The sequence below is a fragment of the Juglans microcarpa x Juglans regia genome, chromosome 5S (genome assembly GCF_004785595.1).
Source record: "Juglans microcarpa x Juglans regia isolate MS1-56 chromosome 5S, Jm3101_v1.0, whole genome shotgun sequence".
Classification (NCBI taxonomy): domain Eukaryota; kingdom Viridiplantae; phylum Streptophyta; class Magnoliopsida; order Fagales; family Juglandaceae; genus Juglans; species Juglans microcarpa x Juglans regia.
Window position 1 is genome coordinate 12,406,998 of NC_054603.1, and position 60,948 is coordinate 12,467,945.

A 60,948-nucleotide genomic window follows, 5' to 3' on the forward strand; every position below is an offset into this window, starting at 1 on the left:
CTCTATGACCTTTTCTCTACCGAATTGATCAATTGGTATTTGGTAATAGTCATAATTGCATCGGACAATATTTATTGCCGACAGCTCTTGGAAAAATTATGGTCATAAAGATGCAACCGTCTTCATGAATGCGTTGGGACACTGGCCAAGAGGCAGGAATCTTCCTTGCTATAAGCATGCATGTTTACTGATCCATGGAAGACCTTCACTTTACAATGGTACCTTTTTTTTTTTTCTAATTAATCTTACAATGGTACTTGAAGACCGGTTTCATTTTGTAAAAATTCATTTATATTTCATGCCGTTGTGTCGAGTACTCTAGCAAAAGCGCACCAATTAAGAGCATGGACGAATAGGAGAGCGTAGATTTCAATTTCAATCCTCTCTCTTAACAAATAAGTGAAAGATGCAATTTGCTCAGCTGGGTAGTCTGATATCGGTGACCAAGTCCACGGCTAGGATTGAGAAGGCCATGAACGAAATGTAAGAATTTGGGAGAATATCTAATAATAAAAGAATAGTAAGAACACTAACCTCTGGTCGTCGTTGATCAAGTATTTGCTGGAACCAATTGTTTCTGGATTGTGAACTCTCACAATTTCTATATGGAGAGTTTTAGGTAGAGATTTTCAGTCTATCTTTCTTTATGATAATAAATTGTTATGACTGATGGAAAATCACATGCCTTTATCCAGCGTTTTCTAAGTGTTGCTTCCTTCTATCAAGGAATGTAACTCTTGGTTTTAAATGAGTATTATCTTAATTTTTAATTACGCAGAATTTTTAATATAAATATAAAACTAATAAAATAAATATATATATATAATATATTTGAAAGTGTGTGACACGTAAGCCACCTTTCAGTCTCTCACAAGGAGACGTGTGCTTTCACGAAAAGCTCATAACCATGACCACGTGGCAGATAATTTCCAAGAAGTTGGAGAGCTGATCCACAGTTGGATGCGATCATCTTAGAGAAGATAACTCCAACAAAATCAGAGATATCCTCCCCGATTAATGTGTGATTACGAAAGATATGCACACGGGATGATGATTAGACATACATTTATTCTCATACTGTGTTATTGAATTAAATATCGGAATCTCCTCAGGGCAACCAGTGTCGTCTCTTTATTATCGCAAGTCATCTGTAAGGTAGGTGGTGTGAAACACGACCTTTATACTACCATTAGTAACATAATCCCTGGGTCTTCAAAACCCATTAATCATCATATATAATTAATATAAATCTCATTGAAGCGAGTAGGTCAAGGGCCATTGAGATTCCTGAGAGAGCTTGTTTGGGAGGAGAGAATCTACTCATTTGAAAAAAGGAGAGTTCTTTGGTATATTCACTTCATTATCTTGTTCTGTAGTTTTAAGTATTCGCTTGCTCCAAAGTTTATATAAGAGAAAATGGAATGGGTAGATGGGAATATCTATTCTCTCCCTTTCCGATACAATCTCAAATTTTTTTTTAATGAAGAAGTACAGAAAGGGTATTGAATGAAAATAATCAAAATTGATCCATAGTAACTTTAATTGTTTGTGTTAATGTAAAAAATAATACAACAGGTCGGAAAGGAAGAAAAAATCATTCCTGGCTCACTGTGATGATTTAGGCCTAGATAGGTGTGGTTTAGAGCCCTCAGTGGTGGTTTGGAGTGACTATTCAACGTCCATACGTACATTCATAGCAGTGAATATAAATTAAATGCAGAGAAAGTAAAAGGGAGGGAAATACACAGATTAACATGGTTCGACGGTGAGCCTACGTCCACGGATCGTTTGGAGGGCAAATTCACTATAATGTGATTATTTTATAGTCTCTCATGGTCTCTTGTCCTCGCTATACAGTAGAAGTCAAAGATCTATTTTCTGAAAAATATCTTCTCTCCAAAGCTCTTGTCGCCAGGTTGAAGAGGCCGAAGAAGTGGCCAAAGTTCGAAATCATCTAGAAGTCCCCCTTTTGTATGCCCCTCCTTACTTTACGTCAAAGCTCTGCCTCCTTTATGTAACATCTCAATTTTTCTCGCGACAGCCTTTCTTTTTTCCAGCCTTTGTCTCCTCATTTCCTCCTCTCACACTTCCTTCTTGATGAGATTCCCACCCTTGGGCTGGGCTTAGAAGACCATTCTAGGCCTTGGGATATTTTATCCCCTTTAATTTGAATGCAAAATGGTTGTTTATTTACATAATTATCAAGAGAAAATATATTTGAAAGTCCATCTTAAAATTATCAAGTGAAAATGATATGTGAAAGTTCATCTAGCCAAGAAAGAATTTGTACAAATAAGATGTAAATGCAAGGCGGATGTAAATGTTAGATTACCATTTATCCAAAAAGTTTAAATTGATGGGATAAGTAGTGATTTAATATGGTATTAGAGTACGAGACTTGAGTTCTAGTTCCTATTCTATACTACACTCCATTAGTTAAATATTTCTCGTGAGAGAGCGTATTAACGAGATGAAAGAGTGTATTGAGTAGGAGTCTGCCTACATATGAGAGAGCGTATTAATGGTAAGATATAATGTAACAACCCGGCCCAATAATTCTAAGCTCGGAATATTGATATCTTTTATTGGGGCTAAATTATATTTAATGGGCCATATTGGATAAACCCACGAGCGATAAATTATTAAGATTGATTAGGAGTTTTAATTAGACTTAATAACTAAATTAAATCTCATTTATTATTTATTGAATGAGTTAGAATCTTTTAGAATTTAAAGATTGGTCATTAGAAATTTATTTCAATTTAAAATTATTACTGATTGACGTCCATTACGTAGTCTCGATCATTGCTAATCCTACATTGAATGAACTATTAGATCAAGTTTTTAAATTCGAACTCTCTTATTTAATGATAGTGACCAAGTTTAACTTGAACTTGTCGGCAATCTATTCCTACAAGAATACAACTCTACAAATCATCTTCTCATTAAAACTCTTTAACCGAATGCCTTCTCAAACTTAGCCATGGACGTCTACACCTTCCACTAGGATTCATGCCCCAATAGAACTTTCTTACAATTTTATAAATCATTTTCACATTAAAACTCTTAAATCAACTCCTTATATATACGCTTAGCCTTATGCACTTTACGTATATCTTATTCCTCTTCAAGACCCAGTATAGTTTCTGTGTAATGCCCCGTTCTCGAGGGTCCAGAGAGTTAACTCATATTACCAGATAATCAACTCCAACATTGCTAATACTCTTCCAAAAGATTCAAATCAAACGTAAACACTTCAAATTTAATTAACCACACCAACTCGTATATAAAATCCTCAATACAGCAACCCCAAAAAAATTACCAACTTCTCTACATGTCACTTATACTCACATTTCAACAATATAACTATAAAAAATTAACAATACTCATCGAAAACTTTCTATTCTTAATCCACTATTCTTAAGTCATCTCACTCAATTCTTCATAGTCCTGATCCTCAGCTGAAATATCCAACAATCATCTAAAAATATTGGAGATAAGAAGGGGGTGAGTTATCAACAACTTAGTAAGCAGAGAACATATACTAGTATGCGAACATTAGCATTTACAGATTTCAGAATACAGAACAAAACACTTTATTTTCATAATGTAGAGTCAGAACATGTTATAAAAATATCAGAGCGAAAGTTCAAAAATATTCTTATTGAAATTCTTTTGGCATAGCATAAATGACCACCATCGTACCAGAGCATCATATCGCATCAGAGGCCATGTTTAACGCCTGTGGTAGAGTTGTGCAAACCCCGGTAGCTAACCGAGCAGAAACAGAAGGTGAATCTTTCCCTTATTTATTCTCAGAGCCCCGAGTGTGCACATAGGAAAGACCACCTGAAAACCACTTTGTTTCCAAAGTGGGTGCACCAGAAACAAAACAGTTGGTACCAACCCAAACAGAAGCCACTATTAGCACCAGTGGTAGGTCAAATAGGTCACTATCCACAAACCACATCCCGATTCAGAATGCCATGCCAAAAGTTTTCAGAAATCACATTATATCAGAATACGGAACACCTTCTGTAACAACCGGGCTTTAAGCCCAGCCCGTTGGAGAAGCCCAGCCCACGAGTGGATAAGGAAGGACCGAACGACGCCGTTTGGTGAAGGGATTTAGTTTCCCTTTTATGAAAACACTGTTTCTCTTCTTCGCGTTGCCTCCCCCCAGTTCTCTGCAATTCCGGATCTCACTCACCCGTGCGCACCAACCCACGACTCTAGCAGTTGTGTTTCATCTCCTTTTACACTCAAGGTTCGGCTATTACTCAATTTTTTTCAGATTACTCAATCGGGTTCTCAGTGTTTTTTTTCTCTTCTTCTTCATCTCTTCACTATGTGCTCAACTCAAGGTTTTGAAACTTCAAATTGTTCTTCCATTGCAGATTTTTTTTTGGCTTCTTGAACAGAGTGGTAACTCCTCTCTTTTGTTTATTGTATTTTACTTCTTCTCCTTCATTCTTCTTCCGGTTCTACTCTTACGGGCTTCACTACCATTTTCGGTTTTACTCTGCTTTGACGCACACACGCACGCTACCTGTTTAGCCGTGCATCATTTAGTCAATTTTTTCCCCTTTACGTAGACCATTAATTTATTCCAGTAGAAAATTTTGTGACTTATATTTCGGATTGATGTTTTTAATTGTTAGAGCAGTGGAGTGTGTTAGAATTAAGGATGTTGATGGGTATAATCTTGGGTGTTTTGTGAGTCGGTGTTTGAAATATTATTTCAGACTCTTTGGTGTGAACAATGGATGTTTTGGAACTGGTTGTATTGAAGTTTCGTGCAAATTTTGAATTGTTGAATGATTAGAGTAATGATGCGTGCACTAAAATTGACTTATTCAAAGGTTGGAGGTAGTTTGGGTTGGATTATGTTTTAATTAATGGAGTTACTGTTGTTGGTTTTGGAAATAATTATAATTGGTTTGGTGTTATAGAAGGTGGTTGTTTTGGGTTTTAAATGTGAATGGGTGAAGAGAGTTGTTCGGGTTTAATTGTTAGGATAGTTATTGAGTTGTGAAAGGATTGTTTTGATTTATTACTTAATAAATAACAGCCTACTAGATTGGTTATTAAATGTTGGATATATATTCTTTTGTTTAGGTGGTGTTACTATTAGAGTTCCGGCTCAAGTTGTTGATAATACGAAGAAGTCAGGTAAGCAGGGTTCATATACTAGTTTTGCATAAAAAAAATATAATGAGGTTGACTTTGAAAATAAACGTGTTTGTTTTTGAAAAGAAATGATCTGAAAACAACCTTAGATGTTTATTCTGCATATGCATAAATTCAATATAAGAGAAAGTGTTTTCTGTCATGACTGGTGTAGACATGAGCTAGTTTTGTGCACTTTGTTTCTGAGCTATGTAAAAGAGCGAATAAGGAATTCTAAAAGTTTTGTTATGAACCAATGAGAATATTTTGTTTATGTTTACCTCAAATATGTGAAATGATCTGAAGCTTTTCAGTGTTTTGTTTTGATATGATGTGTCATCTGAAAATCTTGGCATGAAGTTCTGATTCTGTATATGTTTGTAATCGAATTTTCAATGAAATCCGTTCTGTTTCTGTTAAGGCCCAGCCACGGGTATAATGGTGGTTTATAACCCTACCACGGGGGTGAAACATGAAAAATGGCCCAGCCACGGGTATAATGGTGGTTTATAACCCTACCACGGGGGTGAAACATGGAATATGGCCCAGCCACGGGTATAATGGTGGTTTATAACCCTACCACGGGGGTTAAACATGGTATTGTCCCGATGTGATGCTAAGAGATGATTTAATTATAATGTTTCAGTTTGGAAATGCCAACGGATCTTCTTTTTGGAATAAGTTTATTTTTCTGAAAATGTCGCTCTAAAATTTTTGTATAAGTTTTGTTTCTGCATTCTGAAAGTAAATGTTTTGTTCGGCTTATCAAATGTTATAAATGCTCATGTTTACATGCTAGTATATGCTCTCTGCTTACTGAGTTGTTGATAACTCACCCCGTTAATCTTCATAATATTTCAGATGACATCGATAGCTCTGCCGAAGATCAGTATTAGAGTCTTTGGAGAAGATTAGCATTGTTTTGTTGTCGAGTATCTCATGATATTAGTGTTGGTGTTGGAAGTTAATTATCTTTCTTAAGTTTGCTTCAATGGATTTATACGGTTTATGGAGACTATGTTAATGTTATAAAATTTCTAGTTGTTATTTGAGACATGAAGAAGAATTGATTTTATTTGGGTTGTTGGTTTGATTATTGGATAAATGAGTTTATTTGATTTATTTAATTGAAGTATTTACGTTCGATTTGAGGTTTGAGAAAAGGGATATATTCTTGAATTTGGAAATACTCTAGCCGTGTTAGAGATGATTGTCAGGTTTTATGAGTTAACTCTCCGGACCCTCGGGGTCGGGGTGTTACACCTTCAGAACATAATAGAGTTTTCATAAATCATATCATATCAGAGTACAGAACATCTTAAGAACAGAACAGAGTTTTCAGAATTCACATCATATCAGAGTAAAGAACATCTTTAGAACATAAGAGAGTTTTCAGAAATCACAAAACATAATTTTAAGCACAAACTTTCATATTCGTTATCTTTTTCACAGTTTAGAAGCAAAATGCAAAATAGTTCATGTCTACACCAGTCATTCCAGAAAATACTTTATTCTTAAAAAGAATCTCGTGAGTAATGCAGAACAAATAATTGAGGTAGTTCAAATATATTTTCATAACAAAACATGTTTATTTTCAAAAATCAATCTCAGTCTATTTTATTTTTATGCAAATCTAGCATAGGAACCCCGCTTACCTGGACAACTTAGCTTTTCAGAATTTTCCTCAAAAATACCGAGTCGACTATAAATCGTCACCTATAAAAATAATCACATAATTTCCGTAAGTTTCCAATCAATCACAGATTTCGATATTTAAGCCTAAGCTTCTTAAATAACCTATTTTAATTCCGAAAAACTTAAAATCTTCATAATCCCAAAATATATCATCACTTCCTAAAATCACCAATATCCACCATAACCCACGTCAAACACAAAACACCAATATTTAAATCCGAAACAGCCAACAAATCTCGTAGCATAAACCAATCGCACAAACAACTCTATCATCCAATCCAACCGACCCCGTTACTCCTCGGACTCAGTCTGGCACAACCAATCAATTCACAGTAAATATGAGTTAGCGTAAAATTCATTTAAATCTCAAAAGTTCTTTGAAAAAAAAATAATTACAATGCCATAATATAATTTTTGAAAGATCATGGAGTTGTAAGAAGCGACAACGCAGCAACAAAACAGTGCCAAATGCACTGTGGCCATGGGTCTCAAAGACCCACTTTTGAATGGATGTAAACAAAGATCCGAGATTGATAGGGTTGGCTGTAGGTGGCGGCGCAAAGGGTGGTTGAAGTGCAAAGATACCAAAAAAGGAAATGGAGTTGAATGTGCTTCATCGGTGACGGATCAGAACTGGGGTTGAGTCCATTGGGTTGCTGGGAGGTGGAGGATGAAGTGGTGAGAAATGGTGGTCGGAGGTGGCGCGACGGTGGCGTAGCGGCGCAAGGAGTGCCGCGACTTGGAGAAGCTCGTGGTGGCTAACGGCGGTGCGAGGAGGGCTGGAAATGGAAGGGAGGAGTCGCCGACCGGTGGGGAAGCTGATGGGAGGGGCAGTGTCGATCACCGTCGGCTCATGGCGGCGGGCTGGGGGAGAGGAGAGACGCACGAGAAGAGAGAGGGAGAGACGGGTAGCGCGCAGGAGAAGGAGAAGAAAGAAAAAGAAAAAGAAGAGAAAAGAAAAATGAAGAAATAGAAAGAGGAAAGAGAAAATGTAGGAAAAGAAATGAGGTACAGTCCTCTCACATCTTGGGTCACAAAAATGATCCAACGGAAACGATTTTAAAACAGCAAGTGAAATAAAATAATTCAAACGTAGTGATTAAAATGAAAATAAATAATTAAATCCAACAAGAAGTTAATTTAATATGAAAAGAAAATTAAATGCATAACAATAATTAATATTAAGGAAAGATGTCAAATTTAATTTTCACAAATTAAAAATCATAAAAATAAACCCACTAAAATTTGAAAATTTAAAACAAGATAATCAAATTTTAAATTAATAATAAATAATCCTTCAATTAAAAAATACACTAAAAATACGGGGTGTTACATCCTCTCCCCCTTAAAAAAATTCCGTCCTCGAAATTTGTAAGGTCAAACATGACGCTAAAGCAGGATAGAAGATACAACCCAAAACACGCTCGAAAAGACCATACCATCAACAACTCCCAACAAGCATGAGTAATGTTCTCTCAAGTCTATTTCCATAGGCAATTCCATCATACTCGTATTAGTCCCCCAGTGGCACAACAGGTCCAATATTCCTAGGGTGACTATGATATCCAAAATCTCATTTTTCTACAAGAGCCTTAATACAACATCCAAGGAATCCCAATGATTAATAGCTCTATTTGATAATCTATACTAACCTCAATTGACTCCTATGGTGTAACTTCCAAATATTCATTGTATTCTACCTTTGGTAACCTAATAGTCATTTCCAAAGTTAAACATCAATAACATAATTGGTACAACTGAGTGATTAGTCTCCAACTACAAGTATCGTCTCAAAAATTCAAGTCACGACTAATTTCTCAAAATCAACACAAAATTTGAACTCCTAATTACAACTAAAATATCACGCTCCTGCTGCGCACTTTGATAATTCGCCACATGCATAAAATTTATGTCCTCATAAAAACAACAACATCGAGTACAAGGTGGCTCCATACCTACTGACTAGAAAACTCTTATCACATTTTGGTAGAAAAATGTTTGATCTCCCAAAACTATGAATTATTACACTTTTTCCTCAAAATCACCAAAAATGCCTTCTTGAATCTACACCAACTATCATCCTTAAATTGATATGGATCAAATCCCAAAACTTGCCATTATAACCCCGAACTAATAACAATCATTATCCAAACTAGATCAATACCTTCAATTTCCAAAGAATTAATCTCCTTGAAAATTCCTATATCAATAACTCGACTCTAATCAACCACATTTTAATGGTCACATACTAATCAGTCTCCAAAATAAATCAAGATAAGCTCACCAAGCCTGCAGACTTAAAAACTTAAATCTTATTTCAATTCAGTCCTTCAAATCTGTAATTCTAAAACCTTAAATTATACCAAAATCATTTTTCGAAATCTGTAAGATCGATGAACTTATATCCAATAATAAAACAATGGACTCCCGAATCTTTCAAAATCTAAAATATTAAATGATAACAATCATTTCTTAAAGTATGCAAAACCTTAAACTTTTGGTGAAATTCCCGTAAATCTATCCTTAAAGTTTGTTGAACTTACAACCTCCTATTCTAAAGCCTCGTGTCATACATCCACTAAATCGAAAACCTTAAATATCTTACTCCCCAAAACGATCACCCAGACCATGCCGTTCCTTTCAAACCTCGATATTATAAAAGCAAACCAAGTTGATAAAAGTTCAAGCCTACTATACTAAAAATTTATACCTAACAATAGCACTCTCAGTCGTACCATCTTCCTGCCAAAACTTAATCTTTAACTCACTTTTCAACTTCGAACTAAATGAACAAAATAAAATAAACTTAATAAATAAAATAACACGATTTCAATTCAAACAAAATAAAATCAAACAAAATGAACTAGATTCAATTTAAATAAAATAATAATAATAATAATAATAATTTCAAATTAAACCTTTAAACTTTTCTGGGACTGCACATATGGTTTTACCCATTCTTAGCCATATCTTTAACCAACTCATATAATCATTCCTACCATCAAATATTGTAAACCCGACATCGCTCTAAACTCCCGTACATCTTTAGAATCTAAACCACAAGAATCTAAACCTTAAATCTTATAAAGATGATCTCTTATAGTCCACAAAGTAAGCTTGTCGGATTAAAAAAAATCCCTAAACCTCAAAATCTCAAAACTCAATCATAAAGTCTACAACATTTAAAACCTTAAATATCCACAAAATCAGCTCTTATTCTAAACAAATTTACACCTCAAATTTGAAGTTTCTTCCTAAACTCACGGATATCCAAAACTCAAAAGTTTATAGTCTGCAGAACCTTAAACCTGGCTCTGATACTAACTGTAACGCCCTGTCTCCGAGGATCCGGAGAGTTAACTCATATTACCAGATAATCAACTCCAACGTTGCTAATACTCTTCCAAAAGATTCAAATCAAATGTAAACACTTCAAATTTAATTAACCACACTTACTCGTATATAAAATCCTCAATACAGTAACCCCAAAAAAATTACCAACTTCTCTACATGTCACTTATACTCACATTTCAACAATATAATTATAAAAAATTACTAATACTCATCGAAAGCTTTCTATTCTTAATCCACTATTCTTAAGTCATCTCACCCAATTCTTCATAGTCCTGATCCTTAGCTGAAATATCTAACAATCATCTGAAAATATTGGAGATAAGAGGGGGGTGAGTTATCAACAACTCAATAAGCAGAGAACATATACTAGTATGCGAATATGAGCATTTATAGATTTCAGAATGCAGAACAAAATACTTTATTTTCAGAATGCAAAGTCAAAACATGTTATAAAAATATTAGAGCGAAAGTTCAAAAATATTCTTATTCAAATTCTTTTGGCATAGCATAACTGACCACCATCGTACCAGAGCATCATATCGCATCAGAGGCCATGTTTAACCCTCGTGGTAGGGTTGTGCAAACCCCGGTAGCTAACCGAGCAAAAACAGAAGGTGAATCTTTCCCTTATGTATTCTCGGAGCCTCGAGTGTGCACACATGAAAGACCATAAGAAAACCACTTTGTTTCCAAAGTGGGTACACCAGAAACAGAACAGTTGGTACCAACCCAAACAGAAGCCACTATTAGCACCAGTGGTAGGTCAAATAGGTCACCCACCATCCACAAACCACATCCCAATTCAGAATGTCATGCCAAAAGTTTTCAAAAATCACATCATATCAGAATACGGAACACCTTCAGAACATAATAGAGTTTTCAGAAATCATATCATATCAGAGTACAGAACATCTTTAGAACAGAATAGAGTTTTCAGAAATCACATCATATCAGAGTAAAGAATATCTTCAGAACATAACAAAGTTTTTAGAAATCACAAAACATAATTTTATGCACAAACTTTCATATTCGCTCTCTTTTTCATAGTTTAGAAGCAAAATGCAAAATAGCTCATGTCTACAACAGTCATGCCAGAAAATATTTTATTCTTAAACAAAATCTCATGAGTAATGCAGAATAAATAACTGAGGTAGTTCAAATATATTTTCATAACAAAACAGGTTTATTTTCAAAAATCAACCTCAGTCCATTTTATTTTTATGCAAATCTAGCATAGGAACCCCGCTTACCTGGATAACTTAGCTTTTCAGAATTTTCCTAAAAAATGTCGAGTCGACTATAAATCGTCACCTATAAAAATAATCACATAATTTCTGTAAGTTTCCAATCAATCACGGATTTCGATATTTAAGCCTAACCTTCTTAAATAACATATTTTAATTCTTAAAAACTTAAAATCTTCATAATCCCAAAATATATCATCACTTCCTAAAATCCCCAATATCCACCATAACCCACGTCAAACACAAAACACCAATATTTAAATCCGAAACAGCCAACAAATCTCGTAGCATAAACCAATCACACAAACAACTCTATCATCCAATCCAACCGACCCCCTTACTCATTGGACTCAATCCGGCACAACTGTGGCGCCCCCAATCCCCCTTATATAAATACACGGGGATCGAGACGCCAGGATGGTGACAACACGGTCACACATCCCAACGAAGTGCTAGTGTGTGTACATGCAACAGTGTACAAATAAAATAACGCAGCGGATAGTCAACTAAGTACCAGAATTTATTTACAATCAAACATCAATAAAAATTTAAATAGCAGTTATACAGTCATCCATAAAATAATTTTACAATAGTTTAAGATATACAAACGAGTGATCCCAGATCACTCGTCAGGCGGAGCCGTCTCCTCAGGCTCGCCCTCCTCCTCCTCATCAGCATCAAAATCTGCGTTACCACAAAATGGTCTCGCAGGTAAGTATAACCCAAACAACAACGTAATATAAAATGCATTAAATGCAACTAACGTGCATGCACATGAAAATATGCATTTTCCACAAAACATCATTTTCCCCGAAAATGATAATTTTCCAACACACACCAAAATCTCATTTTGGTCCAAATTATCCGTAAAACATTTTCCCAGAAAATGATTTACCCAAAAAAAACAACTCGCACTATTTTCCCAGAAAATAGTGCATTAATCCCAAATGCACCATGCATTATTTCCATATGCACCATGGCCTCCCCTATGGACCATCCGCACGTCCTGGCTTCGTAGCGGTGCTCAGTTCCGCGCCCAGCGCGTACATGGCCAAGCACCCACACTACGCAACGAGCGATGCCCAGTTCCGCGCCCAGTGCGTACGTGGCCAGACATCCTCTAGTCCCCGCCAGCAGAAGGACCACGGAGTCGGCACGAGACCATCTCGTCCGATCCCATTGTCGCCCGGCGACAATCCAGGGGACGTTACTCAGTATATTCCGCTCCCGAGTAACCAGAGGAGCTCCACCGAGTTAATGCCCCATCTCTGCTTGGGGTCGTGATACACACGCACCAAAAATATTATCACATAAAATCATAGCTTTTCAAATCACATGAACATGAATGCAATACACGAAAACCCAGTTTTCTTTTACAAACATGATCATGCATGAAATAATGAAATGCACATGTACCAACACAATATATAACATCTATCAATGAACAATACTAACAAATCCAACCAACCCATCAACAACCAATATCCAATGCAACCAAATCAACCAAACAACTCCAATCACAAATCCATCCGACCCCCGAACTCCTCGGACTCAGTCCGGCATGCCAAAAACACAGTGAAATGGGTTAGTGCAAAAATACATTTAAATTACGAATGTTCTTTAGAGAAATACTTACAGTGCAATATAATAATTTCCGGAGGATCACGAAGCTGCAAGTGGTGATGTCTGAGCAACACCACAGTGTAAAATACACTGTGGCCGTGGGTCACAGATACCCACTTTTCAACGAGGACAAACGAAGACCCAAAAATGGTAGGGTGGGGCCTAGGGAGGTCGGTGAAGCTAGTGGTGGTGGTGGTTTGCCGTGGGTGGCGGCGCAAGCGGTGGTTTTAGGCAAAAAATGTGCAAATCGGAGATGGACTTGGTGGGGCTTCAACGGTGACGGATCGGAGCTGGGGTTGGGTCCAATGGGTTGCTAAGAGGTTGAGAATGAAGTGGTAGGAAGATGGTGGCCAATGGCGGTGCGACGGCGGCGCAACGGCGGCGCAACGGCGGAAAGAGTGCCGCGGCTTCGAAGGGCTACTGGTGGTTAACGGCGGCACGGATGGAGGTGAGATTGGTGGGGTGAGGTCGCCGGCAGCTGGGGAAGCTAGCGGGCTGGGCGGTGAAGGCCACCGCCAGCTCACGGCGGCGCTGGCGTGAAGGTGGCCCGCGGCTTCGTGGGGTGCGTGTGGGCTACCGGCGGCGAGGTAGGGGCTGAGATTTGGGGAGTGAGGTCGCCGGAGGGAGGGGGAGCTGGTCGGACTGGCGGTATCGCGCACGGCGGCGCGACAGCGGCGGGCTGGGCGGTGAGGAAGAACGGACGGAGAGAGAGAGAGAGAGAGAGAGAGAGGAAGAGTCGCGCGCGAGAAGGAAAGCCAGCAGGAGAAAAAGAAAAGAAAAGAAAAAAAAGAAAAGAAGAAAAGAAAAAGAAAAGGAAAAGAAAAATAGAGGGAAAAGAAATGAGGTCCAATCCTCATAACTTGGGTCACGAAAATGATCCAACGGAAACGATTTCAAAACCTCAAGTTAAATAAAATAATTTAAACGTAATGGTAAAGTCAAATTGAAATAATTAAATCCCACAGTAATTAAATAAATATTAAAAGAAATTTAAATGCATAACAATAAATAAATATTAAGAAAGCACATAAAAAATAATTTTCACCAAATAAAAATCATGGAAATAAACTCATTCAAAATCCAACCAATTTTAAAATACGAGAATAAAATTTAAATAAATAAAAATAATCCTTTAGTAAAAATACACTAAAATGCGGGGTGTTACATCCTCCCCCCCTTAAATAAAATTTCGTCCTCGAAATTGGCAAGGTCAACATTAAGACTAAGACAGGAATAAGATTCAACTAAGAGCAGACTAAGAACATACCACCAAAATAGTCTGGCAAGGCCACTCCATAAGCAACAAACCCAACCTTCCCTACGATCTGAAAATGGCCAACATATCTTGGACATCAACAATCGCCCAAATAGAGTTCTTCCCACTAGGAGTCCTCGGCAAACCCACAATAAAATTCATAGAAATATCATCCCACTTCCACTCTGGAATAGGGAGAGGTTGAAGTCTACCAGTAGGTCTTTTGATGCTCAGCCTTAACTTGACGGCACGTAGCACATTTCTCAATGAACATGGCAATATCCAATATACTCGTTTTAGTCCCCCAATGACACATCACGACCAGTATTCCTAGAGTGACTGCTATCCAAAAATCTCATTTTCTCGAGAACCTTAATACAACATCCAATAAATTCCAATGATCAATAGATCCATACAATAATATGTGCCAACCTCAATCAATTCCTATGCTCCAACTTCTAAACCTTCATGGAATTCTACTATTGGAAACCTAATAGCCACTTCCAATGTTAACCATCAATAACAAATTGCACAACCAAATGATTAATCTCCAATTACAAGTATCTTCTCAAAATTCAAGTCACCATTAATTCTTCAAATCAGCACAATTTGAACTCCTGACTACAACAAAAATACCACGCTTCTGCTGCGCACTCTGATATTCGCCACATTCATAAAACTTACGTCCTCATGAAACTAACACCAAGAGTACAAGGTGGCTCCATTCCTACTAACCAAAACCCTTATCACAATTTGGTAGAAAAACACTCTCTCTCCCAAAACCATGAGTTCTAACTCAAATTCCTCAATTAATTTCTACTGCCTTGATCAAAATCAAATTCTATAAAATACATCTATGATCATTGACAGAAAACCAATATCAACCAACCTCAGCATCCCAAATTAAAAATAAGCAACCTCAAACCAAAATACATCCGTCTCACCTACGATAAGGAACATACTTTAAAAGACTCAATTCCAACCTAGCGAATCAAAAAGAGTGCCTAGAGACTTCTACCCAACAACCTAAACCCGAAAGCTCATCATCTACCTTCTAAACAACATCTAATCTAACGGTGACTAAACTCACAACGAACCACCATTGATTTCACCAAAACATTAACAAAAACCTCCTTGGTAACTCGCCCACCTATTTCTACTCCAATAAGCTAGTATTAACACAACTAGTTCCTTCAATAGCACATCACTATTAAACCTCAGGGCAAACCATACTGATCAAATCTTCAATCTACCAAAAGCCATTGCAAAGCACCCAGGGATCCTAATGCTTTATTAACTCACATACTTAATCATATCATTCATCGCTAACGTCTAAACTTCAACTTCCAAGATCTTATCATATACCATACGTGACATCCTATCAATCTCTCTTCAAGTTAAATAACAATGTCCTTCATTCAACCAACTAGATGCTCAAACTCCAAAAGAAAGTATAACCTTAAAATTTAAATTCCTAGGTAACCTCAAGTCACAATTAATTCCTGAAGATAATCACAATAACTATTCCCAACCATGATTCATTGAGTAACCCACTTCAATTGCACACTTCGATCAACTCCCCAAAAACTCCAAGCCAAAGTCTCTTGAATTACTACTATTGTGTCGACTCCTCTTCCACACCTACCAAAACCACTTCTTTCAAACCAAAATGAGACTAGGATCTATACTCTCCGAAATCCATAACCACTCACCACTACTATACATCAATCTTACGCACCCTTAGCCAAAACCAATAATCCTCCAAACGTGCAGGTGATCCTCATTACCATTTCCATCACTAAACCTATATCCTCGAAATCAATAAGAATCATTTCTTAAATCGTCACCATCTATTATCCTTAAAATTGATATAAATTAAATCCTCAACCTGACACTGTAACCTCGTGCTAAAAACAATTATTAACCGAACTAGATCAATATCTTCCATTTCCAAAGAAATTCTCCCCTAAAAATTCTCATATCAGTAACTTAACTCAGATCAATCCTATTTTAATTCAGCCGTTCAACTCTGCAGTTCTAAAACGTTAACCCAGATATAAATCATTTCCTGAAATCCTCAAGATCGATGAACTCAAATTTAAAACATTCTCCTTATAAAACTTGTAAATTCTAAAACCCCAAATATTATCAAATTGCTTATCGAGATTGGCAAAATCAAAAACTTCTAGTCTAAGTAATCTCTTAATTGCTTGTTGAACCTACCAGCTTAAATCCCATTAACTTATTTTCTAAAAAACTATGGGGCCACAAACCTTAGATGAACTTCTCATAAATCTAACATTGACATTCGTTGAACTTACAACCTCCTACCTCAAAGACTCATTACCTAAATTCTACGGAACCTAAATCCTCAATTATCCCAAGCAATTAAAAACTATTCCCCTCCTTAGCAGCAACTTGAGTACCTAATCCAAAGAGTTCTCCCAGACCCTGATGTTCAAGCCTCGATATTAAAACAACCAATCACCAAGAGTTCAGGCCTACTATACCAATGTTTAAGCCTAACAATGGCCTTCTCAGTCGTACCATCTTCCTGTCATAACATAACCCTTAACCCGCCTTTCAATTCGAACAAAACAAAATAAAATAAAATTCCATAAATAAAATAACATACAAATAAATAAATAAATAACAAAATTATTATACAATAAAATAAATAAACACCAAAATTATTATACAATAAAATAAATAAACAACCAAATTATTATACAATAAAATAAATAAACAACAGAATTATTATACAATAAAATAAATAAAGCCAATAAAACCATACTCAACCAAAGGTAAACACTAATTATAGCAAATAAATCAAATAACATCAATTAACATAAAATAAAATAGCAATAAACTCATAATATAAAATAAATAACTTAACTTACACCACTTAAACAAAAATTTTATTATTTTGAAATAATAATAAAAAAAATTTTCTGGTACTATCCTAAGGGACATGTGGTTTTACCCAGAGCCGAACTGCTCTGATACCACCTGTGGCGCCCCCAATCCCCCTTATATAAATACACGGGGATCGAGACGCCAGGATGGTGACAACACGGTCACACATCCCAACGAAGTGCCAGTGTGTGTACATGCAACAGTGTACAAATAAAATAACGCAGCGGATAGTCAACTAAGTACCAGAATTTATTTACAATCAAACATCAATAAAAATTTAAATAGCAGTTATACAGTCATCCATAAAATAATTTTACAATAGTTTTAGATATACAAACGAGTGATCCCAGATCACTCGTCAGGCGGAGCCGTCTCCTCAGGCTCGCCCTCCTCCTCCTCATCAGTATCAAAATCTGCGTTACCACAAAATGGTCTCGCAGGTAAGTATAACCCAAACAACAACGTAATATAAAATGCATTAAATGCAACTAACATGCATGCACATGAAAATATGCATTATCCACAAAACATCATTTTCCCCGAAAATGATAATTTTCCAACACACACCAAAATCCCATTTTGGTCCAAATTATCCGTAAAACATTTTTCCAGAAAATGATTTACCCAAAAAAAACAACTTGCACTATTTTCCCAGAAAATAGTGCATTAATCCCAAATGCACCATGCATTATTTCCATATGCACCATGGCCTCCCCTATGGACCATCCGCACGTCCTGGCTTCGTAGCGGTGCTCAGTTCCGCGCCCAGCGAGTACATGGCCAAGCACCCACACTACGCAACGAGCGATGCCCAGTTCCGCGCCCAGCGCATACGTGGCCAGACATCCTCTAGTCCCCGCCAGCAGAAGGACCACGGAGTCGGCACGAGACCATCTCGTCCGATCCCATTGTCGCCCGGCGACAATCCAGGGGACGTTACTCAGTATATTCCGCTCCCGAGTAACCAGAGGAGCTCCACCGAGTTAATGCCCCATCTCGGCTTGGGGTCGTGATACACACGCACCAAAAATATTATCACATAAAATCATAGCTTTTCAAATCACATGAACATGAATGCAATACACGAAAACCTAGTTTTCTTTTACAAACATGATCATGCATGAAATAATGAAATGCACATGTACCAACACAATATCTAACATCCATCAATGAACAATACCAACAAATCCAACCAACCCATCAACAACCAATATCCAATGCAACCAAATCAACCAAACAACTCCAATCACAAATCCATCCGACCCCCGAACTCCTCGGACTCAGTCCGGCATGCCAAAAATACAGTGAAATGGGTTAGTGTAAAAATACATTTAAATTACGAAAGTTCTTTGGAGAAATACTTACAGTGCAATATAATAATTTCCGGAGGATCACGAAGCTGCAAGTGGTGATGTCTGAGCAACACCACAGTGTAAAATACACTGTGGCCGTGGGTCACAGATTCCCACTTTTCAACGAGGACAAACGAAGACCCAAAAATGGTAGGGTGGGGCCTAGGGAGGTCGGTGAAGCTAGTGGTGGTGGTGGTTTGCCGTGGGTGGCGGCGCAAGGGGTGGTTTTAGGCCAAAAATGTGCAAATCGGAGATGGACTTGGTGGGGCTTCAACGGTGACTGATCGGAGCTGGGGTTGGGTCCAATGGGTTGCTAAGAGGTCGAGAATAAAGTGGTAGGAAGATGGTGGCCAATGGCGGTGCGACGGCGGCGCAACGGCGGAAAGAGTGCCGCGGCTTCGAAGGGCTACTGGTGGTTAACGGCGGCACGGATGGAGGTGAGATTGGTGGGGTGAGGTCGCCGGCGGCTGGGGAAGCTAGCGGGCTGGGCAGTGAAGGCCACTGCCGGCTCACGGCGGCGCTGGCGTGAAGGTGGCCCACGGCTTCGTGGGGTGCGTGTGGGCTACCGGCGGCGAGGTAGGGGCTGAGATTTGGGGAGTGAGGTCGCCGGAGGGAGGGGGAGCTGGTCGGACGGGCGGTGTCGCGCACGGCGGCTCGACGGCGGCGGGCTGGGCGGTGAGGAAGAACGGACGGAGAGAGAGAGAGAGAGAGAGAGAGAGAGAGAGGAAGAGTCGCGCGCGAGAAGGAAAGCCAGCAGGAGAAAAAGAAAAGAAAAGAAAAAAAAGAAAAGAAGAAAAGAAAAAGAAAAGGAAAAGAAAAATAGAGGGAAAAGAAATGAGGTCCAATCCTCATAACTTGGGTCACGAAAATGATCCAACGGAAACGATTTCAAAACCTCAAGTTAAATAAAATAATTTAAACGTAATGGTAAAGTCAAATTGAAATAATTAAATCCCACAGTAATTAAATAAATATTAAAAGCAATTTAAATGCATAACAATAAATAAATATTAAGAAAGCACATAAAAAATAATTTTCACCAAATAAAAATCATGGAAATAAACTCATTCAAAATCCAACCAATTTTAAAATACGAGAATAAAATTTAAATAAATAAAAATAATCCTTTAGTAAAAATACACTAAAATGCGGGGTGTTACAACAACCAACCAATTCACAGTAAATATGAGTTTGCGTGAAATACATTTAAATCTCAAAAGTTCTTTGAAAAAAAAATTCTTACAATGCCATAATATAATTTTTGAAAGATCACGGAGTTGTAAGAAGCGACAACGCAGTAACAAAACAGTGCGAAATGCATTGTGGCCATGGGTCTCAAAGATCCACTTTTGAACGAGTGCAAACGAAGACCCGAGATTGATAGGGTAGGGCCTAGGGATGTCGGTGAAACTAGTGGTGGTGGTGGTTGGCCGTGGGTGGCGGGGCAAAGGGTGGCTGAAGTGCAAAGATACCCAAAACGGAAATGGAGTTGGATGTGCTTCATTGGTGACGGATCGAAGCTGGGGTTGAGTCCATTGAGTTGTTAGGAGGTGGAGGATGAAGTGGTGAAGAAATGGTGGTCGGAGGTGGCGCGACAGCGGCGCTGCGGCGCAAGGAGTGCCGCGACTTGGAGAAGCTCGTGGTGGCTAACGGCGGTGCGAGGAGGGCTGGAAATGGAAGGGTGGGGTCGCCGACCGGTGGGGAAGCTGATGGGAGGGGCGCTGTTGGTCACCGCCGGCTCACAGTGGCGGGCTGGGGGAGAGGGGCGATGCACGGGAAGAGAGAGGGAGAGACGAGTCGCGCGCGGGAGAAGGAGAAGAAAGAAAAAGGAAGAAAGAGAAAGAGGAAAGAGAAAATGTAGGAAAAGAAATGAGATCCAATCCTCACATCTTGGGTCATAAAAATGATCCAAACGAAACGATTTTAAAACAGCAAGTGAAATAATATAATTCAAACGTAGTGATTAAAATGAAAATAAATAATTAAATCCAACAAGAAGTTAATTTAATATGAAAAGAAAATTAAATGCATAATAATAATTAATACTAAGGAAAGATGTCAAATTTAATTTTCACAAATTAAAAATCATAAAAATAAACCCACTAAAATTTGAAAATTTAAAACAAGATAATCAAATTTTAAATTAATAACAAATAATCATTCATTTAAAAAATACACTAAAAATACGGGGTGTTACATTCTGCTTACCCAAAATCATGTAAAACTCCTCTAGTCCACCAACATCCCTAACGTTTTCTCTCTCCTTCTATTTTATGTGATCGATTTCATGTCGAAAAATATTAGATTAACGCTGCAAGATAAGTAGTTTGATTATAAATTAAGATTAACATACATTAGCTAGTCATATATATTATTATTATTAAAGCCAGTTCTTTAGAAGACAGTGTTTACGTACCACGCATGTCATAATATTTGCAAGCACACCATTAATCATGTTTCATTCTACATATTATAGTTATGTATGTATTATGCATCTCACGTTGCATAAGGCACATAAACTATCTTAAGTTCAAACGTAAGATAATATCAGATTAGTTAATCAGATGACCATTTAGATACAAGGTACCAATACACGTTCATGGTGGTCGTGCAAGACACGGACTCAAACGTGGTCCTCTGTAGTACGCTAGAGTAATGCACAATCAGCTTCCTTTACTGCAACAGGGGAAGTTAATGCACAACCTTGCACACAAGGTTAAGTATGTTGGCCAGCCAGATAAGTCAGCTCAATTAGTTAAATCATATCAATCAGTTAATTTAGATAAATCAAGACACATGATGCATAGCATAAGCATCAGTATGATCAATCATGATTTTAAGTTCTTAGTATAAAATATTTTATGAAAAATCTTATGTTAAGTATGTTTATGTCATGATGAGTTTCTTATTGAGTCATCGACCCATTTTTGTTTGTTTATATGTTTTTAAACCACCCCAGATTAGAATATTTATGAAGGTAGAGCTGTAGGATGAAACTTAGTCTAGGGAGGAGTGACAGTGACTTAGATCATGTATATAGATTTTAAGTTATGATTTTTATGACATAGATTTTGAGAAATCTTAATAAATGTTTTTGCATACTCTCATTGGTGATTTCAGTATTTTAATACAAAATGACTATATTTATTATAAGGAATCTTTGTACTTGGCGCTTCCAAATAAAATAAAAATATTTTTAAGTCAGGTTTAGTAATAACACTCCGGTTTCTCTGAAAATTTCTAAAAGTGATTTTCTTTTTAAACCTTAGGAGTGGAGTGTTACATTTAAATAATTAAATCTAATTCAACTTATAAGTAGTTTATCTTCTCGGCAAGAGATAATTTAATAGTTATTAAAGTGAGCCCACAGTCAATATCTTCATGCCATCGATGCTCTTGTTCTTATCACACCTGAAGAATACAAGCTAGGCCGTGGTTTAGGTATTAAACAAAGAGAGTAATGGCCACAATAAGCCTGGTTTGAATAATGAAATTAGATGAAATAATCTGTTAATAGTAAAAAACAAGGCCCATGCAAAAATCATAACTTAAAATCTCAATAAATAATCGAGGTCATTGTCCCAACTCCCTAGATTAAGTCTCGTCATGTAGCTCTATCTTCATAAATATTTTGACTTGGGGTGGTTTAAAAATATAAAAAGAAACTAACTTAAGTCGTTGACTCAATAAGAAACTCATCATAGTATAAACATATTTAACATAAAGTTTTTTATAAAATATTTCATGTGGAGAAATTAAAATCATGACGGTTCATATGTATGCTATGACATACATGAATTATCTTGGCTTATCTAACTTATCTTACTTATCATATTGGCTCACACGCTTAATCCTGTGTGCAAGGTTGTGCATTCGCAAGGGAAGCCGCTTGTAGATGTAAAAGTTTGGCTAGGACTAGGTAACTAAGTTGATAAATTTGGATAGGATTAGGTGACTAAAATGATAGAGTTTATCCTAGGATTAAGTTTGTAATTTTGGATGAATGTAAAATTTATTGATTTTATCTATAACAATATTAAGTTTATTTATGAGGTACTAGAGGTTATTTAGATAAGTCATAAGTGTGAAAATCGAGTACCAAGGAATCTGCACTTATCCAAAGAAGAAGTTGAACTGAAATCCATTACTGCGGAGAAGATTTATCGCGAGATGTTAGGAGACATTTTCGCGACAGACTTGCCCCATCACTAGTGTCCTACTGAAACTAAAATTACTTTCAGATTATTTATTTAAGGGACCCTATTGATTAGGATCTATAGAGATTCAAATCTAAATATTTTCTAGAGCACTTTCGAGTGCATATTTTGGTGAAAAGATTCTTTGGAGAATTTTCATATTGTTTCTCTCAAAAAGTGTGATCATGCTCCATGTTGGAGAATTGATTAGTCGAGTTTCAGCTACTGAAGTTCCAGGAGAAAAGTCAATGTTTGAAGATCGTCAGAGGTTCTAGCTGGTATTACGGTAGAAGACATAGGTCTTTGTCTGGTCAAGTAAGAGTGTCAACTGACAAAGGTTTTGTAATTGAACTTTACTTGTAATTGATTTTCAAATAATAAAATTGATTTTTCTGGGTTTGGCTGCCTCGTAGGGTTTTACCTTTAAAGAGTTTTTTAAAGGGTGGTTTCCCTTCTATACCAATCTTGGTGTTATGCAATTTATTTACTTTACGTTATTGCTTATATTAAATCAATTGCATGCTTGACGACTAACTAATTTGTTGAGTGAATTGGTAGATATTTCTACTGCGTTACAGGGGTATTAGGGTAATTTCACTACTAATAGTATTCTAGCATACTATGGTGGTCCACGCTTAACTCCATGGCTTGCACATCTACCCATAAATCGCATTGGTGCCATGTATCAAAATGACCATCTGGTTAATTATTCTTAGCTTATTTTATACTTGATCTTATAGAATTTAGGTGTCTTATGCAATGTCAGATGTATGAGATGCATAGTACATATATAACTATAATATAGGGAATAAAACATGATGAATGATGTGCTTGCAAATATCAAGACATGCGTGGTACATAAACATTGGCTTCCAAAGAATTGAGTTTACTAATAATAAAACATAATTAGCTAACTTATGTTAATCCTAATTTATGATTAAGTTACTTATCTTCTAGTGTTGGTTCCTAAAATCGCTTATGTGTGGTAAACAAACCGCTTGATGCCCATCATGGGTGATACTTTGAGGTATACCCAATCCTCTTCTTCGAATGACAGGTCTCTTCTTTTTGTGTCTGCATAACTCTTCTGGCGACTTTGCACTGCCACCATCCTGTCTCTTATGATTCGGAGCTGATCCTTCATCTCTTGAACTAACTCTGACCCAAGAAGTTTGGTTGGAAGTTGTTGTTGTACACAAACTCTGAGCGGCAAGTGATTCTCCCAGCTACCTTTGAATTCCAAGGCACAAGCTCGTAGATGTCTTCAAGAGTCTGAATAGTGTGCTCTGACTGGCCATCTCTCTGAGGGTGATAAGCACTGCTGATCTTCAACTTAATGCCCATGGCCGCCTGTGAGCTCTTCCAAAAATGGGATGTGAATTTCGGGTCTCAATCTGAAACAATAGTCTTGAGTATCCCATACTACCAGACTATCTCTTTCACATACAAGCGTGTCAGCTTCCCCAATGTGTTGGTATTAGTGACAGGTAGGAAATGAGCACTCTTAGTCAATCGGTCGATAATCACCCAAATCAAATTCTTCCCGCTGGGAATTCTTGGCAAATCCACAACAAAGTGCATAGCAATATCGTCCCATTTCATTCTGGAATCGAGAGGGGTTAGAGGTTACTGGCAGGTCTTTGGTACTCAGTTTTGACTTGTCAGCAAGTGGTACATCTTTCAATGAACATAGCAATGTCCATTTTCATTTGTTCCCACAAAAAATTCCTCTTTAAGTCCCAGTACATCTTCGTACTTCTATGGTGAATTGAATAAGGAGTCACATGAGCCTTTGCTAAAATTCTCTCCTTAAAGCCTGAATTAGGGGGAATCATCCTATGATTTCGGAACAAAACAATAGCATTCCTATCCAAACTGAAGTGTGCAAGTCCTTTTGATTTTCTGACTCTCTTCCGGATATCCAGTAGCTTTAGGTCCTTCCTTTGAAGAGTTTTCAATTCTTTAAAATTAACAACCCGGACTTCATGCATAAAGGCTAATACTTCCTCTTGCTGTGAACTCTCTACAAGAAGCCTTCTCATCCTGTAAAGGAGACAGTCTAACCCTGACGGCTCAACTTCATCTACCAAATGGGACTTTCGACTTAACGCATCAGCAACCCAGTTCGCCTTCCCAAGATTGTGCTTAATCTTGCACTGGTAGTTGCTAATTAACTCTAAGCACATTCTTTGCCTCATGCTAATATTTTTCTATGTGAAGGGATGCTTTAGGCTCTTATGATCGATGTAGACCTCACATGCCTCACCATAAATATAGTGCCGCCAAATTTTAACAGCAAAAACCACTACTGCAAGCTCCAAGTCATGAGTGTGATAGTTCCTTTCATGATCATTCACTTGACGAGATGCATAAGCTACGACTCACCCCTCCTGCATGAGAACACATTCGAGCCAAATTCGGAAGCATCACTGAAAACCACAAACGGCTTACGTAGCTCTAGAAGTGCTAACACAGGTGCCAAAATCAATCTTTTCTTCAATTCTTGGAAGCTTCTCTCAAACTTCTCAGTCCAGACAAACTCAACATTCTTCTTAGTCAGGGTAGTGAGTGGTCCAAACAATCTAGAAAACCCCTCCATAAATCTCCTAAGTACACTACGAGTCCCAAGAAGTTTTGAATCTTGTAAACTGATGTGGGAAGTGGCCAGGCCAAAACAGCTTTCACCTTACTGGGATCTACAACCACACCCTCTTGAGAAATGGCATGCCCCCTGACTTCATCCAGCCTGAACTCGCATTTGCTGAGCTTTGCATACAACTGGTGTTCCCTCAACTTACTCAGAACCAACCGTAGGTGACTACCATGCTCCTCCAAATCTTGAGAATAAACCAAGATATCATCAATAAAGACCACAACGAAAGAATCCAGATAGGGACAAAACACCCGATTCATCATATCCATAAAAGCTGCAGGGGCATTAGCTAGCCCAAAAGACATCACTTTGAACTCATAATGTTCGTACCTCGATCTAAACACAGTCTTGGGTACATCCTTGTCTCTTATTCTTAGCTGATAGTACCTAACCTCAAGTCAATCTTCGAAAAAGTAGCCGTGCCTTGAAGCTGATCAAACAAATTATCGATTCGAGAAAGTGGATATTTATTCATTATGGTTACCTTGTTAAGCTCCTAATAATCAATGCACATCCTGAGTGTGCCATTTTGCTTCTTAAAAAATGACATGGGCACTCCCAAAGGTGAGGAACTGGGCTAAATAAATCACTTGTCCACCAATTCAGGCAACTGGGCCTTCAACTCTTTTAGTTCAGCTGATGCCATTTTATAAGGAGCCTTGTGTACCGTTGTCACTTTAGGTTCCAAGTCAATAGTAAACTCGACATTACGAATTGGAGGTAATCTAGAGAGGTCAACTAGTACAAAGACATCAAAGAACTCTTCAACAATTGGGATTCCTGCTACAGACTTCCTCTCTGATGGATTAGCCAACTCTTGCACTAGATAGGCATCTGCCCCACTAGCCAGTCCTTCTTCGCTTGGATCTCAGATATAACCGTGGATCTCGACTTTAGCTTGCTACCCACAAATTCCATATAATCCCCTCTAGGGAGATGAAAATTGGCCATACAGCTCTGACAATTGATACTTGCGAAGTGCCGAAACAACCAATCCATACCAAGAATGATATCCAACCCAAACAACTTGAACATTATCAGGTTGATATCAAGTATCCTCTATCCAAAATCCAAAGGATAGCCTAAGGATACCTTTGAGCACCAAACTGTCTCTCTATTTGGCAACGCCACGACCACGGGCTAAGGCAATGCTTTCGTGACTATGTTGCACATTTGTGCAAAAGTGGCAGACACAAAGGACCGTGACGCTCTCGAATCAAACAAAGTACAAGCATAGTATTCATACAGCCGAACTCTACCTAATAAGATCAAACACTCCCAATGAAGTTATAAAAATTAACCACACAATGAATCAACTTAAAAAGACTGGATCAAGTTCATCCCTATGATGACCCCCGCATCGTGAGTCTTCAATGCCTCATCATCGACGTCACAAGAGTCAAAACATACGCTCTTGCCTGCACTATCTGCCTCTGATTCGCCCTTCCACTGCGCTATCCTGGTTGATTTCCTTGAGCAACATTAGGGCACTTGCGAGCCAAATGCCCTGTTTGACCACACTTGAAGCATTGGGTCCCACCCTGATAACAATCACCTTCATGGGATAGGTTGCACCTTCCATAAAATGGGGCTTGGCCCCCCATGCGCACACCAGTTGAGGCCTGTGTTTTGGCCCCCGTCCTCAGAATAAATTTCTGAGGCGACTCCGAGCTACTTCCCTCTCCTACAAAACTCATCCTCTTTTGGCCTGTTGGAGAGCCTATAGGAGCACCAAATTCCTGCTTTGCTATAGAGGCCACCTCAACAAACTCTAAAAGGTCAGAATTTGCAAACAAGCAACTTGCCTGCGGATCTCCCGACGCAATCGCTCCTGGAAGCACTCTGTCTGCATCTCTAGTGGCAATGAGATGCGTTGCAAACCTTTTGAGCTCCATAAATTTTTGGGCATATTGTTCCACTGTCATGTCTCCTTGCACTAGGCTGTTGAACTCCCTTGCCTTCTAACACCTCACTATGTTAGGGAAGAAGTGATCATCAAACTCCATCTCAATGATCTTCTACTTATTCTCCCACTAGGCGGCGACTTCACCATGCAATATGTAGTTTACATACAACACCTTTTGGGACTCAGTGTATCCACATATCTCGAGTGTCCTCTCAAGATCCTTAATCCACCTCCCAGCCGTTAGCGGGTTTTCCTCACCATAAAACCGGCAGTCCTTTGGGCCAGGAAACGCTCATTGGAGCACCCTCTTTGTTCCAGCCGTTGTTGGGCTAGAAATTATGTTTAAGGAATTCTATCATAAGATTCATCGCCCTAGCCATGGTGTAGTTCCCATCCCCTTACGGTAGCTCATTCTTGCGGGTTTGGCCAAAAGGTTCGCCATGCGGCATCCTTGGTCGCACAATCTTCCTACCAAAATGCAACCCTTAACTCCGTTCTTAAGCTCAACAAAAGAAAACTCCAAGATTAAAGCCTATATTTATGGTACTGCAACTAGGTGGCGTGTTGTTTTACCTAGAGCCGAACCGCTCTGATACCACCTATGGCGCTCTCAAATCCCACGTGTGATTTGGTAGAAGTCGGGATACTTGGATGATGACTGAACGAATCATACACCCGATCGCCTTGTCCAAGTGTGTGCAAACATGCAAAAAGTATACAAAAAAAAAATATCGCAGCGAAAAAATAGAAGGCAGTTAAACTAAGTACCAAAAAGTTTTAAACAACAGTACAACCCGAAATAAGGTCCTCTAGGAGGTTAATACAGTCATGCGGCTAAAAACAAAGGAATGAAAAGCAAAGGTCCAATAAACAATAATGCGAAAAGTCTATCATCACTCATCAGGTGAGGCTGTCCCTTTTGCTCATACTCCTCATCTGCATCAAAATCTACGATCACACGAAACGAAACCGTAGGTAGGAATTCCATAATGAGATTTCACAATCTCATAAAATAACTAAATAGAACACACCCAAGAGATTCAAGCATAAAATTATATAACCAAACAAGTTCAATAGTTGTGAAAGTAATAACCCCAAAATTCATTTAAATACAGCCACTCACGCCAAAAATTCCTTGGTACCCAAACACAATCATTTAATTACTATGTACACCATGGTCTCCCTTTGTCACACCACAGGTAACGACTGTGCATGTGACTTCGTTATGAGAGATGACAAGCTCCGCCCCTATTGTGTAATGTGACCAGGAATCCTCGACCCCCACCAGTGGAGGGGCTCCGAAGTTGTACCAAGAGTGTTACTGTCTTGGTCGAGCCTGTTGTCACTCGGCAATAGTGTAGGGGACATCACTCAGTTTTACACGCTCCAGAATGACCAGGGGAGCTTCACTGAGATAATACTCCATCTCGGTTTGGGGTTGTGACATGCACTCACCCACACCAAAATATATTTTCCAAAAAATCCAGTTTTCAGACTACCCAGCACAACATAGAACTTAACACATTTGAATAAATCATGGCAATTATTGAAAGCAGTAATATGCAAATGCATGACATGAAGTTTATTGGATGGCATGGCATAGCATGCAAAAATCACACACAACAACACAACAGTTACAAATCCACAGTTTCACAAACCCCAACTACACGCGTTTCCCATCCTCCATCCGGCCCTTGGCCCAATTTTTGACAACAACTACGTCAAATAATCCCAATACTTCTCCGGACCCAAGGCCCTTCTCAACACAACCAGACTGCAACAAGTTAATGATAATTTTCATGTTAAAATATCAAGGGTCAAGCTGAAGAGTTACGACGCAGAAGGTAAAATTTCCTGGATGATCGCGCGTAATGGTTTATGGTATCCCGCGATTGAATGAGTACGCGTGTTGCTACGCAAACAGACAATGGCGAACGAGTTAAAATGGAATACTGTTTGATGATTAAAAAAATACTAAACAAAGGGAAGATAGCTTACTGTCGTGGCATGTAGAGGGGAGGAGCACGGTGGAGTAGTGGCGGCAGGCGGCAATAGTGACGTAAATGGGAGGAATAGGGGCTCAAATGGGTTCTTTTAAAAGTAATAGATCTGAGGGAGGAAAGAGGGTTGTCAAACGACGGGGTGTGGTAGTGGCGCATGACGGAGCAGATCCTAAAGGGGGGATTTTGGCATGTTTCGTGTAACAATTTATCTGGAAAGATTCTCAAGTCTTTAGATGCACTTTTACATCTCAAGTAACTAAATGTCTCTTTCAACAAACTACGAGGAGAACTGCCTACAGGAGGGTCATTTGTACACTTCTTAGCCATTTCCTTTGAGTCAAATGATGCACTATGTGGTGTTCCTCGACTAGAACTTTCCCTTGTGAAAAATGTGTAAAGTATATATTACCTATAATTGGGTTAGCAATACTTAAAAACCACCATTGTGTTGGCTTGGAAAATATGCAAAAAGGGATGCTAAATTTCCATTTCAAGTTTATTTGTATCCTCTTGCTATATGGAAAAGAACTACGCACCGAGCACTTATTAAAGCAATAGAACGATTCATTTTACAAACATTGTTTGGTGAAGGAAGCTTTGGGTCAGTTTATAAAGGAACACTTTCAGATGGTATGAATATTGCAATAAAAGTGTTTAACATGCAAGTAAAAGGGGCATTTAAGGATTTTGATGTAGTGTGCAAGGTATTGCAGAACATTCATCATCAAAATCTTGTCAAAATCATAAGCATTTGAGGTAACATATATAGACTTCAAAGCCCTTGTATTGTGCAACATTCCAAATAGGAACTTAGAGAAGTGGTTATACTCTCAAGATCATTGCTTAAGTATCTTACAAAGGCTAAATGTAATGATTGGTGTGGCATCAACATTGGAATATATTCATTATGGTTATTCAAGAGCTATTGTTAAATGACTTGAAGCCTATAAATGTTTTATTAGATGGAAGATATGATTGCACGTGTTATTGATTTTGTCATGGTGAAGCTTTTAAGTGATGGAGATATATTCCATAATAAGAACCATGACTCTTTCTACTTTTGGGCATATGGCACCAGGTACTTTTATAGATGTAATACTCTTAACTCTGTATATTCATCATTCTACTAAATGTACACAACTAAGTATATTGATATTGCATTTTTGTCATTTTCTATTTCAAATTTTTGGTTCACTATTAGGAAGTATGAAAGCAAGTGCTCACAATAAGTTGTAACATGACACCTTGAGTATGGATCAGAAGGAATTATTTGTACAAGAAGCGATGTTTATAGTTATGGCATTCTACTAATGAAGACTTTCACAATAAAGAAACCAACAAATGACATTTTTACTGGAGAAATGAGCTTAAAGCATTGGGTAGAGTGATTACCCACTTCGACAATGGACATCATTGATGCTAGTTTATTAGAAAACAAAAGATCAAATTATTCTGCCATGGAGGAGTTGATGTCTTCAGTTGTGAGATTGGCTTTGGAATGTTGTGCATATTTAATTGAAAAAAGAGTAATATGAAAGATGTGTCAGCCATACTCAACAAGATCAAGTTAACGTCATTACGAGACAGAAGGATGCTAACGTGATTGGTGAGTGTCAAGTTTGTTTACATGCATCTCTTTCATGATTGTCCATTTCTTAATGATAAAACAACTGAAAAGGAGACATGTATTAAGCCGTAGCTTTGTTATTATACCAACCCTCTTTTGTTCTAAATATTCTTCACCATGTTTCAATTATTTCAATAACTATATAGATAGATATATAATATATTAGCCACTTCATACTCTCTAGAAAAGTAGAAGAAGTGATCATTGGCCATTGGCAGTAAAGTACTTATAACTTATGTGCTTCTCTTAATAACAAAATTATATATTATTTTCTTGATTCCACATAGCAAGCTAGCTGCACATATGTTTATCTTTATATTTTCAGTTATAATGAAATTAGCAGATGTTCCTTAGCACTGTGGATTGCTGAAGCAAATAGTCACTAATTTATTACAACAAACATTTTGCATGAGGGAGAAAATATTTTGTGACCATTACTGAGTATCAAGATAATGTGGATCATAAAGATCCTGGGCAGACGTAGAAGAAGTTCCCGTCCACGTTGCACATAACGAACGATTACGGCTCTCAGCTCCAATTGAGTCCATCGATTCATGCTGGATCTGATCGAACTACTTTCTTAAAGCTTTAAACTTGAAATCGTCTCCATATATGCTTGGATCCATAATAGCTTCATTAACAGCTGTTTGGCCTTCGAGCATGCTTACTACTGCAGACATTGTGGGTCTAAGAGTTGGAGATGGATTTGTACATAGTAAAGCTACTTTGTTCATTCTAATTGCCTCCTCCTTGTTGAACTTGAAGTCTAACTTTGGATCCACTAGCTCCAATAGATTACCCTTTTGTTGTAAAACAAGAGCCTGAAATATGCACACATGAAATGATGGAAATTATATCTTAGCAAATCAATAGACGAGAATTATGACGTAGCCAATCATACATAACATATTGTTTCAATCTTGTTTAGTTGGTTTTGAACCAATATATCATCATCAAGATGACCAGTTTTGGTGCAAGACATGACAACTGATAAATCTTATCCAATCAAGAAGAGAAAATAACTTTCATTTGGTCGAAATTTCATGTTGCTCTTCCCCGCAACAATTTCCAACGAAGCAACCCCAAAACTATAGATATCTGCTTTATATGTTAAATAACCCCATAATGCATATTCTGGTGCCATGTATCCTCTGCATGAAAAGAGATTGCATTATTATGATTAAGATTTCAAAGGTAGTTACGAAATCACATGGTTTTTTTTTTCTATTTAAAATGCAATTATGCAAATAGTAAGACAGTGAGAATAGAGTGGAATATTCATTATATGAGAGAGGCAACTTTGTTGTTGGTGGAATGCTAATAACTATCAGGCAAGTGGTGGGGGGCTGTGGCCCCTGGGGGAGGGGAGATTGGTGGAGGGATACCGTGGATTTTGTTAGATTTCTAGAATTTCTTGTCCCCTTAAACTGTAATAACACAACATAGGAAATCAGATATGATAATAGAACATTTGAACACGAGCTTTTATTATATATTCAGTCATTCAAGTATACTGAGTCAACGTTTTGGGGTAGGATTCATGTTAATGGTTAAATAGACAACTCTCTCTCTCTCTCTCTCTCTCTCTCTCTCTCTCTCAAAAGAACCATAGAAGATTGCTTGAACATGTTTTATGTCAAGACTTCTCGCAATCAATCATGAACACGGATTGATAATTCCTATAGCTATAAATTTCTCTGCAAGCAAGCTTGTGTTGCAAATATAGACAACTAACACATTAAAGTCTCAACCAAATATAAAGTCCTAGATTTTCTATAGCACTTTCCATATATAATAAGAACATCTCTAATATGCAGAACCTTTAAATGTATGGAGATCGGCATTTGTTCCTGATTCTCTCCTAGTTAATCACTTGGGTGGTAAAAATAGGAATGCCATAAGAGAACAAAAATATGGTGCAAATTGAAGGATAGAAGAAAAGATATAGCTTACATGGTTCCAGCAACTCGAGTGCTGATATGGGTGTTTTCCTCTTCATCGAGCTTGGCCAAACCAAAGTCAGAAATCTTTGGGTTGCACATTTGAAATTTTAATGTCTCTGTAAACAATTCTCAGTGTTGATTCCTCATGCAAGAAAGCTAGGCCTCTTGCAATGCCAACGCATATTTTTTGCCTTGTAGGCCAGTCCAATTTTAATTGGTATTGCTCTGGACCTGCATTTTTTTTTTTTGTAGAAAGTTGAATGGGGGAGTTCATGATCAACTTGGTTCTTAACATAAAGCCATCTGCAGTGTTAGGTTCCTATCCTTATTTGACAGAAAATACTAAATAAAAACATTAAGCATACCAAACAAAGGACGAGCCAGACTATTGTTTTCCATGTATTCATATACCAAGAACAGTTGATTTCCTTCAACACAAGCTCCATACAATCTAACAACATTCGGGTGTTGTAAACTAGATATCATGCCTATCTCATTCTCAAATTCTAGATTTCATTGACTTGATTTTGAAGAAAGTTTCTTAACTGCAATTATGGTACCATCTAATAATATACCCTGCATTTCAGAAGAAAAAAATATGCATATTTAAGTATGCACTTGAGAATATAATGAGATATGTCTTTAGCTATGTATCATGGATGGGTAAGAAATTTTTTATAAGAAATTTTTTATAAAAAACCTAAATGCATGAAGAATTACGTTTTCGAATACCTTGTATACAGATCCAAAACCACCTTCCCCAATCATGTTTGAAGCATTAAAGTTGTTAGTGGCAGCTTTGATTTGCCTGTAAGTGAAAAAACCTGTTTGCAGATCGAATCCTCTCAAGTCTGCAAAAGGAATGAAAAAGGTGAGGCTAGTGATAAAATTGTATCTCATAAATGAGCAAATACATTGAAAGTGTGTTTAAATTCTACAACCTGTTCAATACAAAGTGACATTTCCAGACTTTCAAGATCATGTCATCATCTACCATGAACCATTGAAACAGTGACATTGTTGATAGAGCAAACCTTTTGATTGGGGTAAGAGAACTCATTTTCTGAGGTAATCTGATTTACAGTGAATCCTGGCTGCCTTGGGTAAGGTAGATCAACAATCTCAGTTTTTAACATAGAAATAACAATAGATACGGTTGGTCTATCTTTAGCGAATTCTTGTACACACAACAGCCCAACTTGTATGCACCTAAAGATTTCATTTTCAAAGCCATATCTTGATATTTTGGGGTCTACTAATGCTGCCAAGTTGTCCATGTTCCACATTTTCCATACCTGGAAAGATGAAAATTTGATTGGAGAAGATTCATTGTCTTGTATAAATCTTTACTTTGAATGTTTGATTAGTATCGATTTCAAGTTGGGAAAGAGGCAATTGAGCATCTAAAAAATGAGGCAATGAGATAAGGGAGACTTACAAGTCCTACAAGGGAGATAAGGGAGACTTACAAGTCCTACAAGGCTCATGGTCCCCTCGTCATGATAAAAATGAGTGTTTTTCCTTCCGCTTACTATCTCTAGCAACAACACTCCAAAGCTGAAGACATCCAATTTTTCTAAAAATCGCCCCTCCATTGCATATTCAGGAGACATGTAGCCACTTCAACATTTGAATACATCCAAACATTATTATCCATAATATTAGCATTAGTATCTGATTGAATTCAACAAATAAAAGGTACTTACTATGTTCCGACAATCCTTTTAGTATTGGCTTGGTCTTCGTTGCCCCCGAAAATCTTTGCCATTCCAAAGTCTGATATTTTTGGATTTAGCTCTTCATCCAACAATATGTTACTTGCTTTTAAATCCCTATGAATAATTTTTAATCTTGAATCCCTATGAAGGTAGAGTAGACCATGACCAACTCCTTCAATAATGTTGAAACGTTTTTTCCAATCTAGCAATTCTTGTTTGATTGGATCTGATGAATTTAGTTCAAACAGGTCAGAAAAACAAAATGAAGTTGAATTTCATAATAGTAATGAAGGTAATATTTGTAAAGATAGTCATAATAAAGTATGTGTATAGAAGCTAAAATTTCACAACCGTATGTAGATATCATTATTCTTATGATGTAGATAATTGTAGATTATGATATATATTTGAAGATGCTAATGTAGGGCATTAGAATGAACTAACCAAAAAGAAATGCGTCCAAACTTTTGTTTGGCATGTATTCATAGACTAGCAACTTTTCTTCTCCTTCAACACACCCACCAAGGAGTCTAACAAGATTTCGGTGTTGGAGTTTAGAAATCACTACGACTTCATTCATAAATTCTTCTAGCCCTTGCCTTGAAGATCTTGCAAGTCGTTTTACGGCAATTTCATGTCCATCTAGCAATTTTCCCTATAAACAAACAACAACTCATTGACTACATATTCAAATTATTAGGCAATCATCCTCTACAAGCACAAGATTACCTTGTATACGGGACCAAATCCACCTTGTCCAAGTTTGTTAGATTGGTGGAAGTTGTTCGTTGCACTTGCTAGTTCCTTAAGACTGAATATTGGTAGCTCTTGGAGTTTATCTTGGTTCATGTTGTCTGCAAGATTTTCTTCACATTGAAATCCTTGGTGCGTTTCCCCTATATAGAACAATAACCTTTGCTTAGTTTTTTCCCTTACTAGTACTTTAGCCATGCAGTCATAGTGATACAATCGAATTTAGAATATTAATTGATATGCAAAAGAGAAGAATTTGAACGATGGAGAGACAATCTAATTCTAGAGGATTGGGTTGATCATGCGCCTCGTAAAGTTGGTGAAGAGAATGTGGTGATAATATGACATTGGCCACCTTAGAAAAAAAAAATCCAAAATGATTGAGATTGAAAAAAGAAAAGGAGAATGAGGGAGAGAGAAACTTTAAGGACTATTATATTGTCAATGAATTACATATAAAGTATATGCCCCTATTTATAGAGAAATACAAAGAGATTAGATAAAATAAATATATAATTATGAAAATAAAATATTTTTAATTAAGATAATAATCAAATAAATACATGGTAATTGTGCATTTTACCTCTACGTCATGATATTTCATTTCTAAATATTTTGTGCCACCTGACTAGTTAGATGGCATAATTAGAGTGAATGAGACCAAACACATGCAGTGCAATGCATGGCACATGGCACCGTACGTACGTACTCTAGATGATCAGCTTTTGAAACCCCATGTTGTTTCATAATATTTATTATATCCTGCTCAACAATCACAATTATGCACAACTTCAAAAGCCAGAATGTAAAAGGAATTGAGATTCTTTGAATTCTCAGCCTGAATTTGAATAGTTATAGAAAATGCATAACGTGTGAGTTCAACATTCATTCGTCCTCATTGATCGGGCGGACAAATGTGTCACTTTCCACATATCCGCCCAGCATCAATATCAAAACCTGAAAAGTTTAAAAGTTTCCAAAATTCAAACAAGAAAATCAACAATACCCAGAAACTCACGGTCTCTGATTGCTTGAAACAGAGACCTTTCTTTGTTTTCCTATTCAAGATTAGTTCGATTCTAATCAAATCAAGGCAAAAAAAAAAACGATAATCTATAAAAACCAACATAATGCAAAGATTAGCTCCAAAAAAATAGATAAATGGCATGCAAAAGATAGAAGATTATGCAAAAGATAGAAGATTAGAGCTTTGTAAAATGGAGACCGACATATAAGAAAGGAGGAGGAGGAGGAGGAGGAGGAGAACAAAGAAGAAGAGAAAAAGAAGGAAGAGGAAAGGAGAAAAGAGAAAGTGGGATTAAGGAAAATTCTATATACCATACTACTATCTCATTTTTATCTTATTTATCATCATTAAATGATCATTTATTATATTTTTTTATCATTTAATGACGATGAATGTATCACATATTATTTAATATAATCAAAATGATATTAGAGTGTGGTGTATATATAGTATTATTCATATAAATATGTAAGAAATTATGGTTTTAACATGGATGGGCGGGTGTTGCATGGGTAGATTTTTAACCAATCCGCCACTCGCCCATTTTAAAGAATATGACGAATGTATCCACCCGGAGTAACAGGCAAATGTTTTGCACATTACCCTTACGGGCAAGATTTTTTGCACAGTACCCGTCCCTAGTGATGAGACAAAATATTCTAGTGGGCAAGATTGTAATACAGTGGCTTGGTAAAGTTTGACATTAGGTCGATCGGTGATATGTGATAGAGGTATTGGGAAGAATTCTAATTATAACTTCGAATGTCTTTTTGTAGTATAAAGGCATACGTGGATAGCACTTAGGTCATAACATACTCTACATCTAGGAGGTATTTGAAAATTGTTTTCATCCCATCCTATCCCATCTCATCTTATCCCAAACATAATTCAAAAGAAACACTTTCAAATTAATTATTACAACTTTTTCAAATGAATCATTATAACTTTATTAAATTTTCAAAAAAAAAAGTAAAAAAATAATTCAACATTTTCAAATTCTAAAAATATATATATATTAAAATATTAACTTTTTCTCTCTCATCTCCCAAAACTCAATAAATACTTAATTCAAATAATCTCACTATTACTCACAAATCATCTTAATCATATTCACAAAATTCTTATTTCATCACATTCTCCAATCATCCTCTTAGATGTCCTGTGCCTTGTTTATTTTCACAACTCCTCCCAACTCATCTTGTCTTATCTCATCTACTCACTACAATTTTCTCAAATTCACACACAAAATAAAATAAACAATTCAATTTTTTGAAATCTAAAACAAAAATAATGTTAAAAAAATATATTTTAATACTATTTTATTTGACTTTTAACTTTAATTTTAACTCATCTCATCTACAAAATCAAACGAGGTGTTAACTATTATAAATTAATGGTGGTACGTAGTTGACTCCAATTCATGAGAACTATTATTCATTATATCCTTTACTTATCGTCAAATTATATGATATCATAGGAGGATGAGAGGATGATAATTATTAGAATTGTGAATAATATTTTTTTACTCAAATTTATGAAGAAAACTACATACATACATACATACATATATATATATATATATAATATTCTAGCTGCTCAACCTAGCAATCGTATAGCTGCTTTGCATGGTGTGTACTACGAATTGATGAGCACTTTTCATGTGAGGAAAAATGCTCCATAACAAAACCTAGGAATTGCAAAATCGCTGTACAAGTACGTCTCAACTCAATTCATGCATATTTACATTATTAGGTGAAGAAGAAAACAAAGTAATTAAGAAAAAACCTATCTAATTTCTATCTAACACACACGTATTGACTGTTAATGATTACCTTTTTCCCTCGATATCCTGCTTCCTATGCAGCCTTTCCAGCAAAGAATGCCAAAAATGAGTAATAGCGCCAACACTAAAGCTCCAGTCACAATGAATATTGTGGTTTTGACATTATGAGGGGGATTATCTGCAGAATTGAACAAATAGGCCAGCTGATGATGATCGATCCACTATTATATCAACTGTGAATTTATTTATTAATCTTTAGTTTTGTCTTCAATCTAATTATAAGAAGTGTACGAGGAGCAAGTTGGACAGTAAAATTAAGATAGTCGTCATGAGATATATATATATATATATATATATATATTACACCCTTGGGAATTATTACCATTAATTTCTATAGAGATAGCCGATATGAGAAGGCCATATGTTCCTCTTATTGGGGCAGTTGTTGTCCCTTTGCCAGCCCAATGAAAGCGGATATGTAAGATTTTGTTACTCACGACTGCTTCAACTTTCTGAACTAAAGGTTTGTCAACCCCTCCTGCAGTATTTTCCATATCAAAATCCTTTAACTCCAGTTTTCCCTGTAAAAATTATTTCAACTTGATAAATCTGGGACGTTATATACATGTATGTATGTGTGTGTATTGATTTAAATTTCTTACCTGGATATAAACATCAAATAACCGTCTTCCAAGACTGGAAAAAGATCTGTTTCCTGTTATTATTATCTCTGCAAAGTGTAGCGCGACTGTATATTTTCCATTTGCCAAGCAACGTGCATAATACGTGAGAGAAAGAGGAGAGAGGCATGCACTTGTGTACAATTCAGGGCTGTTCATTCGGAGTTCTGACGCATTATTTGCTATGTATGCATTCGAGCTGCTGTTATCATCCCAGAAATTTCCAGTGCAACTGAATCCCCAATTCTCTCTGGTGCGATGAAAGTTTGCCGCACCTGATGCATCTAGATCTGCTTCGTATTTAATGTTTCCAATACTGACTTCGTTTCCACCGCAATTTATGTGCACTGAATTCCAGTCTACACACAAACAACATCCATTTAATTTAGGAATTAGGGATATATAGAACCAAACATCATAGATTCACCGTTAAATATATACAAGGTCTTAAAGGGTGTACAAGCTGCATGCAAATCTCACTTATTTTGTGGTCTCACTTTAAAATGATTTGCACCAAACTTGCACAGGACAGACTGGGAATCAAAAAATGATTTGTGCAAGTTCATGCAAATCTTGTACAAGTTTTTTTAATAAAAAGAGGAATTAGATTCTACTCTTTTTTTGTGGGACTCGCTAACTTTTTATAATGGTGCTTATATCCACTATTACGCTTGCACATCTTTAGACCTGGCATAACTCTAAAAAGGAAAGCTTGGCGATTGGATTATTAAAATCTGATTGTAAGGTATGGTTACGTTTTGAACGAGGAAGGTTCTTCGGGCACTCGCCAACTGATCTATATTTGGGTTAAACAGTACAAGAAAGGAGCGTGCATGAGCTCATGAAAAAGTATAATGGAACGGGAAAAAGTTGGCAAAATCAAAGTAAAAGGAAATCAAGATGGTTATTATTAATGTAATTAATTAGGTTCACAAGTTTAGAAGCTTACGAGTCCTGTCCAGAGAAGCTTTCAAATAAATTTCTGATGAAACATGAAATTAACTAGTCAGCTTAATTAGAAAACCTAGAAATCTTTAAAGATAAGTACAGAGTATGCAGTACTAGTCACGTAGGCTGAAATTTAGATTACAAATGGCGATGTTTTTCTCACAGTGTGTCTCGACAAGATGGTGGCATAGAAATCTCTAAGAAGTTATTGTAAGAAAGATCTAGATCACTGCAAATGGATGTACGTAGTTATTAATGTTAATAACTCTTCATTCATTCAAAAATTAAGGAAGAAAGGAAAAAAATTAATAAAGTTACAGAAATTTGAAGTAGAATTTAAGATGAATTTATGTACTGGTCAGGATTTCTTCGTTTGATCCAGTCCGGAACTGTCCCGTTGAGTAAGTTGCTTGTCAGAAACCTGTTCACATAGCAAGAATATAATCTTACGTACTGTGGTTAATTAAAGACAACCAATCAATCAGCATCGAAACCTAACACTAAACTTTCAGGCCAGTTACCAATAATTCAATTTACCTTTGAAAATTTCATTGTGATCAATTCAGGCTCGGACCAACAAACATTATCGAGATTTATAATCACCAACAACGGAAGAAAATTCAGAGGGAAAATACTTTTTGATGAAAATAAACATAAAATGGGATACACAAACAGGGTAGAATACTTATAATATGGGTACAACAACCAAAATAATTCCCTACTATGTATAGTCCTACATAGGTTTCTACAGAATCACAGCTACAGGAATTAAAAGCCTCTATGCCTCATGCTCCCATGAATTAATATACATGATTTTATATTTCTTTCAACTGCATCCTCGAACAGATAGATGGAAGCTATGCTATAGTTGTAGATAGATAAGGATCTGTTTGGTTATAGTGAAATCACGGCTTGCATCTTTGCTGACAAGGCATGGAACAAAAAAGCCAAATCATGTCACCTATCTTTGTCCCTTTGTATGTTTAATTCGACCTAGTAGTACTTGTTCATTATTTATTAAAACTTCTCCGAAATATAGCTAGATTTAGGGTTTTGAATCAACACATACAGGCGCTGCAACTTTGCACTATCATCAAACTCTGGAACATTTCCTTCCAATCTATTGAAGCTCAGATCTCTGCAGGGATATAATGATAAAGTTGTCATTGTACAAAAGAACAGTAAAATTTCGTAGAGATTAATGCGGTTTAAAGATAGGATCACGAATACAAAATATATATATATATATATATATATATGCACAGGAAAATGTTTTTCACTCGATCAGAAATATGTACTGGAAAAGAATGAAAGACTAGATACGTGAAAAATGTCAATGTAGCAGTGGAGATTTATACGGACCAAAACATGTTCTATAAATAATTAGTTAATGGATTTTTCTTTCCAATCATGAAGACAATATTGCCTTAAAAAATGCACGTTGTTCATAGATATCTCCTGGCAGATGCATGCGGCAATGGGCCTCAGGAGGGGTAGATCATGGCTGCTGTGCATACAATGACAATGGGAAGAGATTGACAACTACAGATAGGAGCTGAGCAAAAAACAAATACATGAGTAACAAATACATAGCTGCAGCTTTCTAAAAGATCAAACTATTAAAAAACAAAAGATAAATACTAATGATCCGAATAAAGAAACTATCCAGGAAAAAAGATGGAAAGGAAAAAAGATGGAGAAGTACTATTTCTGGAATTAATATAAAGCTAGAAAGGCATGCACAAGTGGGTTGCCGATCAAATCGTAAGAGTGAATTAAAAAGCAAAGCCTCGAATTTGTCTACTGTCCTCGTGCTATTTTCAGATCGAAGTACATGACCTCGCTATAATGTTTCAGAGATCTTGTGATACCCCATATGATATGGATAAGGGTAGGTGGTGTATGGGATCCCACATTGCTTGAGAATGAGAAGTTCTTGCTCTTTATAAGGTTCTAGTGGGGCTCCAATTGTATCATTGACTAGTTCTTTTGGAGTATAGGCCATGTAGTTTGGACCTTCCATTGGGGCGTTACAAATGGTATCAGAGCCTATCCCAACCAGAAATGTGGGACTTGAGCCGTGCCACCTACAATGGACAGGCCCGACGAGGACGTCGGGAATTTAAGTGGGGTAGATTGTGATACCCCATATGATATGGATAAGGGTAGGTGGTGTATGAGATCCCACATTGCTTGGGAAGGAGAAGTTCTTGCTCTTTATAAGGTTCTAGTGGGGCTCCAATTGTATCATTGACTAGTCCTTTTGGAGTATAGGCCATGTGGTTTGGACCTTCCATTGGGGCGTCACAGCATAGAACAAAACTTGTCCAAAATATAGCTACTACATATATATCTGTGTCCCTTTGTGTGTTTAATTCGACTTGGTACGTACTTGTTCATTATTTATTTTTCCGAAATATAGCTAGATTTAGGTGATGTTTTGTAATATTTTTCATCTCATCACTTCTCATTTCATCTCATCTCATTCTCAAATATCATTCAAATACAAATACTTTCAAAATATAATATTAAAAAATTATAATTTATAAATATTTTAACTTTTTAATAGTTTTATTCAACTTTTTCTCTCTTTTTTCAAAACCCCTTATAACATCATAACTCAAATTATTTTACTACTATTCACAAAGCATTCAACTATATATTATTCACAAATTTTTCATCTCATCACATTCCCTAAGTATCCCCTTAGTATTTTGAATGATCAAGACATACATGTGTTGCAACTTTGTTTCTGGATCATCAATATCAAACTCTGGAACATTTCCTTCCAATCTATTGAAGCTCAGATCTTTGCAGGGATATAAAGATAAAGTTTAATTGTACTAATAAAAGATGTGATATCCCATATGATATGAATAAGGGTAGGTGGTGTATGAGATCTCATATTACTTGGGAAAGAGAAGTTCTTGCTCTTTATAAGGTTCCAATGGGACTCCAATTGTATCATTGACTAGTCGTTTTGGAGTATAGGCCATGTGGTTTGAGTCTTCCATTGGGACGTTACAAATGGTATCAGAGACTATCCCAACTAGAATTGTGGGACTTGAGCCATGCCACTTACAATGGACAAGCCCGACGAGGACGTTGGGAATTTAAGGGTGGTAGATTGTGATACCCCATATGATATGGATAAGGGTAGGTGGTGTATAAGATCTCACATTACTTGGGAAGGAGAAGTTCTTGCTCTTTATAAGATTCCAATAGGGTTCCAATTGTATCATTGACTAGTCATTTTGGAGTATAGGCTATGTGGTTTGGGTCTTCTATTGGGGCGTTACACAAGACCTTATAACGTTTCAGAGATCTCAAATCCAGTAAAGAATGCATAGAAAAATCTTTATTCAAGAGTAAAACAACAATCCTAATAAGAAGAAAAAATGTAGGAACCATAAAAAATCTAATTAGCACATATGTTTCAATATGCCAATAAATACCCCCGCCCAAAAAAAAAAAAAAAAAAAAAAAAACAGAAAAAGCAGAGAGACGGAAGAACTTATACAGAGTTTGGAGTGTTGGCATTAAATCTGATATGTTTCGCGGAATTTGTCCCGAGAGATTGCAGCTCCTTAACATCCTGCAACGTTGAAGAACATCATCTAAGCATAAATGCTGTAACTTTGTATTGCTGCAGTTCTTAAAATTTTATGGTATAAGATGACTTACAATCTATCCATGTTTTTCATGCTTGTCAAGTTCGGAAATATAGAACCCTCACCAAGTAAGTCACTAATTCTTCTGCACAAAATTGCATCATCCACGACTGTTATTGTCTTAACCAATAAATCTTATTAATTTGAATACATAGGAAGCTGATATCATGCATATAGATTTTACAACTGAAGAACTCTTAGACCATAGAACTTACAGCTCAGTTAAATCACTCAAGACAGAAATGCTTGGAGGAATAGGCCCCGCGAGACCACTAGCTTGGATCTCTCTATAATTAAGAGCATATTTCTCTTTTGTTAGATTTCATTAGAATAATCTACCAGAATACATGATTTAAATGATATTATTTCGAAGAAGAAAATACATACAATTTCTGAAGCTTTTTCCAACTATTGAAAAAATCAGGAATTCTTCCCGTGAAGTTGTTATTGCTAATCCTACTGCATTTGGTCAACTCAGAAACAAGATTAATGGGTAACATAGAAACATGAACTTTTCCAAAAATAAAACATGTAAAATTAGTATCAGAATACAAATGGCTTACAACCACTCACAGTTCAGTTAAGTTTGTGAGATAAGTGAGATCCACCGGCAACTCTCCAGTGAGGAAGTTGGCATTGAGAATACTGCAGCCACCAAATGGGAAGTTCAGACCAATTCAAGATAGTGGTATTTGTATATATAAATCACAGATGATTCATAAATGAATCATCGAACAAGAGGATAGGTGAAAATACTGACAGATTCACCAAGTTAACCAACTTTCCGAGCTCGGGGGGAACAGTTCCAGAAAACTGATTGTTCTCTACGTTCCTGAAAATATATTTAGTCTTCGTCAAATTGAAAGCCGGGAAAAATAAAAAAGAAATAAGAAATCAGTCAATTTTCCCAAATAAAAGAGCATACAAATATCTAAGAGTGGTAATTTTTCCCAGGTAGCTCGGAATTCTTCCCGATAACTTGTTTACAGAAGTGGACCTGTACAGTAGCCAATATTTAAATTCAACTAGAATGAGCCATTGAGAAGTGAATTGAGAAGTGAGTGATTATGTCATATAATGTGTTATATTAAAACCCCAATAAAATACACGTACAGATGTTCCAACATCTTTAGAGAAGTCCATTCGGATGGAATTGTACCAGTCAGATAGTTTCGAGACAAATCACTGAAACCAAGAGGAAAGTGTACATGCAATTAGATTAGAACTTTTTAAATCTTTTTGTTTTTCAGATAGTAGCAATAAGTACTAGTAATTATTAATTTGTTGGTTACTCTACTTACATCATCGTTATGTGAGGCAGCTTTGCCAGGGATGTTGGAAGCACACCAGAAAGATCCTGCCCTTCAAGATATCTGCATGAGGATAGTTAAGGCAAAGGATTAATGTAATCCGTTTAATCATAGTAATATAAGGAAAAACCTTGAGGCATGCTGCATTAATGTTCAACAACATTGTTTTTTATAAACGTACGGACTCAACAAAATAGCCAGGCAATTGCAAGATGCCAAGATGAAAGAAGAAACAGTTCTATTGTGCTCTAACTTATAACTAATAGCATTTGCATGCAGCTCATGATCTGTAGACTGTATAGAATCATAGATAACGAATTGAATACCCGGTGCCACAACGGAAATATCAATGATCAATTAAGGAACTGTTCTCAGAGAGTCAGATTAAGAAACTTTATGGGATCATATATCAGATATTCCAGGGTGCAGGTTCTTTATTGGACTTTGAAAGTCATTTTTCAATAACTCGCAAGCTTTGAAAAGATCGATTCAGACGGCACAGGTCATTCCGAATAGATGTAATGGACCTGCGACATCATAATCCATTGTTTCATTCTATGAATTGTATATTAAAGGAGGTGATGCCATTTGTTTCGAAGATCATTAGCAATTTTTTAATTCCAAAATTTAGAGACGTTTTAAGTATAATATAAGCAATTTCTACATTTGTATTAAGAAAGTTTAATTTATCCAAAAAATTTCTCTATCAAGATACAAGGGATCATCAATGAAAGATAGGTTTCGTACAGTCCAACAACGTGACATGCAGCACCAGGGTATGCACAATTGCATTCTATATAATTGTTGTACGTTCTTGGCTCCAATTTCAGATTTGGTGTTGCCCAACTTGTGTCATTGCATGGGTCTACATGGAAATTCCAGTCCTTCTTCCCCAGCTCTGCGGCTATTTGTTTAAGGGCTTCAACTGCAAAAATACACCAAATTCGTTATGGAAGAATGACAGAGACATCTCTTTTATAACTTTATCTAAATTTGCTGTCAAAATATTTTTCCTGATCATGGGATATATAGGTCGAAAAACTTCATGAGTTAACCCTTCTGATCAATGGAAGACCGACAAAAATGTCTCAAAATATAGGGGCCGGTGACCCTTCTGATCTCCCATATAAAAAAGGCCTAAATTAAGCTGTTAAGAACTTTATCAAACAGTTCAGAAAATCGATAATTTTCAAAACAAAATAATCAGTTATTGTAACACCCGGACCCAAAATGGGTATAGTTAGACTTTAGATTTTTATTTATTTATTTATTGGAGCTTGATGTTTTAAGTTTTTATTTTACGGACTTGAGTAGTGATTTTTTTTTTTCTGCACACGTTTATTTATTTGTGATTTTTTTTCGCATGTATCACTTTGTGTTTCTTTTTTTTTTTTTTTTTTCTTTTTCGGTCTTTAATTTTTCTTTTTTCCGTAAGTTTGTTTTTCTCGTGCACGTCGTGCATGCTCTCGCCCAACCCATCTTCATCCGCTCGCACGCCTCCTCCTTAGGGTTTTCTTTCGTGTTTCATCCACCTATATATATTCTTATATATATTTGTATTTGAAGAAAGCTTCCGCCACTGCCCTCCTTAGATGACCTCGGCCAGCCAGTTTTCCCTAAGCTTCTGCCCTCCTTGGTGAATCACTGCAATCTCCCAAACTCCTCCTCGGAAACTTTTCCAGCCACTAGGCGTCGCAGTCGAGCCAGCCCGAGAAACTTTCGGTAGTTGTTCCGTGATTTGTTTCCTTAAAAACCGTTTCCCGTGCGTCTTCACCATCATCGGCGCAAAGGGAACCCGCAATCCAGCACCTCAGCCACACCTCGCCGTGCCACCGACGATAGCCACCCCAGGCCGTCGCCGCGTGTAACTCTCTCGGTAAGGAGTCCTCTCTCTCTCCATCTCCTTCTCGGTGCTCTCGTATCTCTCTCTCTCTCTCTCACTTATCCCTCTCTCTTCCAGTGCGCTACCGTCGGGACAGCCTCCGCCCACTACAACTCAGGTCCTCCACGATCTCCTTCCCTCACGGGAGCTCCTGTCGCACGTCTTCCCTCACTCGTGAGTTTCGAAATTTATGGATATAAGTACTGCATGCAGTTACGTAAGGTTAGTGGGTAGGGGAAGATATTTATGAGATTACCATTTTGCCCTTAAGCCAATAGGATTTGAATGTATTTTGTTTTTAAAATGGGTTTTATTTTTTCAGTTGGGTTGGGTTGACTTTTACAAAGGGTTTTTATGACAGATAAGTCTTTTATTATGTTAATAAAAAATATTTCTTAAATGCTTTAAATTGTTATTTCTTTCAAAGAAATAATCGGTAATGTTGTATTTTTACAATGACTTAGTTTATTATATGATCGCTATGTAATTTAAAATATTTTGGTGTAATTACAATGACTTATGCTAGACTTTGCATTTAAAATAAAATGAGCTGAGGTTATTTTTGAAAAATACACATTTTGATTTTAAAAGAAATTCGAACTGCCTCAGTTATTTGTTCTGCATTACTCATGAGATTCTGTTTAAGAAGAAATTATTTTCTATCATGACTGATGTAGACATGAGCTTACTTCTGACATTCTGTTTTTGAACTTTGAAAAATAGAGCGAATATGAAATTTGTGCATAAATTATGTTGTGATATGATTTTTGTTCTGTTCTGAAGATTTTCTGTACTCTGATATGATCTGATGTGATTTCTGAAAACCTCTGGCATAACATTCTGTTTCTGTTTCTGTTTCATTCTGACCTCACCACGGGTGTAAAACTGTGGCCTCTGTTTGGGTTGGTACCAACTTTTTTGTTTCTGGTGCACCCACTTTGGAAACAAAGTGGTTTTCTGCGTGGCCTTTTCTATGTGCATACTCGGGGCTCTGAGAATGAATAAGGGGAAGATTCACATTCTGTTTCTGCTCGGTTAGCTATCGGGGTTTGCACAACCCTACCACGGGGGTTAAACATGGTATTTGTTCTGATTTGATAAGATAAGATGTGATGTTTCAATTTATGCTATGTCAAAGGGATTTTGATTATGAATATTTTTGAACTATCGCTCTGACATTTTTGATAACATATTCTGACGCCGCATTTTGAAAGCATTATTCTGATTCTGCATTCTGAAAGAAAATATTTTGTTCTGCATTCTGATTTCTGTAAATACTCATGTTTACATACTAGTATATGTCCTCTGCTTACTGAGTTGTTGATAACTCACCTCTTATCTCCATATATTTTTCAAATAATTTTGATGATTCAGCTGGAGAACAAGAGTAGAAAGTTTAGCAATGTGTGATGATCGTGGTGGACTAAGTGTCTGAGGGTACAAATGCTTATTTAAGGGTCGTAGTTAGTAAACTGATTTATTTTTCGGGTATTTGTTTTGATGAGTTGAGGATGTTTTCGAGTTTTTAGAGAATTTCTAATTTATGTTATTGGGGATTTCTTTATTGTCGCCATAGAGGAACTTAGATTTTTGGTTTGATTAAGTGGATTAATATTTTATGGAATTTCTGGATTTTATAGTTGTGTTATTTAAGTTAATTTTAAGTATTAAGAGCTAACTTTCCGGACCTCTGGGACCGGGGTGTTACAGTTGGTATCAGAGCCAGGTTTGAATTTTGCATACTATAAACCTTGGAGGTTTAGATATCTATGGGATTAAGAAGAAATTTCAGATTTGAGGTTTAGAATTTTTAAAAGAATGAAAGATGATTAATGAGAGTTAAGTTTTCAGAATTCTTGTAGGCGCTGGGTCATGACGTTGAGGAAATAATTTTTTCAGAGTTGTGGTGTAGACAATTGTGGGCTATAGGAGGTGATTTTATGGGTATTTAGGGTATTAGAAGTCTCAGGTGTTAGACAAGATATTTATGGAATTTGAAGGGTAGGAATTTTTATAGATATTCTAAGATGTTCTTGTGGATTGAGGTTCGGTTCGGTTTTGTAGACCGTATATAAGGCTTTCTACAGGATGGAAGGTTTAGAGTCTGGAGTAATATAGAGTTACTACTGTTGCTTGTACAATTTTTATATGTATTTATGTTTGTTTTACCATTATCACCATTTGCTTATTTTGCACAAACCTCTTTATTCTTGTATATTATTATTTTTTTTTTTTAAATAATCCAAGTTGTCAGGATGCCACCTCGTCGTCGAGAAAGAAGTGTATCGGGTATGAATGCGACAAATGATGAATGGGGATGTACCATTGAGCAGTTTAATCGAATGCATCCTCCCACCTTCGATGGTCGGGGCGACGCAACCTTAGTAGAAGACTGGATCCAAGATATTGAGGAGATACTCCGCGTTATAAACTGCACGGACGAACAGAAGGTTCTATACTCTGCTTTCAAACTAATTGGAGAAGCAAAGAGATGGTGGATTTCTGAAAGAACCATCAGAGAAGCGGAAGGGACGGAAATAGTCCGTTGGCTGCAGTTCAAGCAGATATTTCTGGAACGCTTTTTCCCAACCTCAGTCCGAGACTACAAGGCTATGGAGTTCACTAATTTGGTACAGGGAGCTATGACAGTACACCAGTACGCAGCTAGATTTATTGAGTTATCACGCTTTGCTGCATATTTGATCCCTGACGAGGAGAAGAAGGCTCGTAAGTTTGAACAAGGGCTGAATGAAAAGATTTATGAAAGAATTGTGGGCTTTCAAATTCGGAACTTCTCAGAATTGGTGAATAAGGCCACAGTATTCGAGAGGAGCCTTCAAAGAAGCGCAACACTACTGGAATAGAGGAAGAGGACTGCGCCACAGGGGTCTCAATCTGCAGTGGATCAAGGGCAATGGAAAAAGAGAAATGACGGGAGCAGCTCGAGGCAAAAGCAAATGCAAGTAAATCAATCGAACAGCCTCTTTAAGTTTTGTAATCGTGCACATACAGGAGAGTGCAGAAGGGAAATGGGGGCATGTTTTCGATGCGGTAAGACCGGACATCTTATCAGGGAATGCCCTTTGCTGCTGACAGACAACAAGAAGCCTAACCCACATCCAGGTTCCCAACAAGCGAATCAGGGTAATAGTCAACGTAGAATGGGACCGGCCCGAGTGTTCGCACTAACATCTGAAGATGCTGAGAATGACAACAATGAGATCACAGGTACCTCACTCTATTTCTCCTTGAAATCTTTTTAATTTAGTCGAGATTAGTTATGCTTGTATGGAACTGTTCTTATAGGGTAGCTTAGAATATTAAAGTTTGGTTGAGAGTAGATTTTCTAAGGATTTGAAATTTGTGAATCGAGGTTATTCAGGACTTAAGCTTGGAACTTTTGATTATACTATATTGTTTTAAGAGTTCTTTGCTAGTTAGTTGTAAATGCGGGGTTTAGTTCTTTTCTGAGGTATGTGATTTGATGTTTTTAGGACTATAAGTTGATAGAGTGAGCAGCGGAAGCGTGGTTTGGTGAGTGATATGATAGTTTGAGAGTTTATTTCGTCATTTATTGAGGCTTTATATTGGGTGGAGATTTTTTTAAAAAATTTATTTTTGGGTATTTAATTGTATTATTGAGGTTTATATTCTAGACTTTAAAAGGCAGTGTATGAGAATGTGTATGGCTAGAGAAATTATGGGAGAATACGATCGACAATATGGGAGGGTTAGAATTTGAAACATTAGCTTCGACAATTGAGGAATATTAATTAGGTTTGACATTATTGTAGCGGATAAAAACTTAAAACATCAAGCTCCAATAAATAAATAAATAAAAATCTAAAGTCTAACTATACCCATGTTGGGTCCGGGTGTTACATTCTCCCCTTAAAAACCGTTTCCCGTGCGTCTTCACCATCAGCGGACGCAACCTGGGTTGTCCACCGCGCATAACCAACTATCCAGACCTCACCACCGTGCCCACTGCCCAGTCACACGAAGCTGTCGCCTAGCCTCCCGTAGCCTCTACAGCAAGCATCGGACTGCTCTGTTTTGGCATCCAAAAACAGAGCATTTGGTTGCTCCCCCCAAGCACGGCAGTTTCGCACTACCAACCCTTTCGAGCGTCTCCTCTGCGGCGCAAAGGGAACCCGTAATCCAGCACCTCAGCCACACCTCGCCATGCCACCGACGATAGCCACCCCAGGCCATCGCCGCGTATAATTCTCTCAATAAAGAGTCCTCTCTCTCTCCGTCTCCTTCTCGGTGCTCTCGTATCTCTCTCTCTCTCTCTCACTTATCCCTCTCTCTTCCAGTGCGCTACCGTCAGGACAGCCTTCGCCCACCGCAACTCAGGTCCTCCACGATCTCCTTCCCTCACGGGAGCTCCTGTCGCACGTCTTCCCTCACTCGTGAGTTTCGGAATTTATGGTTATAAGTATTGCATGCAATTACGTAAGGTTAGTGGGTAGGGGAAGATATTTATGAGATTACCATTTTGCCCTTAAGCCAACAGGATTTGAATGTATTTTGTTTTTAAAATGGGTTTTATTTTTTCGGTTGGGTTGGGTTGACTTTTACGAAGGGTTTTTGATGACAGATAAGTCTTTTATTATGTTAATAAAAAATATTTCTTAAATGCTTTAAATTGTTATTTCTTTCAAAGAAATAATCGGTAATGTTGTATTTTTACAATGACTTAGTTTATTATATGATCGCTGTGTAATTTAAAATATTTTGGTGTAATTATATTAGCTGGTATTAGATTTTATAATTACACGTCAATAGTAAATAAGTTAGACTTTTAAAGGTTTTTAGTCGAAGTTATTAAATGGACATTGCCAATTTTAGGAAGGGATGTTATATTTTAGGCTTTTGAGGGTTTTATGGAATTAAATAGGTTATTTTATAAGTTTAGGCTTAAATACCGAAATACGTGATTGATTGAAAATTTACGGTAATTACGTGATTATTTGATAGGTGACGATTGTTAATTATCGCCATTTTGAGGAAATTTTTGAAAAGCTAAGAAGTCCAGGTAAGCGGGGTTCTTATGCTAGACTTTGCATTTAAAATAAAATGAGCTGAGGTTATTTTTGGAAAATACACATTTTGATGTTGAAAATAAATTTGAACTGCCTCAGTTATTTGTTCTGCAATACTCATGAGATTCTGTTTAAGAAGAAATTATTTTCTGTCATGACTGATGTAGACATGAGCTTGCTTCTGACATTCTGTTTCTGAACTTTGAAAAATAGAGCGAATATTAAATTTGTGCATAAATTATGTTGTGATATGATTTTTGTTCTGTTCTGAAGATTTTCTGTACTCTGATATGATCTGATGCGATTTCTGAAAACCTTTGGCATAACATTCTGTTTCTGTTTCTGTTCCGTTCTGACCTTACCACGGGTGTAAAACTGTGGCCTCTATTCGGGTGGGCACCAACTTTTCTGTTTCTGGTGCACCCACTTTGGAAACAAAGTGGTTTTCTGCGTGGTCTTTTCTATGTGTACACTTGGGGCTCCGGGAATGAATAAGGGGAAGATTCACATTCTGTTTCTGCTCGGTTAGCTATCGGGGTTTGCACAACCCTACCACGGGGGTTAAACATAGTATTTGTTCTGATTTGATAAGATAAGATTTGATGTTTCAGTTTATGCTATGTCAAAGGGATTTTGATTATGAATATTTTTGAACTATCGCTCTGACATTTTTTATAACATGTTCTGACGCTGCATTTTGAAAACATTATTCTGATTCTGCATTCTGAAAGAAAATATTTTGTTCTGCATTCTGATTTCTGTAAATGCTCATGTTTATACACTAGTATATGTCCTCTGCTTACTGAGTTGTTGATAACTCACCCCTTATCTCCATATATTTTTCAGATAATTTTGATGATTCAGCTGGAGAACAAGAGTAGAAAGTTTAGCAAGGTGTGATGATCGTAGTGGAATAAGTGCCTGAGGGTACAAATACTTATTTAAGGGTCGTAATTAGTAAACTGATTTATTTTTCGGGTATTTGTTTTGATGAGTTGAGGATGTTTTCGAGTTTTTAGAGAATTTCTAATTTATGTTATTGGGGATTTCTTTATTGTCGCCATAGAGAAACTTAGATTTTTGGTTTGATTAAGTGGATTAATATTTTATGGAATTTCTGGATTTTATAGTTGTGTTATTTAAGTTAATTTTAAGTATTAAGAGCTAACTCTCCGAACCTTTGGGACTGGGGCGTTACAGTTATAATCGAGGCATGAAGTGTTACCTTCATCATCATGAAGCCGCCTTTGTGCCTTGACATTGATTACTCCCATGCAAAGAAGCAATATGAGCGTTTTAAGAGTGAAGATGATCTTTGGTACTTTGTGAGTTTGTAGAACCATTTTTCCCTGTACCCACTTCTTGTACGTTGTGTGCCTCGACGTGGTCTATATTACATTATATATCTTCTGGGAGTTCTTTTATTTGTTGTGCCGCTAAGATTTAAATATAGTTCATGTTCCCATATGCATGCATGCTTTCATGGAGAAATCAGTCATATCCTTTTCCGAATTGAATTGGTAATTAACGTACGTCATTGCATCGAAAAATTATGGCCGACAGATAACCATCTTCATCAAGATGCTACAAATAACCACCTTTATAAATGCACAATTAATTGGGACAGTACCAGGAATTAATATTCTTGTTTGGATGCATGCATGTTTACTGATACATAGAAGACCTTGACTTTACAAAGGTTGACGATCAATTTCATTTTGTGAAAATTTATTTATATTTCATGCCATTCTCCCGATCGAGTTCTAATCCCACTATAAATGTTCAGTACTACGAGATGCTGATCGTTTGAATAATCTTGACAAAAATTATTTGATGGTTCACCTACATATATATATATATATATAGGAATTATGAGAATATATAAAAATATTTTTAATATCTTAATTATAATTTGCCCCTTTTTATATAAATTTCTAGCTCTGCTATATATGTCCACTAAAAGATCGGTATAATGGGACAGGTCCAAGAATTGCAAGCTCACTAATTTGTGAGATGATGAGAGCAAAATTCAGAGTCTGGACGATCCATCCATGATCACCACGTAACATCATCACGACTTTTGAAGGGGAGAGCTGGCCTATAAAATATTTTTGGAAAGAAAATCTTCAGATTTATTATTTTATTTTTTTACAGTGACCAAAAAAGCCGACGGCCAATAGATTTCTTTTTTTTTTTTTGGACATGTCCTCATTGACTAGAGGGTCTACAAATCAAGGGTATTGGAATAAGTACTGGTCCTTGTGAATGTTACAAAATGCATGGATACGACAAAGTTAATGCCGCTTGTATATTACTCTTGGCTCTCGTACAAACCCCATTGGCATGTGATCAACAACCTTATCATCATCTAATTAAGAACCACACATGCACAATTTGTCATTACTAGAGCAAGATTTTTTGTTTATAATTTTATGACTCAAAATTTTAAAAAACTTCGAAGAGATTCACTACAAAAAAAAAAAAAAAAATGACATTTTGGACAGATTATTTAAGATGAGAATGACAATTTGGGACAAAAACAGACTCATTTTAGCAGGAAATAATCATTTTCGCAGGAAATAGCTAGCAACAAATAAACAGTTTTCTTGTAGTGATTAGACAATACGTAGCTTATGGCAATATTTTGAATATTAGTACTCTTGAGTAATATGAATTTCAGCATTATATATTGTGATACCCCATATGATATGGATAAGGGTAGGTGGTGTATGAGATCTCACATTGCTTGGGAAGAAAAAGTTCTTGCTCTTTATAAGATTCCAATGAGGCTCCAATTGTATCATTGATTAATCATTTTGGAGTATAGGCAATATGGTTTGGGTCTTTCATTGGGGCGTCCCAAACCACATGACCTATACTCCAAAAGGATTAGTCAATGATACAATTGGAGCCCCATTGGAACTTTATAAAGAGCAAGAACTTCTCCTTCCCAAGCAATGTCGGATCCCATACACCACCTATATTTATCCATATCATATGAGGTATCACATATATAGTATGGTTCACAAACTATATCTACCTTGATTCAAATTGTAGAAAATATTTTAGAAGCAAATCTCTATTTGCCATAACTTTATTCCAAAATAGAAATTTCTCTACAAACAACTTTTCCAAATGGACCCATTTGATCTGACAATAGTAGAGCAGTTCCACAATATATTAATATCTTCTATGTGTAAGTTAGACTCGACTTGGATTTCTAGAGTGACAACTTAGAGCCCCAACATCCTAAATGACAACTTTGAAGGTGTTTTGATTTTTTTCAAAAGGGTTTCCATTTTGGACAAAAATTATAGACTCAGATAAATCCACTAAAGCCCAACATCTAGCAATCTCCAGCGCAAGCCCAAATAAATCTCCACCTCCACCTGTCCATAATGTACTTCTTCGGTAACACTTGGACATCTCTTACGGTGAAAATTGCAAGAATGTGCTTGCATATAATTCATCTCTTCTCAAATAGTCCACACATACACTTCGTCTCGCACTCATCTTCAATGAAATATGCTTGCAAAGTAACTCATTTGACGCAGTCTTCAACTTGCCTCTGGTCATGAACTTGATGTGTTGTAATCACCCATTCTGTTTTTATGAAAACACAATGAGAATAGATAATCCCATTATTTCGACCTGTACTTTCTTAAACTTAGAATTCGTGTACACTTTTTAAAATTTCTTCTCCATGGATAAATGGGATATACATGAGATTGTGCAATTATATGAGTGGAAGTTTGCTACCATCTCATTCTATACTTTCTTCCTCAGTGCATTGTCAAATTGATGAATGGATTCTTTAATAAGGTCCCCGAATGTACAAATCCATCAAAAAAGGATTCATGCTCTTACTCCCCTATGTTGTGCCCATCCTAGCCTACCTAGAATGTACCTTTCAAGTATATAGGAACCTAATAAATTTGCTCACTATAGAGACTTTTGAAGCCATACATCCTCGTGCAAATTGTAAGTATCAAGAAATATCTCTCAAGACTTTTCAAACCTTTCAGAAGTCTAACAATTATAAACACATTTGTGCAATGTACTCTTCAAACCTCATTTGTATTTAGAATGTGAACTAAACTTCTCTGGTAGTTTTCGCATTATGTGCCACAAATTGTATCTGTGTCGGGTGTTTGGAAAAGCTATTGCAATAAGACTTTTCATGGACATGCCTTGATAAATAATGATAGCTTTTAGAGTTCTACCATCCATGCATTTCAACCAAGTCTCAAATAACCAAACAAAGGTTTTAGTATTTTCACTTGATATCAAACCTAGTCCCAAAAGTATTGATTGTCTATGGTGGTTAACACTGACAAAAGGGGCGAATGTCATGGCATATCTATTTATTGGGTACGTTGTATCAAATGTCACAACATCCCTAAAATACCCATATGCTGCTCTGCTATGTACATCGTCCCAAAAGACATTCTGTAATAGTCCATTGTCAACCAAATCCATCAACGAGTAAAACCGATTATTCTTATACTGCATTATCTCAACATAATCCCCACCTCATTTGCCAAGTCTAAGGGTCAGGCCTTGTCAATATAATTTTGTGCATTTTCTTAATAAATTGAAGATTCTCGAATCCACCAGCTTTGACAGCCAATGTGTTGAAACTTTTGGCAATACCTATGTTTGCCTTGTAGTTAATGTCTAGTTGCTTCTTTAAGGAATCATCAGTAGCTCGATTATATCTAAAGAATCTTAACTTTTGTGGACTTAGCCCATGGTTGTGGGCATTTTGATTAGTAGTTATGCACAAGATATCACCAACCAAGATTGCATTAATCTTCATCTTACAATTGGTCTTCGTTGTCCGGAGTGGTTTAAAAAGGTTGGCAGTGCGGCTCCTTGCCTTACCACCACGAGTACAACTAAGTGTTACATATCTTTTTTTTTTATAAGTAAAAGTATTATATATATATATATATATCAGTAGGAGTAACCAAATACACTAGATATATACAAGAAAATCCCTAACCCATACTAGAGAGCTCATAGTGCCCCAAAAAGCTAGCGAAAAACTACCCAAAATACATCAAGCCCGAGTTAGAATATAACAACACCTATCCAACCCCAACCCCAACCCATTGTTTTCCATAGTCCAACCTACACCCGAAACACCCTCTATGAGAAATAACCTCTATGCCCTCAACTTGAGCTACCACCCTTAGCGTCATAGTTGATTGCACAAGAAAGATGCTTCAAATCCCTGCTTTTCTTAAAGCTTGATTTGGTATCATGCGAATGGCTCACCTCAATCAAGTAGCTCCCTACTTTAAATTGGTCTTCACATCCTCCATGTGAGATTCCAACAATATGCTGAATCTCATTAGCCTTTTACAAAACCCAATCCGATGATGATCCATCTATATTGTTTAATGAAGGAAGAGATACCAAGGGGACAACATATTCCCCCGACATAGTTCCCGATGTGGTTTCAACCGGCACCAACGATAAACCCTTATTCAAATCCTATGCCTCCTTAATAACTTCATTGGTACTCTCCATTGGAGATTCTAGGCTGGCAACAAGTCCCTTCCCCTCTGCCGTGGACTTCTCAGATACCCAACCTTTTGCCTTCTCCTCCATAATGGCTAGGGAGAACCCAGATATTGTCAACGACTTAGTTTGTGGCCCCCTGGGGTCAGAAACCTCCCCCGAGTGTTCCGTAGAAGCTTGTGTGCATTTCTACAAGGAGCTTTTGTCACCGACAAAGGAATGCTGGTGTAGGGGTCATCGGGATCAACGCCAGAGGTTAATAACGTCGAGATAAGGGTCTCCTCTGGCCGGTGTAATGGAAGTGGGTCCATAGGCCCAGGACTTCCTTTGGACTATGAAACTGGCCCAGAAGTGGAGCCCTTCTAAAAAATGGGCCCATGGAGATTCGGCATCCATTTCAGGTTTGGGAGGCGAAAAGGGCTTATGCGGCCCAACCCAAGTTTGGCCTTCCCTTTGTCTGGCCTCAAACTACACTGAGCAGACTTCCTTTTTCCTATTTTTAGGGGCCGCATACTTTGGCCCAAGCCCAGGCCCAAACCTTTGATTATCTTAAAAATCCAAGACTTTATCTCCTTTCTAAACATTTTCAAATCCTCCTTCATGCCCGTTACCTCCTTTTTTAGACTATACAGATACCTCTGCAACTCACTTTCTCTTGGACAACCATGGGGCAAAGTCTAGCTATCCATTTTAGGTAATTCGCGTCTTGTCCCTTCCTTCTTCAGACCAAATCCCACCGAAAGTTCCCCTACCATGCCTCCCTTTTTGTGTTTTTGTTCAGCCAAAGGATGACTCGAATCTCGATGCGCTGCCACTTGGACTACCTCACAATCTCCTTCCCCTTCTCTACCTCTTTGTCCATTTGTGGTGCAAGGATTGGAGCCTTCTTCGCTAAACTCTGTTTTAAATCCATTGAAAAGCTCTTCCAACCCTTTCCTTCCACTCCTTCCAGGATCGCTAAGAGACCATGACCCCCTACCACCACCATAGTCAGTTACTTTCAAAAAATGCCCATAAGCATTAGACCTCCTATGAGCAAATAGAGCTTTGATTCCATCCCTTTATGTCTTGAAGAAGTCTTTCCTTCCCTCCGATAAAACACATTCTTCCACTGTACTGGCCAGCCATCAAGCACTGGCATAATTGAGCACCATCTCCTTGATTACTTTCCTGCCCCTCTCTGTGATACGACAATAATTTCCACCCTCCATAGACAATATAAACACCTTTGATTCTATTAAAAGGTGTTTAGGAAAGCTCATGATTATCGCAAAGATGTAGAAACAATCAAGAAGATTGAATCATTCTAGTGAAGGGTCACCTGAACAAACTTCCCATCGTGGAAGTGTATGGAGAGATAACCTAGGAAAAACCATATTTGTGTGGCCAAAACTGAGGAACTGCACAAAAACCTCAGTCCCCGAAGAGGTACCGACGTCGGAAAGCCCTTACTGGAGTCACCGGTCTTGTCTATGGTGGAAGCATAGATCAGGCGCCACAGGGCTAAACGATAATGGAAACACAAATCCCAAAATTGGATCTTTCAAAGAAACTGGGTCGTCAGGGCCCGTCGATCTTGTCTATGTCGGCGGTGAGGAGTTGTAACACCCGGACCCAATCAAACCCAATTTTTATTTATTTTAGTTCATTTTATTTATTTTATTTATTTTATTTTTTATTTTCTCCACACGTTTATTTTCCCCGCATGTTTTAAATTTTTTTTTTTGTTTTTCTTCTCTTTCCGTCTATATTTTTTTTTTCACACGGCTTATTTCCGTTGCCCACAGTATGCATGCACACACACGGCTTACCCTTCCTTCCGCACACACGTCTCTTTTATCCCTAGGGTTTTTCTTTTGTTTTGCTATATTTATTTACGTTACACTTTTCACGCACACTGCACAGCCCAGCCCCTCTTGCCGTTGCATTCATCTTCCCCAAGGCTCCTCCTCCTCCACACCGTGAGTCCTTCCCCATAGCGCAGCCGTGCATCACCTGAACCGCTAACCACCGTGGGAAAGCCATCCGGCCCCAGCCACAGCTCGAAACAGAGCCTGAAACAGACCTTCACAAAAGCCCAAACGTGAGCATCCCAAGCACCTCTCGGGTTATCCTTGTTTCCGTAAGCAATGGTAGTTCCTCTGCAAGCTACCAGCTTTCGTCACAGCCATGCACCACCGAGAACCAACACCTCTCAGTCGCAGCATCAAATGGTTGCGTTGGGATTGTTCATCATTCGGGCAACCTCGAGCAGCACACATGCATGGTCAACAGCGAATCAACACCTCCACATAGTTGCCGCCGGTTCATCCACCTCACGAAAACCTCTGTCCAGACCCCACCACCATGCCCAGCCACATGAAGCCGCCGCCCAACGCCTCCCGTAGCCTCCGTTGCAAGCCACGAAACTCCCCTGTTTTAGCCACCGAAAACAGAGCAACACAGCCCGGTGCCCTTGTCATTCAACGCCACCACGCACGGTGCCAACGCCTCCACGTCGTTACCACCGGCACAGAGAACTCCGACGGTCACTCCAAGCCACTCCTATCCGCCGCGTCCCGCTCGGTAAGCCACCGACAACACCTCCGTGTCACACTCTCTCGGCTTACTCTATGTCTTTCATTTTTTTCCCTCATTTCGTTGGTCTCTCTCTCTCTCTCTCTCTCTCTCTCGTCCAGTACTCCACCATGATCACCGCCGTCTGCCTAGTCCCTCGCCTACGTCGCACGCTGCCGCTGGATTGTCTCCGTGGTAAGCCCCTGGCATGCAAAGTTTTATTTTTCACGCAGATTATGTTTGTGCTTCAAAGTATTATCTGAAATTACCTTAGTACCCTTTACTAATTGTTGCACTAATGTGTTTTTAAACTTTTATTATGTATTAATACTCTCTAATTTATTATGTTTACAGAAACCCATTTAAGTAAATTAAATTAGTATTAAGCAAGGTTTTCTTTCAAAGAGTAGACAATAATGTTGTGTTTATTATTATGACCTTGCTTATTATGATTTTTTTTAACTGTTTAATTTTTAAAATATTTTTGTTATAAATATATTAGCTAGTATTAAATTTTATAATTTGATCTCATTAGTAAATAAGTTAGTTTTGTGTTTTGCTCAGACTAATTATTGGGACATTGATGAATTTAGAAAATGTGACAATATTTTAGAGTTACGTGAAGTTAGGTTTTTGAAGAATTAAAATAGATTATTTTAACATCTTAGGCTCAAATATTGAAATTGTGTTCGATTGGAAATTTATGAGAATTACGTTATTATGTTATAGGTGACAATTAATAATTGTTCAGCATTTTGATGAAATTCCTGAAAAGCTAAGAAGTCCAGGTAAGCGGGATTCCTATGCTAGACTTTGCATTAAAATAAAATGAGCTGAGGTTATTTTTGGAAAATATACGTATTTGATTATGAAAAGAAATTTGAACTACCTTAGTTATTTGTTCTGCATTACTCATGAGATTCTGTTTAAGAAGAAAGTATTTTCTGTCATGACTGGGTAGACATGAGCTTATTTCTGACATTCTGTTTCTGAACTTTGAAAAAGAGAGCAAATATGAAATTTGTGCATAAATAATGTTGTGATATGAATTTGTTCTGTTCTAAAGATTTTGTTCAGTACTCTGGTTGGATAAGACGTGATTTCTGAAAA

At 37.3% G+C, this 60,948-nt stretch overlaps 2 protein-coding genes and 2 long non-coding RNA genes across 16 annotated transcripts; 2 read left to right on the top strand and 2 right to left on the bottom strand.

Annotated features, from left to right (window-relative positions):
- Positions 1-7,408: 7,408 nt before the first annotated feature.
- On the top strand, positions 7,409-20,216 carry LOC121266892. Its single transcript, XR_005940934.1, has 2 exons — positions 7,409-7,527; positions 20,159-20,216. It is a non-coding gene; the product is annotated as an uncharacterized LOC121266892 (long non-coding RNA).
- An 11,018-nt stretch (positions 20,217-31,234) lies between these two features.
- On the bottom strand, positions 31,235-33,453 carry LOC121267459 (probable LRR receptor-like serine/threonine-protein kinase At1g53440). The gene is given in 5 exon segments (XM_041171327.1): positions 31,235-31,814; positions 31,995-32,144; positions 32,947-33,030; positions 33,032-33,167; positions 33,302-33,453. Coding segments are annotated over 5 exon segments (531 nt in total). The 5' UTR covers positions 33,423-33,453; the 3' UTR covers positions 31,235-31,774.
- A 28-nt stretch (positions 33,454-33,481) lies between these two features.
- On the bottom strand, positions 33,482-53,220 carry LOC121267456 (probable leucine-rich repeat receptor-like serine/threonine-protein kinase At3g14840). Of its 13 annotated transcripts, XR_005941005.1 has the most exons (26): positions 52,982-53,220; positions 45,574-45,751; positions 45,297-45,353; positions 44,818-44,889; positions 44,630-44,701; positions 44,442-44,513; positions 44,277-44,348; positions 44,090-44,161; positions 43,904-43,975; positions 43,732-43,803; positions 43,530-43,601; positions 43,366-43,440; positions 42,579-42,656; positions 40,201-40,266; positions 40,009-40,074; positions 39,847-39,879; positions 39,653-39,693; positions 38,880-39,256; positions 38,600-38,798; positions 38,267-38,395; positions 35,384-35,550; positions 35,099-35,309; positions 34,643-34,880; positions 34,406-34,556; positions 33,669-33,787; positions 33,482-33,512 (listed from the first exon to the last, which is right to left on the bottom strand). XR_005941005.1 is itself a non-coding variant. In XM_041171314.1 (25 exons), the coding sequence occupies exons 1-25, from the start codon at positions 53,097-53,099 to the stop codon at positions 33,923-33,925; spliced, it is 3,069 nt and encodes a 1,022-aa protein (XP_041027248.1). In that variant the 5' UTR covers positions 53,100-53,217; the 3' UTR covers positions 33,907-33,922. The 13 variants fall into 13 exon arrangements, 12 of the variants coding, with proteins under 12 accessions (XP_041027248.1, XP_041027249.1, XP_041027252.1 ...); XM_041171314.1 differs by lacking the exons at positions 33,482-33,512; positions 33,669-33,787 and adding an exon at positions 33,907-34,231 and having other exon boundaries at positions 52,982-53,217; XM_041171315.1 differs by lacking the exons at positions 33,482-33,512; positions 33,669-33,787; positions 42,579-42,656 and adding exons at positions 33,907-34,231; positions 40,915-40,983 and having other exon boundaries at positions 52,982-53,216.
- A 5,741-nt stretch (positions 53,221-58,961) lies between these two features.
- Positions 58,962-60,623, top strand: LOC121267461. The gene is made up of 3 exons (XR_005941006.1): positions 58,962-59,847; positions 59,961-60,033; positions 60,568-60,623. It is a non-coding gene; the product is annotated as an uncharacterized LOC121267461 (long non-coding RNA).
- The last annotated feature ends 325 nt before the right edge of the window (positions 60,624-60,948 follow it).

Excerpts from the sequence above, each read along its gene's own strand:
- LOC121267456 (XM_041171314.1), bottom strand. The coding sequence starts at position 53,099 with ATGGTTCTACAAACTCACAAAGTACCAAAGATCATCTTCACTCTTAAA. Across the intron at positions 40,267-42,578 it reads GAAACAAAGTTGCAACACAT|GTTTCTGACAAGCAACTTAC; the intron begins GTATGTCTTGAT and ends CTATGTGAACAG. Across the intron at positions 38,396-38,599 it reads TATCTCTATAGAAATTAATG|ATAATCCCCCTCATAATGTC; the intron begins GTAATAATTCCC and ends TCAATTCTGCAG.